This window comes from Mustela nigripes, chromosome 2 (assembly GCF_022355385.1).
Source record: "Mustela nigripes isolate SB6536 chromosome 2, MUSNIG.SB6536, whole genome shotgun sequence".
NCBI classification, from domain to species: domain Eukaryota; kingdom Metazoa; phylum Chordata; class Mammalia; order Carnivora; family Mustelidae; genus Mustela; species Mustela nigripes.
Window position 1 is genome coordinate 26498633 of NC_081558.1, and position 66999 is coordinate 26565631.

General features: G+C 48.7%; 3 protein-coding genes across 3 annotated transcripts in view; 2 read left to right on the plus strand and 1 right to left on the minus strand.

Annotated features, from left to right (window-relative positions):
- Positions 1–18122, plus strand: part of FLNB (filamin B) — a 146430-nt gene extending 128308 nt beyond the window's left edge. The window contains 11 exon segments of the mRNA XM_059390036.1: positions 1–51; positions 1887–2153; positions 2742–2879; positions 4316–4431; positions 7586–7718; positions 9724–9900; positions 14183–14401; positions 15355–15558; positions 16381–16523; positions 16525–16578; positions 16580–18122. The exon segment at positions 1–51 is cut by the window's left edge and continues 72 nt beyond it. Of these exon segments, the coding sequence (XP_059246019.1) occupies positions 1–51; positions 1887–2153; positions 2742–2879; positions 4316–4431; positions 7586–7718; positions 9724–9900; positions 14183–14401; positions 15355–15558; positions 16381–16523; positions 16525–16578; positions 16580–16672 (1595 nt within the window). The 3' untranslated portion in view covers positions 16673–18122.
- Positions 18123–26050: 7928 nt separating this feature from the next.
- Positions 26051–29656, plus strand: LOC132010423 (protein ATP6V1FNB). Its single transcript, XM_059388290.1, has 2 exons — positions 26051–26573; positions 28954–29656. The coding sequence occupies exons 1-2, from the start codon at positions 26051–26053 to the stop codon at positions 29070–29072; spliced, it is 642 nt and encodes a 213-aa protein (XP_059244273.1). The 3' UTR covers positions 29073–29656.
- Positions 29657–38183: 8527 nt separating this feature from the next.
- DNASE1L3 (deoxyribonuclease 1 like 3) lies at positions 38184–59728 on the minus strand. Its single transcript, XM_059387848.1, has 8 exons — positions 59310–59728; positions 52833–52921; positions 49085–49174; positions 48347–48459; positions 45732–45844; positions 42488–42645; positions 38925–39021; positions 38184–38620 (listed from the first exon to the last, which is right to left on the minus strand). Exons 1-8 carry the CDS (start codon positions 59448–59450, stop codon positions 38507–38509), a joined length of 915 nt encoding a protein of 304 aa, XP_059243831.1. The 5' UTR covers positions 59451–59728; the 3' UTR covers positions 38184–38506.
- Between the last annotated feature and the right edge of the window lie 7271 nt (positions 59729–66999).

A 66999-nucleotide genomic window follows, 5' to 3' on the forward strand; every position in this document is an offset into this window, starting at 1 on the left:
CGTCTGTGGCCACTGTTGGGAGCATCTGTGACCTGAACCTGAAAATCCCAGGTGAGCGTGAGGAATGCGGGGGTCAGGGCAGGGAGCACCCCTGGGAGCCATGGCCTGTGCACTTCTCACACACTGGAGTCTGGTCATCTATTGATACTCCCACATCATTTTTTTTTTTTTTTAAAGAATTTTATCCACTTACTTATTAGAGAGCGAGCAAGCAGGGGGAAGGAGTGGAGGGAGAGGGACAAGCAGACTCCACACTGAGCGTGGAGCCCGACACAGGGCTTGAACTCATCACCCTGAAATCATGACCTGAGCCCGAATCAAGAGGTGGATGCTTGACCAAGTGAGCCATGCAGACGCCCCTCCACATCGTATTTTTAGTGACGACGTAAGATTCCTTTCCATGTCCTGATGTACTGTCCTTCCTTACGTAGTCTCAGCGCACGCACACTCATTTCCATCCCCGGATTCCGACAGCCGGGGCTCTGTAAAGCTCTCCGCTGTGTGCTCAGTCCGTCAGCACGTCGGATGGTTGCCCCGGCTGCTGTGCCGGATGGCGCGGCTGCTGTGATTTGAATGCTCCCCCACCCTGGCAGACAGACCGCCCTCGTGATAAAGGATCCGTGCCCATCTCTCCATTTCCCCACCAGCCCCAGGCAGTGTTTCCTTCTCACTTTGACCAATCCAGTGGAAAAATACAGATCTGGTTTTCAGTTCCATTTCTCGGGTCCCTAGTGACATGGACTGTGTTTTTGTCTGCTTTACATTCCTCATTTTGCAAGTTCTCTGTTTCCGGAGGAACTAGCAGGTCAGTTACTTTTTCCCTAAGGTCTCCCTGGCTCTTGGCTCCTCTTTTCTCTGATCAGGTCCTTCTCAGTGCCAGCTGACTCTGGGTGAGACTCGCTTCCCCCTCACTACCTAAATGAGCCTCTGTCCTCGGTTAGAATGGAAGACAGCTCATCAGTTCCCAGATGTCCTCTGGTCCCAGGCCATGTAGGGCGACCCTCTCCTCAACCGCCCTTCCTTTCTCTGTCCTCAGGGCTCAAAGTCATGGCTGCTCAGCCCAGGTCGTTGTAGGGCTGGCGAGTGCAGCTTCATGTGGCTCTAGGTGATGGCATTACGTGGTCACCCAGCATGCGGTGTGCCTGTCTCTACCACGTCAGTGCAAGCACGGTCACTGGCATGGCATGAGCACCGAGGGTGTGACAGACGCGGTCTGCGTCCCAGGGTTGGTGACCGGAGGCGTCACTCTTCTGAAAGCATGGCCTCTGGTATTTGACTTGCTCAAAGCTTGGCTTATGCACAGTTTCCCTTTGTGGTTGTGACCAACGTGGGTTCACTTTTTCTCTAAATGCATTTGTCTTGTTGCCTCCAAAGAAATGCCAAGTCTTCTTGAAGGTACGGGGTGACAGTTCTTGCATTTTCTCCCCTTACCTACCCATGGAAAAGAGCTCCAGTAAGCATGATGGGTGGGCACGTGTCACCTTTGGCTTAGGAACATCTGATCTGTTATAATGGTTTCTGTTTACCTGCTGTCACTTACCAGCTCCAGGCCCTGGTTTGAAACTGCTGTGTGGAATTAATGCTAGCTAGGAAGTCTATAAAAGTACTCGGTGGGGCAGACAGTGTCACTATCCCTACAACATTCTCTGCACTGCGTGGCTGCAGGGGCCCTGGCATCTCCATGGTGGCCACGGCAACCCAGGGTTTGAGGGAGACAGGGTAGGCATCCCGCCTGAGTGGGAGGAAAGCCTGAGCACCCCATATCCCACCCTGGGCTGCCCTCTGCCCCACCTTGCCCTCTGCTGCTTGCCCTGCATGGCCTGCTCTGCCTTGGTCCCTCACCCTAACCCTGCTCTCTTCCTCCCCAAACTTCCACCCCCTTTCAGAAATCGACAGCAGTGACATGTCAGCTCATGTCACCAGCCCCTCTGGCCGCATCACCGAGGCTGAGATTGTGTCTGTGGGGAAGAACTCGCACTGTGTCCGGTTTGTGCCCCAGGAGATGGGCGTTCACACAGTCAGCGTCAAGTACCGCGGCCAGCACGTGACCGGCAGCCCCTTCCAGTTCACCGTGGGGCCACTGGGAGAGGGGGGCGCCCACAAGGTCCGCGCGGGAGGCCCTGGCCTGGAGAGAGGAGAAGCAGGGGTCCCAGGTGAGCTTGTGGGCAGGCTCATGACTTGAGAACAGGAGGAGCCTACAGGTGTGAGCACCCCACGTTCTTCACGGGTGTGGGATTCTGACGGTGGTATTAAGGGGCATTCTTGAAAACAAGGCCTCTGTGGCTACACATGATTAGGAATTACCCACTTACCCAAAGCTAATAAACAAGCTTACTGAGAGACCCATAGAGCCTGTAACTAGGTATGTGAGGATCTAAGAGGGACGCAGGCTAAGGAAGCTCTTTGCAGACCGTCCTGCAGTGCTGACATTTGGTGGAACACACTGGAATTCTACAAAACCCATTGTGGTGGTGGTTGCTGGTGGGGAAGATCTCTAGGGACAAAACTGAGTGTTCTCATCTTTTTCTGCCTCGGTCGGGTGTGTTCAGAGATGCCTGATTTCCCACAAACTTTATGTTCTCATGGGTGATGCTCCGAAAACATCGATGATGCCCTTCCTTGGGGCTCTGCCTGGCCTTAAAGGAGAAAAAAGGGAGCAGATGGAACCCAGCATCATAGGTGTGAGCTAGAAGAGAGTATGTCCCAAGCTTGGTCGCTAACCAGGTGTTTCTTTGCTTTAGCCGAATTCAGCATCTGGACCCGGGAAGCAGGTGCTGGTGGCTTGTCCATTGCTGTCGAAGGCCCTAGTAAGGCTGAGATTACGTTCGATGACCATAAAAATGGATCGTGTGGTGTGTCTTACATTGCCCAGGAGCCTGGTATGTAATCACGAGGCAGCTGAGGATGTGTTTCTTGTTGGGGGATGCCTAGGCTGTAGGGAACGGAAGCCTGGCCAGTTAGCTCCAGTCAGTGGAGTTTATCTGTATGGGTGCGTGGGAGCGCCTTCTAGAAATCCATGGCAGGAAATCAGTCGGGCCTCGGGGCAGGAAGTGTGGTTCTCTTGTACCTCTCTGCTGGCCTCTCCTTCATTCCTTCATTCAGCCCTGCCCTTCCTCCCGCTGACCAGGCTCTCTTCCCATCCTTGGCCACTGGCTCTGTGGGCTCAGGGCTCTGAGCTCCCTCAAGCAGCAGCTCTTGACCTTTTGTGAGCCGTGGACTCTCTTGGGCATCTCCTAAAGCCTACAGGGACTGTTCTCAGGATAATGTTTTAAACATATAAAATAAAATGCACTGAGTTATAAAAGAAATCAGTTACATTAAAATGGAGTTATCGAAATCTTCAGGAGAATGTGTAACATAGTAACATAAGCACACTCTTCCTGAATACATGAAGTCATAGGATTTGGCAATGGTCTGCTAAGGACCTTAATTTCAAAGTAGAGGTGAGAGTAAATAATACATTAAGGTATATGTAAAACTGTAAAGTGACATGAAAATATCTGTGATCTTTGTTGGTGACAGAATCACGCTTCTGATGTGTGCTTTGAGTGTTTCTTATTGATGTTTCTTTTTTTTTTTTTAAGATTTTATTTATTTATTTGACAGAGAGAAAGATCACAAGTAGGAAGGCAGAGAGAGAGAGGGAAGCAGGCTCCCTGCTGAGCAGAGAGCCCAATGCAGAGCTCCATCCCAGGACCCTGAGATCATGGCCTGAGCTGAAGGCGGAGCTTAACCTACTGAGCCACCCAGGCCCCCCTCTTGTTGACCTTTCCAATAGAAAGAAAGGAAATGCTAAATTTCAGTCTGAACTTAGTGAAAGTAAGATGTAATTTTTTTTCCCATTCAAGTTTCCTAGGTCTCCTGAGTTCTATAAGTAGGACCTTAGGGAGGCCTTGGACCCAAGTTAAGACTCTTGGCCCTTGGGGTGGCTGGGTGTCTCAGTCAGTTCAGTGTCTGTCTTTGGCTCAGGTCATGATTCTGGGGTCCTGGGATCAGGATCCCTGCTTGGCAAAGAGTCTCCTTCTCACTCTACCCCTCCCCCTACTCATGCACGTGCTTGCACACTCTCTCTCAAATAAATAAATAAAATCTTAAAAGAAGAAGAAGAAGAAGATTATCGGCCCTTTCCCGACTAAAGGAATCCTCTTGGCTCAACCTCAGCTAGGTGACCTGCCCTCAGCCAACCAACCAGCCCTGACGGTCGGGGAGGCAGAGGCTCTTGGAAGGCATTTCAGCCCTAGGAAGGAAGCCAGAGGCCGCTCTGGAACCACCTTCCCAGATTCTCTGAAATGATGGGACTTTTCTGTCCACACAGGTAACTACGAAGTGTCTATCAAGTTCAACGATGAGCACATCCCTGAAAGTCCTTACCTGGTGCCAGTCGTCGCACCCTCGGACGACGCCCGCCGCCTCACTGTTATGAGCCTTCAGGTGAGACGCAAGGAAACATCCGTCTCATTGGCCACAGGCCGACCAGTGAAACCCTGGACTCTTGAGGCCGCTTCAATCCTCCCTTCAGTGCCAAGGGCCCCATTCCAGTGGGACCAGAGATGCTGCCAGCTGTAGAGGACCCTTCTTCCCATGGCAGAGTGAAACCCCCACCACCACCATGGTTAGGACAGGAGACACTTGGGGCAAGCAGAAACAGAGCCACAGTCAACAGAACACCTCAACATTTGGGAACAAGTTCGTTTCTTAAATATTTATTCAAGAGAAACAAAGGAGGCCTGTTAATAATCGGTTAACGGTTAAGGAAGACTTTCCAACAGAACAAACACCAGGCCAACGGTCCAGGGACATTCTGCCGGCTACTGCAGGCTTCCTCTCCCTCCAAAAAGTCAATTGCAGTTGATTTTATTATGGTGCTTTATTTATAAGGGTGCAAGGTACCACCTAAGGACTTGATCAGTATTAAATCCTTGCATGAGCCTGGGGAGTAGGTTTCTCCGGACCCCATTTTAAAGATGGAGAAACTGAGGTATAGAGAGGTTACGGCTACCAGAAACCAGCTAGCATGAGGCAGAGGGATGGTCTCTGTGGCTCCGGAACCTGTGGTCTTAACCATGGCCCTGTGAATCCCCGCCCTGGCACGGTGGCAAGCAGTCACATAGTCCAACCTGTGGGGGTGCCAGAAAGGGCAACTTTCCCCCGTCTTCAACAGGCTGTCAAAGTCAAGGTTTCATTAGAGCCTGCAGCCAGACTAATAACCGGTAGGGATACCTTTGGGACACTGAAAAGCAATTAGGTGTCAGAAATCAGGAGCAGCAGTTCAGTTGCAGAATCACACCAGAGTCCCCCAGTCTGATTTCTGATCAGTGGGATTTCTCAGTAGCCTTCAGCTGCCCCACCCCCACCCCCATTTTTGAAAATCCTGTATCTGAGGTTGGTGATCTCATCGACCCTAATTCCACACACTTGGTTTACATGTGAGATTCTAACCTTACCCTGAGGAGAACTAGTGCTGCTGGTTGTTCCGAAACATCAGACTGAACCCAAAGCAGACTCACCTCGGCGGATTGAAGAGGCCTCACCCAAGAGTCCTCAGGGTGCGAACGGGTCGCTGTGGTGTCGATGTTTTTCTTGTGTTTCATTTAAAGGCTTCTTAACAGAAGTTTCTTCTGTGGCCGACTTAACTAAAACCTGTGGAGGGAGATAAACCCAGCATTTGTTGAGGGCAGAGAGCTGCCTTCATGCATCTCGAAGATTTCTCTCAGATCTTCTGAGGCGTTTATCTCCCTCTTGAGGATTTAGCGGCAAGCGGATTCAGGTAATGTAAATGGTTCTGTCCCCAAAAAACCTGGTTTGGAGAAATCCTCTCCAGGAGACTTTTCTGTAGTCTCCTTTCATCACCGTTAGGTCGTCAATATTTGAACAAGTGTGCAGTGGGCTGTGCGTGTCTCTTTGTCCCATTCCGCACCCCTCCCCCCACCCCCTGGGTCACTTGGTGCTGAGTGATATGTAAATTATTTATCGGAGATTTGCCCGCGGCCTGCATGCCAACATCTGGTGCTGATTAGGAAAAGAGAGGCATGTATTGTTTTGTCTTGCGTTTAAGACTTTTTAGAAAATTAAAGTCGGCTGGCATTTCGTAGAGGAGGGGAGGTGCTACGGGGGCAATCTGGCGATCAAAGATTCCTGAATTTCGTGTGCAGTCCTCTTTCCCCAGCCTGTGACCTCCAGTGCAGCACAGTGCAATAGAATGTTCTACAACAACGGAAACGTCTCAATCTCCTCTGTGCAACGTGGTAGCCACTGGCCACATGTGGTTGTTGAGCCCTTGAAATGTCGCTAATGTAACTGAGGAATCAGATCTTCAATTTAATTTAATTTAATTGATATAAATTTTTTAAAAATATATTCTTCGGTGGCTCGTGGCTACCAGCTAAGCAGTGTAGCTTTACTGCCTTATTGGTGAGACGTGGTCCTGGGACAAGCAGCCTCAGCATTGCCTGGGAGTTTACTAGACTCCTAGAACTCCAGGCTCTCCGTGCCGCACCCCCCCAACCCCCCACCCCAGCCTCTGACCCGCTGGATCAGAATCTGCATTTTAACAAGACCCCCATGTGCTTCGATCGCACCCTGCGGTATCATCTGAGGAGTGGCTGTCTGATCGACTTCACCACAAAACTGCTAACGAATTAAATCTTGTGGTTCAGGCAGGACTGGCCAATTTTAAACTATCTTAAGCATCTAAACCTCTAATCCCCTTCTCCTGGGAGAGGCTCTAGTTTCCAGGGCTGAGTGTGGAGGGTAAAACTGAACCAGTGAAGAGTAAAAAAAAAGTCTAGGTGCACTAGACTTCTTTCTGTTGAGGTGGGGGGAGGAAGGCAGAGGGTGGGGGGAGACGGGGAGTTAAGTGCAGACAACTTCTGAGTTCATATACATACTTAACGATAAGCTGACCTTTGGGAGCCTTTCTGTGTATGGACCAGCCCCTGCGCTGAGTGCTTGGAATGCATCACTTCCTTTCATCCTGATACGGCAGCTGTCTGGCGTAGATTCGGTTATTGTGCCCATTCTGCAGATGAGAAGACTGAGACTCAAAGGTGGAACAACTTTACTTACATACCTAGGAAATGGTAGTCACCCCAGGTCCTGCTGGGGTGTATACTCCTCTATGAGTTTATTAAAAGTTGTCTCCATTCCTACCCTTGAGATAAAAAATAGCAATGATATAAAACTGTTCATGTTGGTGAGTACAGGGTTTTGTCCATTGCCAGGCTCCTCTTAAAAGAGGGTCCTTTCTGACTTGGAAGGCACTGGGTTTTCTGGCTGTCTGGTCTTGTTTGAGATACGGAAATTACAGTTCTGTTGGCGAGGATGTCTGAGTCTCCAAATCCGGTAACCCTCTCTCCCAGCCCAAACCGAGGTGCTAGACGACGCTGACATGGGTCTCTGCTGTCTTATATTTAAAGCTAGAAGTGTGGAAGAAGGCACCTGCTCTTCTGTTGTCAGATGTTGTATGGTTCAATATCCCGGGCCTTTTTGCACGAGAACTGTCCCGTGGAGTCCCAGGTCGGGTCAGTGTGTGCCACCGAACAGGAACACCAAGGGCCATAACCTCTTTAATGTATTAAATTCCCAGGAATCGGGATTAAAAGTTAACCAGCCAGCCTCCTTTGCTATAAGGTTGAATGGGGCAAAAGGCAAGATCGATGCGAAGGTGCACAGCCCCTCAGGAGCCGTGGAGGAGTGCCACGTGTCTGAGCTGGAGCCAGGTGAGCGGGGCGGGCGGGCAGACCCCGGCATCTGTGCCTCTCTGAGGCACGTTTCTGCAGGCGTGCACCCCCATGGAGGGCTCACCAGCCGTACCGAGGCCAGCCAGCCTGCAGATCCTTTTTGCTGCTCTTGCCAGGCCCTGTTTACAAATTAGGGCATAAACATTCGCCAGGGACAGGAAGACACTTTAAGACACAGCCTTCCTTTTTCTTTTTTCCTTTTCTTTTCTTTTCTTTTTCTTTTTTTAAAAGATTTTATTTATTTGACAGAGAGACACAGCAAAAGAGGGAACATAAGAAGGGGGAGTGGGAGAGGGAGAAGCAGGCTTCCTGCTGAGCAGGGCTCCTGGACTTGATCCTAGGACCTGGGATCATGACTTGAGCTGAAGGCAGATGCTTAATCAACTGAACCACCCAGGCACTCCTTTCTTTTCTTTTTTAACAAACTGTTTTGTTTTCTGATTCTATTCACATTCTATTCATTGTGGGTTTTTTCTTCTTTTTTTTTTTTTTTAAGATTTTTTTAATTTATTTGACAGACAAGAGATCACAAGTAGGCAGAGAGGCAAACAGAGAGAGAGGAGGAAGCAGGCTCCCCGCTGAGCAGAGAACCCATGCGGGGCTCCATCCCAGGACCCTGGGATCATGACCTGAGCCGGAGGTAGAGGCTTTAACCCACTGAACCACCCAGGCGCCCCTGTGGTTTTTTCCTTCTAGTTTAACAAAATCTTAACAGATTTTTATTATGTTGTTGACCTTATGACACAAGTAAGTACTCTCTGACCTCACTTTACTCTGAGGGAAAAGTTAATCGATGTTCATCCATAAATTTCAAAGAATCTGGGACTCCAGTATGCTTATGAGTCCAAGATTTTCCTGCCTGCTCCCTTGACGTACGGAATTCTCTGACGTCTATCAACTTTAATGAGCCATTTTGCCAGTGAACATTTGTTAAGTGTGAGAGACTTGGCAGGATGGTAGGAGGAAGACATGATGCTTGCCCTCAAGCAGGAGCTCAGAGTGGGATGGGGACCTGGCTGGAAGCCTGCAGTCCCTGCGGAGGACCCCAGGTGGTCAGTAATACCACAGGGGACCCGAGAATGAAATGATGAGGGAACAGGAGAGAAAAGCAAGTTCCTGCCTTGGTGAGCCCGGAGGGCTTCTCAGAGGAAGTGACGTGGAATGTGGGCTCCAATACGTGAGGAAGTGTAGGGCATCTGTTATGTGTCCTACGATGTGTCCAGTAAGGGTAGACACCTGGAGAGGCTGGAGGAGAGCAGTTAGTCTGCATCCCAGATGGGAGGGTTTCAAGGAGAAAGAGGTGACGGATGGATAGTCTTGGTGGCTGGTCATTGGACAGATTGCCGCCTGCTGTGACCTAAACACTGTGGAAAACCTGGCCATTGCCCTGGGGAAGCAGTTGCTAGCTTAGAGCTTAATTCAGGAGCATTAATGCTAGTTGGAGCCATTTCTTTTCCCTTCAAGAGAAACTTTGTGAGAAGTGAGCTTTTCATAAAGAAAGTGTTCTCCCGGGGTGCCTGAGTGGCTCAGTCGGTTAAGCGTTCGCCTTTGGCTCAGATCATGATCCCAGGGTCCTGAGATTAAGCCCCGCTTGGGGGGGGGGGTCCCTGCTCTGTGGGGTGCCTGCTTCTCCGTCTCCTTCTGCCCTGCCCCTCACTCATTTTCTCGTTCTCTCTCTCTGAAATAAATAAAAATATCTTTGGAAAAAAGAAAGTGTTCTCCCAAGGCAGATGCCATGTTCTCAGAGGATGAATCCTAGAATTTGAGACTTGGATGCATTTCCCAAAGGGTTGACGAGGGACACCTAAACAGGCCCATTTGGTTTTGAAATCCAACATACCGGGTACCAGGCTTCCGGGAGAGGTGTGGTCTTATTAATGATTTAAAATGCACCGTCTCCGGCTGGACTCCCGTCCTTTTTCCTCGCCTCGTTTGGTCGTATGCACATACTCAGCCTGACCCTGTACTCTGCTCACTCTCCTAGACAAGTACGCTGTGCGCTTCATCCCCCATGAGAACGGCATCCACACGATTGACGTCAAGTTCAACGGGAGCCACGTGGTTGGAAGCCCCTTCAAAGTGCGGGTCGGGGAGCCTGGACAAGCGGGGAACCCCGCCCTGGTGTCCGCCTATGGCGCCGGGCTTGAGGGGGGCACCACAGGTAACCCATGGCGTCCGCCTCTGATCATTAGCTGAGCCTGCTCCAGGGGCTCAGCCAGCAGGAGCTCTTCAAACTTCAGGAAGCCTTCCCTGACCTCTCCCCCCCCCCACACACACCCCCCCCCCCCCCCCACGCTGGGGAAGCTGCAATGCTCAACACTTTGGAGCTCTTGATCTCTGGAATTGTTTGGGGACATGTACTTTGACCCTCGGTCAGTCCAAAAGCAAGGGCTTGATGACTGTGTTATCACACCTCATTACTGTTTGTTCCACTTCGCCTGTCTTCCTTGGCCAAGCGCCTTGACTTCAGGGCCAGGACACCGATGGTGAGGGAAGACAGGGTCCTGTCTTTGCTTCTGAGGGTTTCTTCGCCTGCAAAGGATTCAGTGTGTGTCACAGGCCTCCTGGGAGGTCTCCTGCCCTCCATTCCTTCTGCAGTCCTGGGCTCACAGAAACAACCTTGAATTGGCAGTAGGACCTGTCACAGTCTGCCTCCCCGTTTTAGTTTCTGGTCCTTGGGGAGGAGGAAAAGATGGTGGCAAGGAATTCTAGAGCTTTTTGGACTTCTTACAGTCTGGTTTTAGTCTTTACCGTGGATGGGGCACATTGGTTGCAAAGGAGGCAGCGGGGATGTATGTAAAGGAAGCTGGCTCTCTCTTTGCTTCTCCCTCCTTCCATCTAGACCCAGGAGGGAACACCACCTGTGGTTCAGGGGAGGACCTTCTGTCTGCCTGTGTCTGTCACCCTCACACATGGTCACTTAGCTAGTTGGTTTGTTAAAAAGGTGGACATAAGTTTGGCTTTTATTTTCCAGAAATAATCTTGGTGCATGTGCTACTGTACAGTGTTTTTCACTTGGCATCTTCGAGAACTTTGTGTCAAGACAGATATCTGCCCCTTGTAATGGCTGCGGTTCGTGTTCATCCCATGAGCCTCCAGGCGGGCCTTGGGTGGGTGGGTGGGCGGGTCACTGTATGGAGAGGGCCAGCCTGGGGAGCTTGTCCACTCAGGCTTCTCTGCAGGGCCTGTCCGCAGACATGGACACACTGGGCATGGTTTGCACTGGGGGTTACCTTGGGCCTTGGGAAGGCAGCCCGGTCCTGGCTCAAGGCCCTTGTGTGTACAAGTTCTGCTCCAGTCTCCTGCTGATGTGGTGACTTGGACAAAGCAGACCCGCCTTGCCTGGGCAAGGAGATGAGTGGCTGCGGCTCCTGGGGATCCAGCCCTAGGGAGCCTGTGTCCCAAGTGGCCCGAGGGGCCCTGTCCGGGTGCAGGAGTCACTGACAGACTGGCATGCGGCCCTAGGCTCTGGTTGAAGCAGTGGCTTCAGCAGAAACACCCACAGGGGTGGCGTAAATACTTCTGGACTCCCAAGACCGTCTAGTCCAGCTCCACACTGAACTGTGGGCCAGCAGCCTGCCCTTAATAAGAGGCATGGTAACCCTTCACCGTACGCCATTCCATTTCACAGATGAAGAAAGTGAGGCTCAGAAGGGTTGAGTCTCTCCCTAAGCTTACTTAGCTGGGAGTAACAGAACCAAAAATCAGTCTGGGTCCCTGACCTCAAAGCCTATCCCCTTAACCCCAGAGTCTGGCTGCCTCTCTGAGTGGCTAGCTCACCCCAGATAATGACTTCATCCCTGGCCCACTTTGGGGGGTATTCTAAACGAGGACCCCTATTGTCCCAGCTGCCTGGAATGGTCCCCATGCAGGAGCGCAGGCATTTGGTCCCTGGCAGGCCACCCGCCTTTAAAGACCACGTGGGGTCCTCCCGGCATCGGAGCCACACACACCTTGATCCGGGTTGCCTAGCAGCCACTGAGGTCTCCTGCAGCTGCCAGCAGCCACCTTCCCTCCTGCTGGGTCACACCTGCTGCGTTCGGGGCCTCTCGTGCTTCCTCTTGGCTGTTTGCATGCCTTCTCGGGAGCTTGGGTTTCAGGCTGTCCTTTGCAAGGGCTGGATGCCACTGAGAGAAGGAGCCAGTCTTACAGGGAGACTCCCAGCCAGGAGGGAGAGGTACAGAGCATGCCTGTTTCAAACGCTGTGTCAATATTGCTCTTGTCAAGGGGAAGGCGTCTTGTTTTTCTAGCCCTCCCGCTCGCAAGCCTTTTCCCAAATATCCATCCCAAGATAACACAGCTGCAGTGTGCATGGGATGAAAAGGTATCTGTGCTTGGCTGCTGGAGGGCCTGGCACCCTGACCTTCAGAATAAAGCAAACTTCCCTGTGTTTTTATGGGTTCGCTTGCTGTATCTTTTGGCTTGAGCTTTAAATGGGCCATTTTGCAGGTTTTGGAGCAGGGGAATGTGGAGAATTTGGGGTGGGACTCTCTGCTTGCCAGGGAGTTGAGAGGTTGAGCATGAGACCAGGGGGTTCTCAATGTTCTCTGGGTTGGAAGACCAGTCTTCGTGATAAAATGCTCCAAGATCCCCTGTGCGTGCCAGGTGGAGTAGAAGAGCCTCCGTCCCTCCCCCGCCCCGTCGCCCACCTTCACAATAGAGTAGGGCTGCAGTAGACACGAATTCACCACACAGGAACTCAGCTGTGCGCTCACGGGGCTGCAGGGGGGAAGACCGCCATGCCCAGAGATGTTTGGGCTGTCATGCTCTAGCTGGAGGCAGTAGGCAGAGGGACTCCTGTGTGTGGGGATTTTCTTTTTCCTCACTTCTCTCAGACAAGTGCCTTAGCTCCACGCTGGCCGGGTCTCGTGTTTAAATCCCAGTCCTTCCATTCCCCAGCCGTGGGACTTGGCGCCAAGGATTTGACCTCACCCGGCCTCCGCTTCCTTCCTGTAAAATGGGAAGAATAAGGGAGCCCACCCCACAGGTTGTTCCACGTAGCTCTTGCCCTGTCATTCCTTACTTCTCTTTTCCCACCTCGTGTCTCCTGTCTCTCCAGGCCCTCACAGCCAGGATTCACAGATCTTGATCTTTCTCGAGAAGGCAGCAACTTGTTAAAATGGGTTGGGCTTCTCGCCACTACAGCCGGGTTTTTTCATCTTCACTTTAAAAATATCTTTCCTTATTGTCGCCTTGCAGCTACTTCCTGGAAAGGCCGTCCCTTGTCGTGTGCCACCCCACCCCCACCCCCTTGCCCACACAGCCTCACTCTGGGTTTAGAGACAAGGTTGAGATAATCCGGGGGGCCCTGGGACAGGAGGAGCCTCAGGAGCTTCCAGAAGCAGCTGGGTTGTGTTTGGGGGTTGGATGATAGCAGCGCCTTTGTTTTATTGATAGCCAGAACAATAATTCTTTCTCTGGCCTAGGAGCTATAATTAAACCCAAATAGTTCCCAGCTGGGGCGGCATCCAGGGCTCTGGGGAAAAGCCCTGCCCTGCACAAGCTGCTGTGCCGGGGATGGCCTTTAGAGGGCACTGTCATGGCAGCCCTCACGGACCACCTCCTGCCTCTTGGCATGGGAAATGGGCCTGAAGGAGTGGAGGCTTCTGCAGGGCCCCGGGCTCAGGCAGGAATGCAGCACAGACATTGATCAGCCCAGCTTTTCTTTGTCACAAAGCAAGATGTCCGTGCAGAAGGCCCCTGTGGGCCAGGCAAGAGGCTCTGGAGCCACATGGAATTGTTCATACCCCGGTTCTACCAGTTCCTAGTTTGTATCACTGCCCGGCAAGTGCCCGAGCCTCCCTGAGCCTCTGCCGTTTGTTGAACAGGAGTCACTGGGTACGTAACAGGATGCTTACTCTAGGATCTGGAACCCGAGCAGTGGAAGCTTGAGTCAGTTAGCAGGAGCCACTGTTTCGGCTGGCTGGTGCTCCTGGCAAAGGGGAGGGCTGGCAGATTCCAACAGCCTCCCCAGACTTCAGCGTGGTGACTGAGGCAGGGAGCCTGTGGGAGGAGAAGAAGATGCTGGGTCTGCTTGGCGTCTCCAAGTCCACTCAGGGGAAAAAGGAAAGGTCAGAGGGGCCCACGCATCCTCCACCCCGCTGGAGGCAGGGCTGAGCCCCCGGCAGCTGAAACAGCATCTTAGGCTGACAGCGAAGACTCCGGCTTCTTGTCCTCAGCCACCACGCCTTCCCAAAGGCAAGAACAGGGTGTCCTGGCGGTTGGGGCTGGTGCGCGAAAGGTCAGCCACACTCTTGCCTCCTGCTAGGAAAGGGACTTACTGCCCTCAGGAGCTCAGAGCTAGTACCGATGCTGTGCCTCTGTGGGGAAACCTATGTCTCCCCCCGACCCCCGCCACTGCTTCACTGCCCCTGGGAAAGCTCCCCAAACCACATCCCCCCATCCCTCCAAACCAATACACATTCCCTCTTCATTTCTCCCAGGTATCCAGTCTGAATTTTTCATCAACACCACCCGAGCAGGGCCGGGGACGTTATCTGTCACCATCGAAGGCCCGTCCAAAGTTAAAATGGATTGCCAGGAAACCCCAGAAGGCTACAAAGTCATGTACACGCCCATGGCTCCTGGAAACTACCTGATTGGCGTCAAATACGGTGGACCCAACCACATTGTGGGCAGTCCATTCAAGGCCAAGGTGACAGGTAACAACCAAACGGCTTTGAAGTTACTGTTTTTCCTGTGGACCATGTCCTGTCAAATTATCAACAGAGTTACTTGATACTAGAAACTGTGGGTAATTTTAGATATGTTGAATCTACTTTGAATCTTGAATATAAAGAAATGGTAGGACATTGCCAGGAGAGTAAACATCTTTAGAAGCCCGTGAATATGTGTTGACGTCATCGCCCTATAAAATGATGAGCGTTGAGATTGAAAAAAATGTTTAACAGAACAGAAAAAAAATTTACATATTTGTTAAGATCGGACCTGAAAAATCCTCTTGTTTCTAGCCTTTTACTTTTAAAATAATCAAAAGGTTTTATTAAATTTATAAAAATGCACCTCCTTCAGAGCACTAGGAAAAATACCAGTCAGTAGCATCTCACAGCCCACGGGCCCTAGGTAATCATCATAAATATCGTGGTAAATCCCTTCCACGTGTCTCTGCTCGGTTCACTGTTGTATAGGTAGTATATATAGCTTCATTGCAGAAAAATTTATTAAAGAGTCAGATGGAAAAATCATCCTTTCACATGCAGAGAGAACCATTTTTGTTAATTTTGTTTTATGTTCTCCCCAACATCTGACATTGTTTATGCATAAGGGTATTTTATTTCCATGGAAAGAAGTAGATTCTGCAGGGTGCCACAGGGTTATGTGGGAGGGATTTCCAGGCTTGGTCATTTGTCATTGCCCACTGGGTGGGGTGGGACCCAGGGGTTTGGAAGACATTATGGGTGTGAGATGGGGAGCTGGCAACGTTTACATCAGGTGTTGGGGATATGAGGTGGGGATGTGGTAGCTTTGGGATCCAGCCGTTGAGGTGCACGGACTTTCCTGGAGCTTCTGCCCCCGGGACACTCGCCTCTTGTAGCTGAGAGAGCCTACTGCCTCTGGCCATTCACTCCTACCTCCCCTCCCTTCCATCTTCTAGGCCAGCGTCTGGTCAGCCCTGGCTCAGCCAATGAGACCTCGTCCATTCTGGTGGAGTCTGTGACCAGGTCATCGACAGAGACCTGCTATAGTGCCATCCCCAAGGCATCCTCAGATGCCAGCAAGGTGACCTCCAAGGGGGCAGGGCTCTCAAAGGCCTTCGTGGGCCAGAAGAGCTCCTTCTTGGTGGACTGCAGCAAAGCCGGTAGGTAGCCTGGTCCTGCTTGAGGGTCAGGGTGGAGGCGGGCTGACACCCCCTGCCCACCGGCCCATGCAACCCAGGCATTTGCAAGTACTTAATATTTGCTGATGATTTTCCTCTTTTGACTCTCGATTCCTTCAAATGCCCACAAGGTAGACAGGAAAGGTGACATTATCCCCATTACAGATGGGCAAATTGAATCGGTAACCTGGCTCCTTTCTCTGCCAATAATTGCTTTAATTGCAGTTTGAACTTGAGTATTGATTTGGGTGTCAGTGGTTAGCTGCCTGGTCTCGGGGATCTGGCACATCTGGGCTGGAAACCTGGCTCCAGTACTTCTTCCCCCGCCCCCTTCCCTCACCCCTCCCTTCCTTCCTTGCCTCCTTCCTTCCTGCCCCAAACTTAGCCATGTGATCTTGGGAAAGGTATTAAATCATTTTCTAAAAGTCAGTTTCTTGTTGTCTAAAATGGGAACCTTTATAAAGTGACCTTCCTTAAGTTTCTGATGAGAATGAGATCAGAGTAGCGATCACTTATATAACTCTTTGCTACAAGCTAGGGCTTCACATATAACTCTGTAAACCTCATAGCAAGTCCATAGGGGAGGTGCTAGGATCATGTCCTATTTATAGATGGATTTGAACCCATGCCATTGGGCTCTAAGTCTGCTTGTAATTGCCATGTTGTCCCACCTCTCGAAGTTCCCAGTGTCAGAATCTCGGCAGACAATAGTTGGTATATTTCCTTTGGCTCCCATTTCCCCTCCCCTTCCTCTGCCTTCCATGATGCATCCTGATAGAGTAACCACCTTTCCTTGCATCCTAGGTTCCAACATGCTGCTGATTGGTGTCCATGGGCCAACCACCCCCTGCGAAGAGGTCTCCATGAAGCACGTGGGCAACCAACAATACAACGTCACATACGTTGTCAAGGAGAAGGGAGATTATGTTCTAGCCGTGAAGTGGGGAGAGGAACACATCCCCGGCAGTCCATTCCACGTCACGGTGCCTTAAAACGGTTCTCGTCAAATGCTGGGAGGAGTTCTGGTGGTTGCTTTTGTTGCTTGTTTGTAACTTGTTGTATACAAAGTTTTCCTCCAGCTTGTTTATGGGTCTGAAACCCCACCCCAAAAACATTGTCATTCTAAAGTGCCTTGAGAAATAAGTCCTAGACTTGACTCTTTAGGAACGCATTGGGGACTGTTAAGAAATATAGACTCATGCAATGGGCTGAGGATTTCCATGCTCATTTGGTTCAGATCCAGATCTGACCTCTTGCTGGCACCCATCGCCCCCTGCAGACAGACCAAGGTCACTCGCAAGACTGTTGTTCCTAAAGCATGAAATTGGCTAGCCCGGTTATGCAACAAGACTGGCAGGGCGGGACAGGGCAAAGAGGCCACCTACTTTTAGGCTGTCACTTAGAAAACAAGATGACTTAAAAGAAACCAGCTTCATCTCTCCAGCATCTCTCCATCTCTCCCTATCACAGAGAAGACTCTTGTTTCGACATGACTCATCTCCACACTCCCACCTGCCCCGTGGCCTTTTTACACGTCTCAGAGGGCAATGGTACGCGGCGGCAGACGGCCCTCAGTGCCTCCTAGTGCCTCTCCCCTCGTTCTGCTGAGTCTTCCCCTGCAAAGTTGTAACATGGGCCCCATCTGGGCAGCCACGTTTTGCTTTTGTCTTTAAAGGCCCTTGAAGTCTCTGGGTCCGAGGAAGTTCTGCAGTGGCAAGCAGCTCCCTCCTGCCAAAGATCCCTTTTTTTAAAACCAATTCGAGGCTTTGTTCTTAACACACACTCCAGCCGTTGTCAGTCTGATGAGTCTTGCCAACACGCTCGAAGGGACCGCAGGTGGGTCCCTGTGTCAGTGCCCTCGTCTGCAGAGGCCTGTCATGGGACAGAACATTCCACACCCACCTCCAGTCAGCTGTGGGATCACTTCTAGAAAAGATTGATAGACAGGAAAGAATGGAACTCCTGCTGATCTTTGGCCTCAAAATCAGGCTGTGGCAGAGGGGGTAGGAAGGCCAGCGACAGCTCCTAGGTGGTCTTCTGTTGTTGGGCAGAAATCGTGAAAGCTACATAGCTGACGGTGGCCCTGTGTTCATTTGGCCCCGACCATGTCCTCTGAGGTTGTTCGGAAAGCAGAGTGCAGGTGCATAATTCCAGAAATGGGGCTTAAGGAGTTTTGCACCCCTTTCTGCAGACCTGAGCTGGCTTTGGAATAAAGTTAAAGCCTTTGGGCCTGACTTTAGGGCCCAGGGGTGTCATATGGCCTGGGCCGGCAGACCTTTTTGATTTGCTGCTCCGTCCCGAGGAAGTGGCTGCCCTGGTCACGAGTGCCTCCATGGGTGGGACGGGGAGTGAGGCAGAGGACTGTCACTGAGATGTAGCAGCTGGGAGCAGGTGCTGGCAATAGCCCACCTCTTAGAAACCGGGGCAGCCCGAAGCCCCATGTGAAAGGGCCACAGGTTTTGTAAACTGGGACGTGGAAGTGAAACTGGAATCAGATGCCGACTGTAAATTGTATCTTATAACTTATTAAATGTTTGCTCCGTCAAGCTCCCTTGGTGTTCTTGGACGGTGTTGTTTCTGAATAAATGGTTCGAGTCTCTGACCAGCTCTCCCTGCCACAGATGAGCAGCTTGTTCTGACGTGAGCCTGGCTTCTCTTTGCAGGAGGGATGGTGGCCCTTCATGAGCGCCGCTGGGAGGGGAGTGTCAGGGGAGGCCCAGCAGCCAGACAGGTGGCGGTGAGGGCCCTAGGGAAGGGGCACTGGCCAGGACACCAACACAGTGTCTAGGACAGAAAGCCTTTTTCCCCAATGATGGGAGAAGGGGTCGTTTTAGGGGGTTTACGTAAACAAGAGGCAATGTCACCTGTCGTCCCAAGCGCCCTTGGACCAGAGGGTTCGGGTGTCTGTGGTATTAGTCTTTCTCTCCCTGCCCCTTCCTTCTGCTAGGAAGAGCTTGTGCCTGATATATTCTTAGCATACCTCCCCCCCGCCCCTCCTGCTCACCCTCATGGCACCCCCATGACCCCACTTTGCCATACTGACACCAGCTCAGGTGCTGAATGGACACATCACTTGGGGCAGACCCCAGACCCTGGCCTTTTTGTCCCCAGAGTGGAGGCTCTTCCTCCCTGGTTATCCCTCTGTGGGAGCAGGAAGGGCACCAGGATTCCCCAGATGAGCCCCAGGAAGTCCCCGCTGGGCCCCTGGCCCTCCACTGGAGTGAGGGCTTAGAGAGAAAGGCAGGGAAGGGGAGGACTGGATCCTTTTGTGTGTTTCTTCCTGGCACCTCCTTATTGGTAAGGATGGAGGCTTGTTTACCGCTGGGAGGTGGGAAGAAAGTGGGAAGGTTTTCCCTCCTTTTCCCTCCCCGTGGAGGAAGCCCCCATAGCTATGAGCCTGTGCCGGCTGTGACTGTTCCAGGACTCCCCAAGCTGGGGGGCTCAGGGGGCTGTCCAGGCTCTGCGTGGTGATGCTGACCTTGCTGGTTTCAATCCCAGGAGGTCTGGCTGGTTTCTTTTGGGGAGGCAGCATGTCTGTGTTCACAGCTGGACTTGGGCATCAGGTATTGTTTGAATGTGGGCTTGGTTGCTTAGTGGCACTGTAGCCTTGGGGAGGTGGCTTTCCCTCTGAGACCAAGCCTCCCTCGGGGTGGTTGTGAGACTCCTACGAAATCTCACTGGGAGCTGTGAGTCTTGGCTCCTGCTGTCTGTGACCAGCCCCTGCTGGAGGTGCCATTCCTTGTACAAGGCCACACCTGGGGCTGCCCTAGCGGGCCCCTGCCTGAAACATCACCCACGACCCAGGGGAATCTGTGCACCTCCCAGGTGGTCAGTGGCTAGAACCACAGGGCAGCTCCTCTCTGCACCTGAACTTGCTGCTATGGGAATGAGCTGTTTTCTGTGCAAACACCTCAATGACTTTGAAACTCGACCTTGACCTGGTACCAGGCCCTTTCTGACTTCCTCCAGTTGACTTGTCCCCCTTTCTACCCGGGGCTGGCTGGGCCATCACTTTTGAGGGGCCAACATGGGTGTAAGCAGGACAGCACTAGCAGCTGACCTGCAAAGATCTTTAACCCAGAGAGACCCAGTTCCCTTCCAATCCACGGGGTGCGCCTCTCCCTCGTCTGCCTTCCCTCTGCAGCCCCGGGAAGCCCTCCTCAGCAGAGCTGCCCAGAAGGAAACACTGATTAACATGTCTGTTTCCAATGCACTTAGAGGCCTGTGGGCCCTTGACCACATGGCTGGTCTTCAGACTTCAAAGGGGCCTCAAAAACCACATCTTGATGAGTTTGATGTAAAATGAGTAAGACACTAGGGATTTAATTTCCCCTAAAAATGGCACCGCCTTAAAAATTAGTAGAATAAATGTAAATGGCAGAATGAGTGTTTGGTCCTTGTCACCACCACCCCCAAGTTTGTATTTTAAAATGGGGAAGAAGGGGGCGCCTGGGTGGCTCAGTGGGTTAAAGCCCCTGCCTTCGGCTCAGGTCATGATCCCAGAGTCCTGGGATTGAGCCCCGTATCGGGATCTCTGCTCGGAATCTCTGCGGGATCTCTGCGGGATCTCTGCTGGGATCTCTGCGGGATCTCTGCTCAGCAGGGATCCTGCTTCCTCCCCACCTCTCCCTGCTTCTCTGCCTACTTGTGATCTCTGTCTGTCAAATACATACATAAAATCTAAAAAAATAAAAAATTTTAAAAATGGGGAAGAAGGACGCCTGGGTGGCTCAGTGGGTTAAGCCGCTGCCTTCGGCTCGGGTCATGATCTCAGGGTCCTGGGATTGAGTCCCACGACGGGCTCTCTGCTCAGCAGGGAGCCTGCTTCCTCCTCTCTCTCTGCCTGCCTCTCTGCCTACTTGTGATCTCTCTCTGTCAAATAAATAAATAAAATCTTCAAAAAAAAAAAAAATGGGGAAGAAGGGGCACCTGGGTGGCTCAGTGGGTTAAAGCCTCTACCTTCAGCTCAGGTCATGGTCCCCAGGATTGGGATCGAGTACCGCATCAGCGGCTCTGCTCAGTGGGGAGCGGGCATCCTCCTCTCTCTCTCTCTCTCTGCCTGCCTCTCTGCAAACTTGTGATCTCTGTCTGTCAAATAAATAAATAAAATCTTTTTAAAAAAATAAAAATAAAATGGGGAAGAAGCTCATTAATTTAAGTGCTCTTTGGGCTTAGCACTCTGTCTGATGGAAGCCAGATCTAGGAAAGGAATGGAATCTTTTCAAATCCCCATTAACTGGGAGGGGGAAGGGGTTTTGTAATCAGGATATTCCACTAATGAAAACTCTCTTCCAGAAACACGTCTTGTTTAGCTCATTTTTTTTTCCCCTCCTAACAATGGCAAATCATAACTCAAAGAGGGAGTAAAAATGTCACACTGGCTCAAAGCAAGCCTGAATTCGAATTTTTCCCCCTCCGGCTTTGTCCTAAGGATGCTGACCAAACACTTGGCGAAACAAAGGGATCCTTTTTGCTTTGTAACAAGGCTTTTGTCTGGGTCCCTGAGCCCACAGGGGACCAACTCTTATGCAAGGAATTTAGGGTGGCCCACCCCATACCCCTTCTCTCTCCCTCAAGAGTTCTCCAAAGCAGGCAGGCAGGAGGTGGGGAATTTATCCTGACTTATGACCTGCATCCCAGGGTGTTTCAGATTTGCTTATCTCCCCAGGACAAAGCTCAAGGATCAAAGAATATTCGAGCTTTGTATTGCCAACATTATTCCCTTTGCCATAACCACCGCCTTCCCAAGGTATCAGGATGCCTCTCCCAGGACAAAGCTAATACTGAACCCTGGTGGGGGAAAGGGGATCTCTGAGAAAGAGGAAATCTCAGCAGAGGCGCCACGCCCCCGGAAATGCCAGGCTCGGGCCCAGCTCCAAGCAGCTGGCACCTGTACCAGCAGTGTTGTTGGGTATGTGAAAAATGCCCAGAAAGCAGCTAGCTGCAGGTTCAAGTCTTCAGTCCCAGCCCTGCGGCTTACCAACTCAGACTCTGGCTGGCTCTTCATCTCCCCAAATGTCCCAGACCTCTTCATAGCACTCATTTTATACCAGTCTAGACAGCCTTACACTTTCTTGTCTTGCAGACTAGAAGTCCCAGTCTGGAACATTCTTCCTCCACTCTTTGTCTGGCTAACTCCTGTTCATAGTTCAGGTTTCAAAGGGCACCTCCTCCAGGAAGCCTTCTTTGTGTCTCAGTGCCCTCATCCATAAAATGGGCAATTGGGAAACTTCCATTCTAAGATTAACCTCTAAAAAGGTCTCCCAACACATTCATCCTCCAACTGGCTGCCAAATCCTTCCCCACCCAGAGCTGCTAGAATAGGGACTGCCTACATGTTGAGGAGACTCAGTTCCCCAAGGCAAAGTAGAAAGGGTACCTCCATGAGGGGAAGGGAGCCTGTGGGGTGTCTATTAAGCATGGTGATTCAAAGCATGGGCCAGAGGGTTCAGATCCTGCCCTGCCATGAACTCCAGCAGATCATTTACCCATCAGACTCTCATAGCCTCTGTTTTCTCTCCAATGAAATGGCGTACTAGAACCTACCCTATATGGTGTTCTGAGGGAATATTGTGTTCACTGTGTTCACTGACAAAATGAATGTAAACAACATACCACAGTGTCTAGTACATGATAAGCCTTCATAGAATTGCTACTGTTGAAAGGTGATTAAGAGAATTCTTCTAGAATCAATGAAACAAGATGGAATTGGGAGGGAGACAAACCATAAGTGACTCAATCTCACAAAACAAACTGAGGGTTGCTGGGGGCAGGGGGGTTGGGAGAAGGGAGTGGGATTATGGACATTGGGGAGGGTTATGTGCTTTGGTGAGTGCTGTGAAGTATGTAAACCTGGTGATTCACAGACCTGTACCCCTGGGGATAAAAATATATGTTTATAAAAAATAAAAAATTTAAAAAATTAAAAATAAATAAATAAATAAAGTAAATGAATAAATAAACAAATAAACCAATGAATTGTTGAACACTACATCAAAAACTAATGATGTACTACATGTTGGCTAACTGAACATAATAAAAGAAAAAAAATTTTTAAGCCTAAAAAAAAGAGAATTCTTCTATAGGGAGAGTTTAAATCTGAGGTGGGGGCGGGGGGGGGGGCTACTTTAAGGACACACATAACCACAAACAGAAGGGGCACTTGGCCTGCAAACAGAGCCCAGTACTGGGAACTGGGTTGGGAGTCATCAGTGAGAGTGGATGGGGTGGCCAATGGCAGTACTAGGAGCAGGGTGGGTCCTTGGAGGCCTGGGGGAGTGGCCAGGAAGGTGGGAAGAAAGGTGAGTCAGGAGCACTGGGGAGAGACCCAGCTCACCTTCCAGCCTCCCCTGGTTTCCCTTTCAGTGACCCCTTCCCTTAGCAGAAGCCTAGGCCAGAGGCAGGCCTGGGGCTGCCCCCACACCTTCCCAGGGGTTGCAGGATGGGTTTGAAGTGAATAAATCTGGAGTAAACCAAGTGTAATAACTAACACTAATGCTAGAGTCTTAGGATTACCCTCATTTTTTTACAGGGGCATCTCCCAGGGCTCAGAGAGGTTAAGTGACTTGTACAATGTCACACAGTAATGGTCAAGGCTGTGTTAAAAGCCAGAAAGCCTGGGGCGCCTGGGTGGCTCAGTTGTTAAGTGTCTGCCTTCGGCTCAGGTCACGATCCAAGGATCCTGGGATGGAGCCCTGCATCAGGCTGTCTGCTCAGCAGGGACCCTGCTTCCCCACCCCCAGCCCCTCCCCGCCTCTCTGCCTACTTGTGATCTCTGTCAAATAAATAAATAAAAATCTTTTTAAAAATAAAAGGGAGGGGCGCCTGGGTGGCTCAGTGGGTTAAGCCGCTGCCTTCGGCTCAGGTCATGATCTCAGAGTCCTGGGATCGAGCCCCCCATTGGGCTCTCTGCTCAGCGGGGGGGCCTGCTTCCTCCTCTCTCTCTGCCTGCCTCTCTGCCTGCTTGTGATCTCTGTCAAATAAATAAATAAAATCTTTAAAAAAATAAAATAAAAGGGAAAAAAGTCAGAAAGCCTGAATGTAGGGAGAAGGGCATAAAGCAGTGCCCTGCACACAAGGGCCTCCCCCAGGTGGGTGCTCGGAATCCAAAGGCGACTCTCCTTGTGAGCCAACCTCTGTTCCTGAGCCCGTTGGAAGTCAGTATTTTGGGGGCGCCTTTCTTCACCCTTCCACCCCACTTCCCTCTTGGGAGTGCCTGTCTAGCCCTCAATGTGACACCCGCCTCCTCCACCCGCCTATTGACAGGACAGCTGCTTCGCTGTCATTCCCGTGATGGCCGCCAGGGGTCGCCTTGGGCGCGCCAACCGTGGCACGGAAGAAAACCCTGCGGTCCAGAAGGCACTGGGTCTTCCAAGCCAGGAGGGAGCACACCCACTTCTGCGCTGCCTGGGGCTGGGGTGGTCTGGGTCAGGGATGCTTGCTTGAGTTCCGGGGTCAGACCCTGCCCCACAAGCATCTGACACTAGGGTCCTGCCGCCCCCAGCCCCTAAATCTGCTCCAAATTTCCTCCATCTATCCCTGAGGCAACAGAATAGACATGAAGTCTGCTGATTCATCCTTTCCTCGAGCACTTTCTCTGAGCACCAACTGTATGCCAGATAATCCCCCCGGACATACTGGAAATACGGAGTTGAGGAGGACAGGACCCAGAACACAACCTCCGTGAAGGAGGGACAGTTTGTCAGCACTGTTCACTTGCCGCTCCTGGCACACACATCCCCTCAGTACCCAAAGTGTGTTTGGTGCTTACAGGAGAGCCTGGATTAAAAAAGTGATTGCACAATTAATTGATGACTGTTGTGAGTGCTCCAGATGAGATCCTACCATGCCTGGGCTGTTTTACTTACCAAGCTGGCTCTTAATCTTCCCAATTGTCCCAAACACCATAACCCTCATTTTACAGCTGGGAAGACTGAAAGCACAGAGGGCAGTCTAGACAGCCTTATGGTTTCTTGCCTTGGGAGTCCCAGTCTACAACATTCTTCCACTACTCTTTGCCTGGTTAACTCATGGTCACAGTTCAGGGTTCACTCAAAGGGCATCTCCTCCAGGAAGCCTCCCCTGATCATCTCTCCAGTTCCCTGCTCCCCATCTACCTGATTTTGAGTCTGTCTCCCCTCCTGGACTGTGAAATCCTGAAGGCAGGAAGCATGTAGACTCTGTTCCTCCTCATCTACCTTTAGTACCTGACTTAGTGCCTGGCAACAGGGTCAAGAGTGAAAGAATGTTTGTTGAATGAATAAATGAGAGCACATTAAGCAGATAGTGGAAAGGTGCATAGCTCCAGGGCATTATGGGTAACCTCCTTGTCACTGGTGCTCAGGCGGCCCACACCTGCAGGGCCCTGATGGGAGAGGCAGAGGGTGTGAGGGTCCTGGAAGTTGATGTTATGGAGCTGCTGGGTGACTGGTGGGTCCTCCTCTGCTTGCCTCCGCTCCCACCACCCACTGTCTCTCTCAGATGATGCTGTCACATTCAGTGGGAAAGTTCTATATCTGTAACGCGGGGCGGGGTGTGTGGGGGGGTTGATGTCCATCCCAGGAACCAAATGAACATTGCTGAGCCCCCATCTCTCCATCTGGAAAAGGAATGGGAGAGAGCCTGCTAGTGAGTCACCGTGAGGATTCCACTGAGTGGGATCACTCGTTAAAGCCTCCAGCCCAGCGCCTAGCACAGAGTAGCCCGGGTGTGCCCTGGGCTGGCACATAGTTCCTGCAAGTCTCCCTTCCCTCACCTGGAAAGGAGGTTAATGAGAGCCCCAGCAACCGAGGAGGGTGGTTTCAGGCAGAGGGTGCTCAGCACAGCAGCTGGCACTGAGCAGGGCCTTGTGAACAGCGGCTGCCTCCATCCACGCCAGGCACTGTTCCAAGTTCTTCTACCCTGGCCTGATGTCATTCTCGCGAGTCCAGAAGTAATTCCCGCTGACATTCTGATGTTTCAGTGATGCCAGGTAAGCTCTCCTGTGTCAGCGCCGTGTCTGAGGAGTTGGGGGTCCAGAGTTTCCATGGCAACCCCCCAGCCATGTGTCCAGAGCATCCTTAGAGTGGACCCTGGGCCTCCCTTGGGACCTCCCTGGGTGCCTGGTGCACGGTAGGTTTGCGTCAGGGTTTGCCGAATGGACTAGAGGCTCGGGCACCCTGTGAGCCTCCCTGGGACCCTCTGGGTGTGGGGGGTAAAGGCTTGGGCCCCGAGTCCCTCTGGGGCAGAATACAGCCTCCTGCCAGGCACACTGGGTGGGCTGCAGCCAGCCCTTGCTCCCTTTTCCAGCCTGGTCTGTCCTGCTGCCTGCGAGTGGCCCCCTGAGCAGCCCAGCCCCTCCTCTCCAGCGGGGCCTTGGCAACCCAGCCCTCATTGGCTGCACGTAACCTTGGAGACGGGTCCCCGCAGAGCAAACAAGCCACAGGGCTCCGGGCAGAATGGTTCCTCCCTCCTCACCCTGTCCCCTCCCACTGCCATGAGGGATCTCTGCACCACCCAGAGCCAAGCCTACTGGCAAGAGCGCATCCAGAAGGAGACCACAGCCCGGGTCACCTGGAAGATCAACTATGGCCACAAGTACCTGAAGGAGGGGCCCATGCCCAGGAAGCGGCTGCAGCGGGCCCCCCTCAGGTTAGCCTTGGGAGCAGGGCCCTTGCCTGCCACCAGCGCCCCTGAGAGCAAGGAAATACGGGATGGATGGCCAGAGACCAAGGGGGTCCGGGATCAACTGTCCAAGGGAGTGGGAGTCCAGGGCCCCCCACCCAAGGGAGAGAAAGCCTGGGAGGCCCAAAGAGCCCCTCGGGGGCCAGCAGTCCAGACCAGGCCAGGGGGCTTAGAAATGAGGCAGGTCCCCGCCTGCACCTTGCGGCTGCTCTTCCAAGGCATCTCCCACGACGGCCAAGGCCGGGCCTCGTACCTCCGTGAGCGGCATCGGCAGAAGCCAGAGGAGAAGTTTCTGTACCCGGTCTTGTCATCCTGGGAGTACGGCTGGCACATGGGTAAGGGCTGCCACCATCTTGCCACTCCAGGCCTCTACTGGCAGGCCTGGCCCTCCCCTCCCCCACCCCAGCCCTGTCCTTAATCACCCTGCAGGCAACAGCCTATCCCTCGGTCTCACCCTTCTCAGAGCAGGCCCCACGCCTTCACACCTTCGGGCCTTTGCACATTTTCGTTGCTCCACTTGGAATGTACCTCCTGCCTCTTCCTCTGCTTGCTAACTTTCCCATGTCACCTCCTCTGGGAAGCCCTCCGAAAGTCCTCCAGGTAGATTTGAGTCCACCCTAGTGCTTATCCAGCTTTCTGTGTCTACAGAAGCCCTGGGCCCCCTGTGTCACCATTCCTCAAGTATCCATCTGGTCTAATGAGCCTTTTGGGTTCCAGAAATTCTTAGTTAATTTTATTAAGGCCCTCCCAGCCCCCAGCTTGGGGATGGTACTCCGTGACCATGGAATGAGTGAACAAATGAATGAAGGTAGACTAGGGAATGAGGCCTTGGTTTGGAATCAGGAAGTGCAAGTTCAAATCCTGGCTCCTCCCCTTGGGAGTTGTGTTGAGCTCAAGCAAGAACCTTAACATCACTGGACCTCAGTTTCCACATCTGAAAAATGGGACTATACTAGTACCTGTCTTCCTGTGTCACAGAATTTTGGGGAAATCAAATGGGAAAGCACCCTGAACAGAAAGTTTCCTCACAAAATCCTCATGCGGTGGAGAGGACATTCATTCATCTGACATGCGATGCTTTCATTCTGGAAAGTCCAGCAAGGGAGATCTGGAGTCACTAAATCCCAGCTCTGCCCCAACATGAGTTAGCAAATGAACAACCATGGAAGAGGGACTCAGTTTGAAATGAGAGTGCCTGGGTTTGGATTCTGGTCTGTTGATTTATTCACTCGCTCAACAAAGATTTAGTGAGCGCTTGATTTATGTCAGGACCTTTGTGTCCCTGGGGATATGGCAGAGCTTGTGAGGGTTCAGCCTGTAGAAGGAGATCTGTCGAGAAAAGGAGAGGAAGACGCAGGGGCTCCTTGGTGGACAGGTGGTCAGGGAAGGCCTGCTGGGACAGGATGCTGGAGCAGAAGCCTGAGGTGTTTCTACTTCATCCGATTCTTCCGAGGAGGGCCTGACTCCCTGGGCCCACAGAGCGAGTCTCGGTTCCTGCACTACACCCCCCTTCCTGCTCCCCCTCTCCTCCTCCTGCCTATGGGTCTATGTCTCTGCCCGTGAAGCCACTGCCAGGCAAGGGCCACCAGACCAAGCAAACAAAACTACAGGATGCCCAGTTACATTTGAGCTTCGGATAAACAATAATTTATTAGTCTAAGTATGTCCCAGATATGGCACAGAACATACTTAGACTAAAAAATTGCCGTTTATCTGAAATTCAGCCATCACTGGGCATCCTTTACTTCATCCACAATCCGAATACTGGAGCCGGGGGGAGCTGCTCCTGGATGCCTCCTGTGTCCTAGGGCACTCCTAGGTTCAGGGCCAAGACTGAAGACTGGTTCCCTCCATGGTCGTTCTGCTTAAGCTCCCGGTTGCTCCTGAAATCTCCTGAACATTCTGTAAGATTCTGGCCTCATGCCCCCTACCCTGACCAGTTCAGGGACTAAATGAGGAACAGATGAGAGAACTTCTGTGGACCATCTCTCTCCATCCCCCGACCCGGTTACAGACAGGAGCTGCATCATCCCGGAGGGTGGAGGGGGGAGTAGGGTGCGCTGCAAACAGCCATGGGGCAGTGGCGTCACAGGCATCATCTGGACCCCAGCTGGATTGTCCCCAGATGCCCTTTGACACATAGAGAGTACCAGTCTAGTGCTTGGCACATAGTAAGTGCTCAACAGATGGTAACTGGTATTATTATTATTATTATTATTAATTCAGCAGCCAGGACTTACTGCCTGTGGGCATCTGGGAGCTGGTTCAGCCTTGGCGAGGACCCTGGAGACTCTCACTAAGAAGCTCTGGGATGATGGGGCTCTCACTAGACAAAAGGGAGAAATGGAATGAGGTTACCCCTTGTCGGTGTGGGGTAGGGATGGGAACAAAAGAGTCAACTGTTGGAATGACTTGAGCGCCTGCCACCCGTTGGGGCAGATTGTGGGCCCAAAGCCAATGTAGGGCCTTGAGGTCCCCATGCTACGTACGCCAGGTGTACCATGTAGTTCCTGGTTGCTAAGAAGGAACAGGGGAGTGAGGGAGGGATCAAGGGGCACAGGGGCAACCGCTGCCCCCAACTGTTCAGAAGTACTTCAAGGTTTTAACTAGAGCGACTGTAGCCGGTGTCCCTGCTGGCTCTCGGCCCTCCCGGCTGGGCCAGGGCTGGCGGGAGGAACGTGGCCCCACCTCAGCCAGGCCTTTGCTGTGTTCCAGGGGACATCATGAAGGCCACCAGGGCTCCAACGTATGCCAGGTGCCAGCCCATCTCAAAGACCTTTTACATCAAGAGTAGCGTCTTCCATTTTCCACGGCGAACAGACCAGCTAAGCTGAGCTCAGGTGGGGCTCAGAGGCTGCTCCTGCCTTCTCCTGCAGTCTGTCCGGACCCCGCTGCGCAGAGACGCTGCCGCTCCACCCACCTTCCCTCCGTTTGTCCGGCCCTGCCTTCTCCGCGGAGCATGAGGGGACATGAGTGCTTTTCTCTACCTCTGGGACTCAGGGTGGCCCACCTGCAGCCTCTTGGATGTCCTCAGGGACTTCAGCTCCTTGCACAGCCCTGCCCCCACCATCACCAGCCAAGTGTGGGGTGCTCGCTGCCCTCCCAGTGTCCCAGCAGCAGAGCAGGAGGCAGAGCAGAGAGAAGTATCTCCCTGTCTTGACTCTCTCTATATTTCAGTGAAGGGACCCACAGCCGAATCGCTTGGTCCCAGTGTATCCCCCAGTTCAAGGAGGAAGTGGTTTCTATGTTTACTTACTATTTCTCTCACTGTCCCCCACCTCCACCCCGAAGTACCTGCATGGGTCAGGTTTGCCTTGTTTTTGTAGCAAACAGCCACCACCTTTATTGCTTTAACCAATAAAGGCATATTCGTGCAGCACGGTGCACTCTGATGGCCAGTGCGCCGCCTGTCGCCTGCCGCCTGCCAACCTGGGGAGCCGAGCCACTCCCATCTGCTGGCTCTGCCATCTCCTAGGGCTTCAGGGTCTTTCCCTGAGTCTCTCTGCATCCAGCTGAGGACAAGGGAAGAGACAGAGTCTGGGGAGAACACACCCATTCTTAACTGCCTTGGTCCGAAACGGACCAGTGTCGCCTCCCGTCACGTCCTGTTGGTGAGAACTCATTCCATGACTTCTAGGTGTGTGAAGGCTGAGAGAGTTGTGTCTCTTCTGGTCAGCCTCTCAGTACAACTTCACAGACGAGCCAGGCTCCCTACAGCTGGGATTTGAGCTAATTGGCCTGGCTTTCCCTCATCGACTTCAGGAAAGTTCTGGAGTGGGGAAGAGCAAGAGGCAGAGGATGTGAGTGAGGGCCAAAGTGTGCGTGTGATTCAAATGGAATTCACACTTTGGCTTTGCATGCACACCAGAGGTGCTTGGCAACAACCTGCTGAATGTACTCAAATACCAAAGAACACCCTGGATTCCTCCAGGGGCCATGTGATTGCAACAGCCATGGATCTGACTGCTCCTGTGGGATCAGGGGCCACACCTTCTGGGAGTTCACAGTGCAGACTGAGAAGGGCTTGTGATGGGGAAGGTGGGCACTTTGGGAGCACAGAGGAGACACTGAAGTCAGCATGGTGTGAAATTGATTTAAGTGATGATTTTCTCAATTCTCTCAAGGAGGGGACTCCGTAGCTAGCACCGTTCTAGAGGCTCGGGAAAGAGATTCATTACAAACAGTGAATGTCCCAGGATGTTAGGCTTACTTCTTCTGAGGAATTTATTTGTGTATGTATTTAACAAAACTCCAATGTGGCATTTACTATGTACGGGCATTTTTCCAAGGCTGCACTGTGGCAATCGGTAGGCATAAGCCACACCGGTCCATTGAGCCCTTGAAATGTGTTGTAAGCATAAAAGATACACGAAAACTTGAAGATTTAATATGATAAAAAAGGTAAACTATCTAATGATTGTTATATTGAGTTACATGCTGAAAAGACAAAGTCTGTCATTTCAGACTTGGATGCTGGATTAAACCAGCGATTGGCAGACTTTCTCTGGAAAGGACTAGTTGTATTTTCCACTTGGGAGCCATCCAGTCTCAACTCCACAGCTACTCAACTCTGCAGTTACAGGGTAAAGGCAGCCATAAATAATACATAACCAAATGGGTGTGGCTGTGTGCCCGTAAAGCTTTATTTAAAAAAATAGGCAGTGGGCTCGACTTGACCTACAGGCTGTCATGTACTCACCCCTGGGTTAAATAAAATATATTATTCAAATTACATTTACTTGTTTATTTATTTATTTATTTTTGCTTTTCTTAATGTGGCTAATAGAAGATTTCAGATTACATTCGGCTCACATGCTATTCCTACTGAACAGGCTGATCTAAGTACTCTATGAATATTAACTCTAGGGATAACTGTTACCCTGAGGCGGGGGTGGGGGGTCGGGGAGTGTGTGAAATCTGCTGACAACCTAAGAAAAGAGCATGCATTGGCTCCTTAGCCTGGCTGCCAAGGGGTGGAACCCAAGGCCAGACTAGCTCGTGGCTGCTTCCTGGGAATATCCCAGTCTGTACCCTCTCTGTAGGTTCATCCTTTGATTAAAAGGAAGTCCCCAGAAAGACCACCAGGTGGTGCTGTCAGACCACAGAACCTGGCAGTTGGCCTGCAGAGACCTGGGCTCTAGGGCTGGGGTTGACCATTCACCTGCCGTGTGGCCTTGGACCTCAATTTTCTGACCTATAAAATGGGGTCAGACTGGCCTAGTGGAAACATGACCTTTTAAGACAGACTGACCTGATTTGAGCTTTGACTCCACCAGAGCCACAGGATGACTATCATGGTCCCCAGGCATTTTGCCTTCGTGCACCCCTTCTTCCATAGAAAAATATTAAAAGTTATATTTAAACTCTGTTGGTATAAGCACAAATATCTTAATATTATATATTAAAATATCTTTCCTCAACCTAAAACTTTATCTTATTCCTTCTTATTCTGAAAGAAAACATTTCTGTGGCCCTTAAAACTATCATAAGCCCTAAGCCCAGAGGCTACTGGGCCTCTGGGAGAGTCACACGGGACTCCACTACTCACCAGCTGTGTGACCATGGGCAGGTTATTCAACCTCTCTGGGCCTCAGTTTCCTCATTTATGAAATGGAGATGACAACAGACCCCACGTTTTTAGAGCCATGGTTGGAATTTAGTGAGAGAGTATATACCATGACTATGAGTGGCAGCTATTATTTCTTCTTATTATTTATTATCTTTAAGGATATATTCAGCTCTAACCTCTATGAAACTACTAAAGTATCTCAAACAAGTAAGAATCTCAAAATACATTAAAAAAAACACTTTTTTTTTAAGCTTCCAGGCTCCTTGGTGGGGGAAGTAGGAGAATTTCCCAGAGAAAAGTGTGTCAGCAGAAGTTTTTGCAATGGCAAACACAGATTTTTTTTTTTTTTTCTCCTGCCATCAGGGAACTTATGAGGGAGGAACATGGGCTTGCACCAAACAGCTTGACCCTGGGCCCCTGGAAAATATGTGCCGGTGGGCAAGTATTTGTTTGGGAAAGGTGTGTGAGTGTGTGTGTGTGTGTATGTGTGTGTGTGCATGTGACATTCATCTTAGAAAAAAGGAGACTTGCATGGAGTTTTGAAGGCTATGAAAGCCTCTAGCCTATGGAGACAGGAACATCATGTTTGCAGGAAAGAGGAACGAAGAGGGAAGGGTGCTTTAGGCTAAGGGAATAGTATGTGAAAAAGTCTGTGGGACGCACCTGGGTGGCTCAGTGGGTTAAGCCTCTGCCTTTGGCTCAGGTCATGGTCTCAGGGTCCTGGGATCGAGCCCCACATGGGGCTCTCTGCTCAGTGGGGAGCCTGCTTCCCCCCTTCTCTCTGCCTGCCTCTCTGCCTACTTGTGATCTCTCTATGTCAAATAAATAAATAAAATCTTAAAAAAAAAAAAAAGATTAAAAAAAAAAAAACGTCCAGGGTAGGAGGGTAGAGGTCAAGTTCAAGGTGAGGTTTAGCTGAATTTTAGTTCATCTATCCCTGGTGCCACCCCATTTTATATCCTTCAAATATTCTTTGAGAAACTTGAATACACTAGAAAGCAGGTCAGTTTTCTTTGTATTGTTTTGGTTTGGGGATTTTAATTTAATTTAATTTATTTTAATTTATTTGACAGAGAGAGAGAGAAAGAGAGAAAGCATGAGTTGGGGCAGCAGGCTGGGGTAGAGGAAAAAGCGGACTCTCCAATGAGCAGGGAGCCCGATGTGGGACTCAATCCCAGGGCCCTGAGATCATGACCCAAGCCGAAGGCAGACACTTAATGACTGAGCTACCCAAGTGTCCCAGCACTAAAATTTTTTAATCCCCAATTTGTACCAGCAGAAATCACTATCTTTGTAAGCTAGGTGTTTCCATCTGGAAGCATTTCTAAAAGAAAAATTACAACAACGTCCACTACTTTTCGCTCCAAAAAAAAAAAAAAAAAAAAAAAAAAAAATTGCTTTAAAGGATGACTATGAAAAGGCTTTTACCTTCTTAACAAGATGGCACAGTAGTGCCCCAGTGTTTCATTAACTCCACAAAAACTGTGAGTAGTGACTACGAAGACACAGCTTTGCCATCATAGAGGCTGACGATTGGGAGTGGGGGCAGACACTGAGCAACCAGCTGTACAGGTAATGAGGGTTAGGAAAGGGACCTGAAGAGCACTGTGGGAAGATGTAATGGAGGGTCGTAGAAAGACTGGGGGAAGCTAGTGAGAAAAGGCCTCCCTGACTGAGTGAGATTTAAGCTGAGTTTTGAGGAATGAGAAGAAATTAGCGAAGCGGATGGGGGTGATGGGGAAAAGGGGTGATGGGAGTAGGGGTGCCAGTGCAAAGCCCAGAAGCTGGGGAGAGCATGAAGAACTGAAGAACTACACGTTGTGGCAAGAAGGTGTAATGGTTGAAAGTGGAGTTGGAGAAGTAAGTGAAGGCCAAGATATACAGGGCTTCGATGAAAAGGACTGGGGTCTTTACCCAGAAGAGAAGTGGGGAGCCCTTGAGGGTTTTAGCAGGGAGGCAACAGCAGGAGATTTGCATTTTGGTAAATATATCCTGGTTGTTGGGAGGAGACCAGACTGTAGGGGGCTAGGGTGGGAGTGGTGGGACCAGTGCGGGGGCCGCTGATGCCACCCAAGGAGAGTCCATGGCTTGGCCTATGGCAGCCCCCTCGGCTCTTGGTCCCATGAGGCCTGATGTTTGTCTGCAGCTCAGTCTCAGTTACGTGGAGACTTTGGGAAGCAAGCGACCATCTGGCTAGAAAATGTCCCGTTGTTCCAGTCCATTCAGGGTACGCACTGTTTCCCACACTATTTTCTCAGAAGTGGCGTGTGCGTGCGTGCGTGCGTGCGTGCGTGCGTGCGTCTGTGTGTGTGAACGCGAGCGCGCGCGTGCCTGCGAACGTGCGCGCGCATGCGCGTTTGTATATTTGCGCAATGCTCCCTGCACGGCTCCTTGTTTTCTCGAGATTCCCTCAGTTTTATGGAATTCAGTAGCTTTCCTGAGTCCCGAAGCTTGAAACCGCTGGTGCCCGAGTTCTGTGGACCTTGGTTACCCGTTCCTTCTCCCAGATGTGACTTGTGAGTAAGCGACATGGGAATGTGGGCTCCTCACGGTGCCTCTGTCCTCAGGACCATGGGGTGGATGCCTTAATGGGGGAGACTCGGCAGCCGATGCAGGTGGAAACGTCTCTCACCCGCACACCTGCCTTGGCCAGACCCCTTTGCTCCCTCCAGGAGGGAAGACAGATGTGGCCTCTAGTCTGTCACCTTTTCCTTTCCTGGTTTGACAACTGTCCTTTATACTTGCCTTCTCCAATCCAAGGGAAAGATAGGAGCCAGGGCTGTGAATTAGAGAAGCTCCCGGTACTCCCCACCCCGGTCTCCCATCCCAGCAGGGACAGGAGGAGGAATACTAAACATTAACACAGAGGGGTCTCTGTGTTTGCGGCAGGAAAGGGTGTTGAATAGAAAGCGATAATAACAGGGCCTGGATGGAGACACATCTCCATGTCTCAAGTCTCACTTGCCGAAATGCTTTTTGTGGTCAAAGATAAAGCAATGGAACCTTAGTCTGATTCCTCATATGGCAACAATTCAAAGCAGTGAAATGAGAGACCTTTGTACCCAAAGACTGCAGGTGGGCCATCCTTTGATGGAGCAAGTCCTATTGTTAAAATCCAGCCTCCATCTTTGGAGGGCTTACCAAGTGTGAGGCACGTATTTGTTATGTTACATTCATTACTTAAACTTCATCTCTGAGGTTGGTTCTCTCATTAGCCTCGTTTTAGACATAAGGGAACTGAGGGCAAGTGGGCGGCTCAGAATCCCAGAGCTCCAAGGTGTTGCAGAGTATGACTCCAAAGTGAGCCAGAGTCCTGGATCACTCTACACTTCTTGTCCCGAAGCAGAGCTGGGAGAGTGAGTTCTGAAAGACCCGCGGATCCCCTTACCCAAGAATCCAACACTGCCACTGGATGCAATCAGCAAGAGGTTCTTTATTGTTACGCAGGCGCCTGCGGGTGGTCAGCGCGCGCCTGCGGGTGGTCAGCAGCTCCTGCTAGCTGAGCACACCAGGCTGGGGTAGTGCAGGATTTTTATGGACAAACAAGTTTCGGGAGGGGCTGAGCTGACTGATTGATAGTTTGAACAGGCATACTTGGCGTCAGTGGAGTGGATCAGGGGACCCACGTGCGAAAGCAGACAAAGCAATCTTACAGAAGCAGAACTGGCCGGTTAGCCCACGCATACGAATGAAAGCACTATCAGGATATTGAAGGCCTGGGTTACTATCAAGCCAAGGCCATTTTCCCTTTAATGAGGTCCTAACATAAAGACAATTGGGAGTCTCTCCAGGTGAAATGTTAAGGTAACTTCTTTGTTGTAAATCTCAAGGACATTTGCAAACCAAGGGAGACTCCTACCCTGCAGGACTGTGATTTCTGCAAGTTAACTATTTATAATGCTACACATATGGAGGGGAGCGGGTGAAGGGGGGGGTGCAAGGCGCCAGCTTTTGCTTTGTCCTCAGCCAGCCTCTTGCTCCTTAGAGTTGAGGGTTTAAGCAATTTTTCATTTCTTAGCAAAGCATTAGAAGCATTATTATACAGAAGCCAGAAACAGCTGGGTTAAACACAGATTTTCGCTATTCGTTATCCTGTTATGCTGCTTGCTGACTCCCTTATCTATCGTCAGCTAGCTACAGTTTCTCAGTTAGCATAAGCTGGTTATAAAAAGAATGTTAAAACTTATAGGCTATAGTATAATTCTGACCTGGGGTCCTTCAAGTTCAAGATCTGGTCCCTCGATAAAGAATGAAAGAAGAGTCTCATCCTCAGGTCACCTGGGAGCTTGTTGAAAAGGCAGTTCCTGAGGCACCTGGATGGCTGGGTTGGTTGAGCGTCTGCCTTAGCTCAGGTCATGATCTCAGGGTCCTGGGATTGAGTCCTGTGTTGGACTCCCTGCTCAGTGGGGAGTCTGATTGTCTCTTTCTCTCTGCCCTCCACCCCTGCTCGTGTGCATGCACGCTCTCTCTATATATATATATCATAAATTAATTAATTAAAAATAAAAATGCAGGCTCCCACCCTGCCCCCACTCCAAGCTTCTGAGACAGACTCTGGGAGCCTGGGACCTGGGATCAGCATAACAGGTCCTCTGGGATTCTGGTGCATACAAGTTTCAAACCCTCTGTACAAAGCCAAAGCTGAAAGGTTATACACACAAAGGGTATACCCTCCTTCCCCAAAATTTGCAAGGGTTCCTTGCCCCAGGCAGACCAGGTGACCCAGAGGGATGGGAGCATGTCTGTGGCTCTGTTAGTTTGTGACCAGAAAGAAACAGCCTCACTCCAGCCTCACTCCGTCTCTTCTTGTCTGGCAGAGTTTGCCCGGAATGGGAGCTGGCGGGGCCTGTGGCTCTGGGAAGCTGCTTCAGCGCAGGAATAGAGGGATGTCTTGTCACCAAGGAGGCCACAGGGTAGCAGAGACCAGCTCAGAACCATTGACAAGCTCACTTAGTGTCTGGCCAACTTTTCCCCACCAAGCACAGGGCTCTTGGCCCACTGTGCTACTGGCCTTTAGGGCAAAAGCATGATCCTATCCTCCAAAATATGCTCTTTTGGGAATTGCCTGCTTGACCATTTTGGACCTTAGAAACTGGAAGTTTTCCTGGGCCTGTGAGCCCTGTTCAGAAGGGATGACAGAAGCTTTATAGCCTTGCCACCTGCCCCCACCCCAGTTCCAACAAGAGCTCTGAGGGTCATTGGGTTTTTGGAGAGAAACAATTTTCCCATTTAAGCCAACCCCTTTTGATTTTATTCCCTTGCTCAGATGCAACCAAATTTTAAAAATCAGGCTCCTGGTTTCTTTCTTATATCAAAAGTCACATTGTCCCTGATATATTAAGGAAAATAATCAGGGGGTGGGACCCTGCTTATAGGATGCTAATGCTCTATTTTGGGGAGTCACTTAATGGTGCTGATTATTCATAGATTTTCTTGAACGAATGCATAAGCTGGTAAGAGGAGTTGCATCTGACACAGTCAACTAGGGGGTGGGGTCCCGGGGCAGCAATCCTTATCACTGCTTATGCTTTGGAATGCCTGCATATTTAGCCATGCCTAGGTACTATTTGAACAAAAGAAACAATACAAGAGAAAGCAAAGCCAAACAAACAAAAATGGTCACCATGGATACAGGTAAAATGGTGCTTCTCGGCAGGACTCCTCTGCAGCTCTTTGGTTGCAGAATGATAACAAAATCCTTGAGTCTCTGCCAGCCAGCTAGCCTCCTCAAAGCCTAGGAGGAGGGAGGCTTGGAACGTGCAGGGAAGGGGCAGTCCCGTGGGGCACCAAGTGCAAGGTGGGACAAAGGCAAGGCTGACATGATACCCCACAAAATACAGACCCTTGTAGGCATCCAAAACCTCTGGGCTCTCTCGATGTGGGTGATGGGAGTGTCTGAGGGATTTAGAAGCAGGAATGGGAGAGCAGGTGGACCATGGTCAGAATGCAATTCCAAAGGATGGCACTGGTAGGTACTGGGGTGGCTGAGTTGGAGGACAATTTAGAGGCAGGGAGACCAGATGGGATAGCCTTCCTTCTTGATCCCTGTGAGACATGATCACTATCCTGACCTCAGACAAGAGGAAGTAGATTCCTCAGAGAGTGAAGGGCCCAAATCATGGGGTGCAGTGGAGGCCTTGGCCTTCCTGGTCATTTCCTGTGGACTAGGATCCACTCCATGAAGACTGAAAGCTAATGTTCTTCCTCCTCCGGCAGCCTCTTTCATGGCAGGGCTGAGCAGAGGCAGGGACAGCTGATGAGGCTCTCCTTGGGACATGAAGACTATCCTTTAGGTCTGCAAAAGCCCCCAGTTTCCTTTTGGGTAATTCAGGGAAGATATAGCCCAAGTAGGATAATAGGAGACTCTCCTCCCAACTTGACAAAAATTTTTAAAGATTTTTATTTATTTATTTGAGAGAGAGAGAGAGAACATAAGAGGGGGAGGGGCAAAGGGAAAGGGAGAAGCAGGCTCCCTGCCGAGCCCAGGACCCCAGGTCTCCAGAATCATAACCTGAGCTGAAGGCAGATGCTTAACTGACTGAGCCACCCAGACACCCCCAATTCAAGACAGATTAAATTCATGTTGAAGATGAAAACAGTTGGACCAGTCTTGTTTCCTGAGTGCAGGCAGCAGCTCATGCCTCTTAGAGCTGTTTTATTTAGAGACAAGAAATGGTTAGTACAATGGCTCCCTTGTATCTAGGAGCGTTGGACCTTTTTCTTCTTTGGAGAGATAGATTTCTTGCTATTGGTGAAGGCCCTTGAAGACTGTAGTTTAAATTCAACTGGAAAGTGGTCGCTGACCTCCAAAGCCTATAAAGAGAAAAGGGAGATGAATTTGGGAATTCAGAGACTGTCATTTTAGTGAACAAATTCAGGCTTAAGGTGGGAAAATAAAACACCTAAAGTCATGCAGTAGAGCACACACTAGTGAGTGTCATCCTTGGACCAGCTCAACCAGAAATTTAGGTAGATCTTCAAGCCATAGAATGAATCATAGACTTTGAGACTCGGGGGTCCAGTGGCCCTATGTTGTATCTCCAGTGGTGGCCTCAAAGGGTGACACCAACCCGTCTCCCAGGACAGTGGTTCAGAAAGACAAAGATGGCAGCTGTACCTCCTCCTCGGTCAACCCATAAGCTTTCTGGAAGTTAAAGGTGCTGTTTGATTTGAGAACAACAGAGTTGATGATCTCTTGTCCTCTAAGCACGATCCTGGAGAAAAGGGGGAGAAGACAGTCCTATTAATCCACCTCGTTGATTTGTGAAACAAACCGAGTTTCCTGTTTGACATCTGGAATTGACTGAGCAGCCTGGCTCTTTCATGTGGTGTTCAAATTCCAGGCCTGGTTTTGTCTCCCTTAGGACAGTGCCTAAGATTGGGGAAATTGGCTCATCCCCTACTGGGGCTCTGTGGGCACCAGCACACAGTGTTTCCCTGTATGGGCAGTAGCCCTGTAGGTGGAAGAGAAGATTTTGTATGAAACATGGACACCACATTGTGTGTGGTGTGGGGTGTGGAGGGCAGAGGGAAAGGGAGAAGCAGGCTCCCTGCTCAGTGGGGAGGGAGCCCGATGTAGAGCTCGATCCCAGGATCCTGAGATCATGACCTGAGCTGAAGATAGATGGTTAGTCCATTGAGCCACCCAGGCGTCCCTGGCTTATCTTTAATAACACTCTAAGCTCCCATTTTAACCAAGACAGAGCGGGCTGAAATCACCAAGCACTCTGTAAGCAAGATAATTAAGGCAGAATTTAACATTGTTCAGTTTCATTGGGCTTATGTTTTTAGTTATTTGCGATTTATGACAAATAATGCTATTTTCTTACCTTAGTATGAAATTTCCTTTATTTATTTATTTATTTATTTATTTGTCAGAGAGAGACACAGCGAGAGAGGGAACACAAGCAGGGGGAGTGAGAGAGGGAGAAGCAGGCTTCCCGCTGAGCAAGGAGCCCAACATGAGGCTCGATCCCAGGACCCTGGGATCATGACCTGAGCTGAAGGCAGACGCTTAACAACTGAGCCACCCAGGCACCCCTGAAATTTCTTTTAAAAATTAATTTATTTCATTACAAATGAATAAATTTAAAGACAAATACAGGGAAAAACCATAGTATAGTTGCATTGTAACGACAGCAAAAACTGGGAACATGGTAGTTAAGTGAGTTTTGGAAAGATGGACTCTAATATACCCCACGTGGAGTGATACATTTGGGGCCTACATGGCCTGCACCGACTGACTGAGGAAGGACAAGGTGAGTCAACTGCCAGGTCATGACCATCCACTGAGCTTTTCCTAATTCCAACTGACTGATTTGGTTTCCTGTGCTTGTTACCAATTCCACCATGGTTAACTCTGAGTTTAATCCACAAGTAAACTCTTTCCATTCTCTTGGCGATTTCTTCAAGCCATCCTTCAGACCCAGAGAGTCAAGAGCAACATAGTTAAGGTGCCTCTGTTTCTGGCTTCTACGGACATGTGTGGGCAGGTCAGCTGATTGTTGAAGGCTCTCCTGAGGCTGCTTCTTGCACAGGCCAGCTCTTGGCAGCATTCATGTCCAGGAGTTCACAGCTCATGGGCGGTGTTCAATAAATATTTGTCCACAGAATAAAGACTTGAATTGAGACCATTTCATCCTACTCCCCTAATTAGAAATGTACATCCCTTTAATTTTTTAAAATTTTCTTCTTTTTTTTTTTTAAAGATTTTATTTATTTATTTGACAGAGAGAGATCACAAGTAGGCAGGCAGGCAGAGAGAGAGAGAGAGAGAGGAGGAAGCAGGCTCCCTGCCGAGCAGAGAGCCCGATGCGGGACTCGATCCCAGGACCCTGAGATCATGACCTGAGCCGAAGGCAGCGGCTTAACCCACTGAGCCACCCAGGCGCCCCATAAAATTTTCTTCATTTTTAAAGTAGGCTCCATGCCCAACATGGGGCTCAAACGCACATCCCAAGATCAAGAGTTGCATGTTCTACCGACTGAGCCAGCCAGGCACCCCAGAAATTTATAACTCTTTTAAGAAAAGCATAAAAGAGGGACGCCTAGGTGGCTCAGTCAGTTAAGCATCTGCCTTCGGCTCAGGTCATGAACCCAAGATCCTGGGACTGAGTCCCACATTGGGCTCCTTGCTCAGAGGGGAGCCTGGTTCTCCCTCTGCCTGCTGCTTCCACTGCTTGTGCACTCTCTCTCTCACTCTCTCTCTCTGACAAATAAATAAATTAATTAAATAAATAAAATTAAAAAAACATAAAATATATATGCCAGTCCAGAAAATATAGAAAATCCAGAGCAACAAATGAGAAATTAATCTTTAAAAAAATCACATGTAATCCTGCCATCCTTTGGCATATATGTGTCTAAACCCGAGGTTCTTTTAGTAAACACATTTTTAACCTGTTCCCCCACCCCTCCTAATCTACTGTGAGCATCTTTCCTGGTGATGCACTGTTCTTCAGCTTCATTATTTTTGATCACCTCCCCCTTGTTGGCCAGGGGAGAAGAATGGGGCCGCAGAATGGCCTTGACCTGCCCAAGGCAAGTGGGCAAGTGGCCATCTCCAACCCACTTAGCTGGCAAACCCTCAAAGTAAGAAGAGGAGTGAAGGCACCAGGGTTGCAGTAGGTTGTGGGGTGGCCCAGGCTCCTGGGACTTCCTGCCTCCATTCACCTTTCCTTAATGCTAGGGCTGATTCCACTCTTGGGAACTGGAGTAGGGACTTCTGCAAAGGATACACCAGCCCTGAAAGCTCCAAGAGGAACAAATGAGGTCATGGGATGGAAGTGAAAGCCTGACCTCAAAACTAGAGAAGTGAGAACAGCTGTCTTCTGGCAGAAGCCATCTCATGCTTCCTTGGAGGCACGCTGGGCTCTGGGAACCACGGAAGATCAGGAACATTCACATGTTTTGAGTGCCTCCCACATGTCCTGATTTAAGGAGCAAAAGTGAAAGCTAACTGAAAATCCCCAGGGAGATTTTACAAGCACTTTTTTTTTTTTTAATGTAGGCACTTCAGCCTACGTGGGGCTTGAACTCACACCCCAAAATCAAGAGACACGTGCTCCACTGACTGAGCCAGCCAGGAACCCTGAGAATGCTGTTACTTAAAGGTATGTATTTGCATCTAGGAACGTACAGCAAAAGCTTTGAGAGTGGAAAGACCCTTGTTCTAACTGGTCTCTTATGGATCGTCCGTTTCAGCAGTGCTTACGCTAGCAAACTCTTGGCAATAACCTAAGCTCGATGATGGGGGATTTGACTGACTAAATTCTGGTATGTCTTTGTGATGAAATAATTAACAGCCAGTAAGTGTGTGGAGCACTACCATCTGCCAGGCATTGTGTGAGAAGACACATACTACTTCATCTACTCCTCCTCATGGCTCCATGAATGAGGCTTCACGACAATCCCTGTCTTACAGGCCAGGAAGCAAAGACACACAGAGCTTAAGTCTCTTGGTTACAGACAGGAAGTGGTAGAGGCAGGATTTGAAGCCAGGCCAGCACTAGCCATAACTAAGCTACAACGCTCAGGGCTCCCAGGCGTGGTGATGCAGGTTGCACACTGCACAAGTACCTAATGGGTGAGCCTGAAATCTAATGGGCTGAGGTGGGTTGCCTTTCCTGAGGCATATCAAATACTGTGTGGGCTAGCTTGCGTCGGGCAGGTGCCTCCTACCTGTCATATGCACAGCTGGTGCTCCCCTTGACTGTGGTGTCTTCTTGGTCCCCTATCAGCCAGACAAACCTGGTGTCAGTCCTCAAGCGGATGTTCTTCCAGGCTTTCTTGGGGACATAGCTACAGCCGGCATTGAAGTCACCCATGAAAATGAAATTCTGAAAGATGTTATTTGAAATTGTCACCTTGTAGGTATTATTGCCATGCTTTTTCTTAGACCCACTAACAATGGCTCCACCTCCCACGCCCAGTAAACTGTGGGTTCCATTACAAGCTAAATTGTGTCCTCCCCTCCCCAATGCCCCCACACAAATTCATATACTAAAGTCCTAACCTAATACCTCATGCGACTATATTTGGAGAGAGGGCCTTTAAATGAGGCTATATGGGTGGCCCCTAATCCAGTATGACTGGTCCCTCATAAAAAGAGATTAGAACCTGGCAATTCACAGACCTGTACCCCTGGGGCTAATAATACATTATATGTTTATTAAAAAAATTTAAAAATTATTAAAAGAGATTAGGACACAGACAGACAAAGAGGGAAGACCAAGGATAGAGGCTTTAGGAGAAAACAACCCTGGTGACACCTTGACCTTGGCCATCCAGCTTCCAGAGCTGTGAGGATTACCTTTCTGTTGTTTAAATGGCCCAGTTTTGGGCAGCCCTTGCAAACTAATACAGGGTCTTTCTTCATTCCTTTTTCTTTTCTTTTTTTAAAAGATTTTGTTTATGTATTTGAGAGAGAGAAAGCGCTGGCACAAATGGGGAAGGCAGAGGGAAAGAGAGCAGCAGGCTCGACGCTGAGCAGGGAGCCCATGGTGGGTCTCAATCCCAGCACCCCGGATCATGACCTGAGCCAATGGGAGACACTTAATCAACTGAGCCACCCAGGCACCCTGATTTCTTTTTGGTTTTTGAAGTTGAAAACGGAGTCATGGTTTTGATGAGTATTTGGCAGGTGATGTACAAGGGAAGGTGTTGTCATGGAGCTGTAGGATGTTTGCTGCAGGCGTTCCCTCCTGGTCTTACTCTCCGCATCCGTGTCATTCAGCATGCTGAATTAGGTGGGCATAAAAGAATCCAGCTCATTTATTCCCTCAGATCTTTCTGGCTCAAACTACTGGAGGGTATAAATACATGAATGAATCAACTTTTTTTGTTTCCAAGCAGGAAAATGAATTTGGGTGGTTTGACAGCTTTGGCACCATGCTTTCTCTTCTATTGTTTGTAAGCTGGGAACTTATTCCTGTGGAAATTCTGTCTGCTGAGGAAGTGGGAAGAGCCTGAAAGGGAGGGGTCATAGAATGGGTTGTCCACCCTTGCCCCGAGGCCACCAACAGGACCTTCTATCTTAGAAGTGCTTTTCCCTACAGAGCTTTCGGAAAAAAACTTTTAATATTCCTTAATCCAGAGGAAGTGTCATATTTCCTAGTTAGTGCTATTGTTTGGGGTTGTTGTTGACTTTAGCATTTTCTTCAAAAACATTTTATTTTGACCTCAGAGATCATGGTTTTCCTTGAGATAGATGAGTGTGGTTGAGGGCAGAATGTCATCCTTAAGCCCAGTGACCACCGGCTCCTATTGTTCTAGACACAGTTTACTGAGCACGCACTATGTGTGAGGCCAAGGATTAAATGTTTCATAAAGTTGGGGCGCCTGAGTGGCTCAGTCAGTTGAGCATCTGACTCTTGATTTCAGCTCAGGTTATGATCTCAGGGTCCTGGGATGGAGCCCCACCCCTGGCTCTGTGCTCTCATGGACTCTGCTTGTCCCTCTCCCCTCTGCTCCTCCCCTCATGTTCTCTCTCTCTCTGTCAAATAAATAAATAAATCTTTAACAAGTGTTTCCTAAAGTTTAAGTTAAATCTCACAATAAACACTGGGAGGTGGAAGGGACCTTTAATCCCTGTGGAAACAGGATAGAGGGATAAAGTGAACTGCTCTAGACCATTCCACTTATGGGCTCAAGTGATAAAGTCAAGAATTAAATCCTGATCTGCCTCACTGAAGGCCCTCAGCACAAGAGTAGCCCCTCTTATTCACTCTTGAGCCATCGATGCCTCCCTAGTGCCTGACATTTAAGAGATGCTCAATAAATTGTTAAATGACTGAAAGAATTCAAACTTTTAGGAATGAATGAGTCTTTCTCTTGCCTGGCAAGAGAGATAAGCAGTGAATTACACACCTTGTGCTCTCCATGTCCTAGCTCTGCGCCCCCACTTTATTTGACCCATGTTGCACTTTGAACGGTGGATCTGGAGAGGAGGAAGGGGGTGGTCACTGGAGTCACATCCCAAAAGGAGGAAAGAGGAATGAGGAAGAGCCCTCTGGAAGACTTCTGAACTTGCCAAGAGCTTTCACAGACCCTCACAGCTGCACAGGTGGCATCCCTGTTTTCTAGGTGAGAAAATAATTGAGACCAAGAAGGACAGTGGATATATTCCCCTAGATTGCACCCTTAGATCACTGGAGAAACCACTTCTGTTCTTCGCTCCGTCTATGAGGTTGGGCTGAAGCTCACACAGATTTAATCAATCGGAGCTTCTCAACCCCCCTGATCACAGTGGTTGGTTGGGATGGACATGTGACCCAGTCAGGGCCAATGGGACTCAACCCCGGGGCACTTGTTGCATAGTGGGACAGACAGTTTGTCAGTGGGCTGGAAGCTGCTGGTGGCCATCTTGCCATCCGAAAGGTGGAGCCCACCCAGAGGAAATGAGGGCAAAGAGATGGAAAGAAAGCGAGGAGACAAGCCCTGATTACTGGATCCAACTATGCCTGAACTACTCCTGGACATTTTAGTTACGTGAACCAATAAATTGCACCTCCCTTTCACAAACCAGTTTTGAAAGTCTGTCCCATGCAGTGAAGGACTCCTGACCACTGTTCTCATTGCAAAGTGAGAATGATAAAGGTAGTAAATCGTGGGGTTATTGGGAGGATTAAATCGACTCGTCCATGTCCAGCCTCAGCATAAGGCATGGCTCCCACTATTCGTAATTTGGGGCAGCCATTATTAGTGGAGCAGAGTATGAATTGCTGAGCCCCACGCGGACGGGACCCAGGCAGATTTAGCAAGAAGGATATTTAAGGCTGAGGTAAGGCCTAAAATGAGGCTCTAACAGGGTGCTGCAGTGCACATGTCCTGCCCGCCTCGCTCTCCCGGGGAGTCACTCATCCCTTCCCAGAACCGGATTCTGCCTCTGCTAGATGGGAGTTCAGCAGACACAGAGAGTCATCACCTCTGCCTTCCAGCGGCGTTTCACATCCCAGTAGACATCAGCGAGCTCATCAATCTCTTTCACGGAGGTCTCAGGGGTGGTGTGCAGGGGGACAATCACGAAGTCCTTGACAGCTGAGGAACAGGAAAGAGGCGGAGGTCACACGCACACTTTCCTGAACAGGAGCAGGTTCAGGGAACACTGCTGGAGAGAAACAGGCTGTCCTTCCTGAAGGCCCAGACTGCACTGCCTGGGTCCTCTCATTTCTGGAGGGGCCAGCCAGCTAGTGGCTGAGATGTGAATGCTGTTTGGACCATTGGGCTGCTGTTCTCGGAGCGTGAAAGCCTCTTTTCACCCATTCACCTGCCCGGCCAAGAGAAAGCTGGTAATCAGGACTCCTTGCTGACATTGTGGGTGTTTTTATTTTCTCATTTTTTAAAAAATAAGAAGTCTCTTTGGCTTTTTTACGGAAGAAAAAAGTTTTTTCTAGTTAAAAAAAATTGAGGCTTGTCAGTTTACGTTTCTTTTATAATCTGGAAAAAAGCCTCTCTAAAATTATGTATTTTAAAAAACAGCCTTTGTGAAATAGCTGAAAACCTCCCCACCAGGAGGGACTGAGCGAGCCTGTATCCGGGAATGTGGGTGAGCTTGGGAGCCGTGCCTTGCCCACCTGCCGGTGGCAGCTGGCGTGTTCTGAGGGCCTCTTCCCCGGGGTTCCCTTGCCCAGTGCCTGGGTCCCCACTCGTACGCAGGAGCTGAGGGCGGGTGGGGAATCACTGCTCAAGTCACACAGTGGGGAGTCAGGACTCGGATCGGGAAGCCTGTCTCCATGACCCCACGCTTACCCACCAGCCGTGTCTCCCACTCTCCTCCTCCGGCCTCCACTCCATTTCCCATCCTCTCTGGCCCCCTAAACACCCCTACCCTTTTCCCACATCCGAGTTTGCGTGTACTCACTGGGACCTCCCCCTGGAAAGGCCCTTGCCTTAGCCCTCAGTGACTGGCTTCTTCAGGTCACACTCCTGGCACCCTGAAGAGGCCATCTGTGGCCTGCCCCATCTAAGGCAGGCCCCTCTCCCCAGTATGCTTTTACTTCCTTCTTGCTCTGAAGTTACTTGCTGTGCCTCTGCGTTTTTCCCACTGGAACCTTGGCTCTGTCTTGCTCACTGGCTTGGCTCTAGCACTTAGCACAGTACCTGGCCCATGGGAGGGACTACAAAATGTTTGTTGGGTGAGTTTATGATTGAATGAATGAATGAGTAAATGAATAAAGGAAAAAATGATAAATGAATGGCTAAATGATATAAAGGAAAAAAGTAAATGAATAAAGGGAAAAAATGATAAACGAATGGCTAACTCTATCTTTAATCTCAGAGGGGACATAAGGATGTTTCCTTGTACAAGAGAGAGAATTCCAAACAGGGCATGGCTGCAATGCCATCCTCTGGGAGGAGAGGTAGAGAAAGGAGGAGAGGTAGATGCTCACGACAAACAGGTTTGTTTAGTCATGTTTAGCTATGTGTCGCTGAAGACTCTATTTGAGAAGACGGGGCAGGGTGCTCTGCGAACACTGGTCAGCCAAATGGGAATTGTGTGTCTGACAAAGGTGATTATTACACCTGCTCTCTGAAGTGCATTTCTGCCCTAAACAGCCCCCACCTCCTCCTCTTTTTCTACTGGAAATTTTCACCACCATTCTTCCATGCTTGTTTTCCCGAAGTACTCACAAAGCCAGGGCCGAAATAGTTACGTTCCTACTTCAGGCTGTTTATATTTGTGTAATATATATGCAGCTGTACATACATACAGCTCTATGGATATTTATTTGGTCAGTGTCTGTCTTGTCCACTACGACATAACTTCCCTAGGACAGGGACCTTGTCTGCCTTGTTTAGTTCCTGGAACAGAACGTGGTAGGCATTGAAAAAAATATTTGATTCATATAGCTCCAATCTGTAAATCAAATTAATTATTGATTTTGGAGTTAGATATGCACAGTGGTTAAGAGTATGGGCACCCAAGATAATGGCTTGGGTTCCAACTACTGAGTGAGTGAACTTGGGCCAGTGATTCCACCTGTTTGAACCTTGGCTACCTCAAATGTAAAGTGCAGATAATCCTAGGTCCTGCTGGGTGTTGCAAGGACTACAGGAACCTGGCACTAGTCAGGGATCTATAATTGTTAGTGGCATATATAAGTGTAGTTGTCAGAGTTCAGACGTGTAGTCATTTGGATTTCCTCTCTATACACAGTCTGTGGAGGAGATTGGAAGGGGAGGGAGAGGGAGACTCTAGGTTGGGAATTCGTCTCTGCTAGCCATCGCTGGGACTCTCTTTTTTAAATGAAGTTGTATTTGATTGGGACTGAAAAAAATCATGGTAAATAATTTCCATCAGCCTAAAAGCTCAGAGTGGAGTTATCACTGATTTCTGAAGGTGAGTTCCAGGCTGAGGAGGTCTTGAGTTGAGGATACCTCCTCAACATTCAAATATTAGACGTTCTTAATGGCCATCTCAAATCTAATGTATCCCTAACGATGCTGTGCAAACCCTGGGACCCCTGCTCACACTCGGGGCTACTGTCCATTCATGGGATCAGAGGAAAGTCCTGAGCAGGAGGGGCCTGTGGATCTCACCGGTGTGGGGTGACTGGAACCAGACCACAAAGGGTTCCCTGGAAAACACATCTGCGTCACCAGCCTGATAGTCATGGTAGAGGTAGCGTTTCTTCACAGACACTAGCTTTTCCCTAGAAATAAAAAAAAAAAAGAAGCCCTTCCAGGTGATTCAGTTGTCTTCTTAACCTCATTCAAGAAGCAGAGACCTAGCCCGTGGCTTTATCGGCCCCCCAGACAGGCTCTTGCCCTGCAAGGGATCTTCCCCTTGAGAACAAGTTTCCGTCAAATCTTCTCAATGGCCAGAGCCCTTTGAAAGCTGGAGACCAGAACAGCACCAGTTCTCTGGGTCAGCCACAAGTTAACGTTCAGACGTAGAACACAATTACTGGTAAGAAGAAGACAACACTGTGAAATTTCAGAGTCAGCCATGCTGGGCAGCTCAGGTTTCCATCCCTGGGCTGGAACTTCACTGTGAAGGATAAAGAAGTGACCCTCCAGACCAGGCCGCCACTGAACCAACCAGCAAATTCGAGGTCAGGAAGCTGCATGTGCTTTTGCTTTGAGGAGATAATGCTTTGCTTCAGCCTCAATTCAGTAGCAATTAGTTTGATATTTTGATATTATTTGATATTGAGAACTGGTTAGAGATAATTAGAGATCCAAATTTGGTTTTGAAGAAAAGAAATACATTTTGATTCAAATCACAGTCATCATTTAGAAGTGAATCATGTCCCAGGAAGCAGAGACTATACTTACTTGTAGAGAAAGGCATACTGTTCTTTATATGTGTTTCTTCCAAGCCGAGAGCTAATCACATAGTTGTAGATTATATGTCTTCTTGAGTTTCTAGAAAACATAAAGATTTTACATTGCATCTTAAAAAATAAGCATTTCCCTACTGCAAGCTCCCCTCTCTTCATTCTGTATCCATATCGCCAAGGGTATCGTGGAGAAAGGCTGCCATTCATCATAATCTCGGAGTCTATTAAGAAGGGCCACCATCGCCTGGGAATGTGACATTTCTCAGGATCTTTACAGACATGATCTCTTGCCCTTAGGAGGTGGGTAGTATTGTTACCCATTTTTTATAGTTTGCAGGTACAAAGCTGGGATTTGAGCTCAAATCCTATATACCCCAAATCCACAGGCTTTGGCCTGTACCTGTGGGACATTATTGAGACCATAGAAGATTCAGGCCAGATCAGTCCCAGATCCCACTCTGGTTCATGGCTGGGGCTGACCTCATACTCCCTGGTGGAGTAATTCTTACCAGGTCACCCTGTCCCTGCACTACTCCTGAACATTTCTCAAAGGCAGAATTCCTAGTACCATTTTCTTTTCTTTTCTTTTTAAGATTTTTATTTATTCAACAGAGAGAGAGATCACAAGTAGGCAGAGAGGCAGGCAGAGAGAGCACAGGAAGCAGGCTCCCTGCCGAGCAGAGAGCCTGATGTGGGGCTTGATCCCAGGACCCTGAGATCATGACTTGAGCCGAAAGCAGAGGCTTTAACCCACTGAGCCACTCAGGCATTCCCCAGTACCATTTTCATTGGACGTTCACTCCTGTTCTGAAAACCCCCAAGCATTTTCTCACAAGTCAGCTATTGTTTATGTCCTGGGGGCTAGAAGTATAGCTGTGAAGTCCCATTACCTCTACCACTCATTCATACCAGGGAAATGGACTCTCCGTGTGTTTGCCAAACCTGCTGATAACTCCACCCAGGGCAGGGCCTGACAAAGTTTTACTTCATTCGCACACAGAAAGATCTAGGGCATATCTAAGCTGTGGCATATTCTTAGGTTCTGTTGGAATATAGCAGTAATCTTTAGGAGCCCACTGAGGCCCTGCAGAAATTCCCGAGCATGCTAGATACATCTAGGGCAGGTCCAGCTACTGGGGCCCAAGAAGTGTGGACAGTAGATTCCACCGGGTTTCCAGTTTGGGAAGACTGGCCTTGTTCTGAATCTTGCCTGCCAAATTTTGGGTTGGCAGACTGCTCACAATGACTCAGCTGTGAGGCGATTAAGGCCCCTCCTAGCTTACGGGGCTTAAGGGGACAAACAGGCCTGCCTCTGCCTGGAGTCCATGGCACAGTCTAGGGAAGTTGGGGAGAACTGACTACAGTGGGGGTGGGAAGACTCGACCCAGGTTGCTCTGGGGAGGCACCTGGAGCCCTCTGTCCTCTCAAGCTTCTGAAAACTGACCAGAGACCCTCTATGGGAGGCTGAGGAGGTTCAGAATAGAGTACCGGCTTTGGAGTCAGACATGACCCAGGTGCAAAGTAAGCTCCACCGTTTACTGGCTGGATGATCTTAGGCAGATCCCTCCCCTCTGAGTCTCAGTTCCCCCAGCTATGAGGGAAGTAGTAAAAGTACCAACCCCACGGAGTTGTGGGAGTAAATGAAGTAGTGCACATAAATGGATTAACAGGATGCCTGGCATGTAGTTAAGGCTATCGATGGTAGGTGTTGCACATGGCCCTCTGGACCACCATCTGCTATCGTAATTTTCTTCCTTTTCATCCCTGCTACATGCCAGGCACAGTGCAACCACTTACATGCAGGATTTAATTACAGCCACATCCCAGGAAGATGGGTTCATTATTAGCCCCATTTTGTAGATAGGGAAAATGAGGTACGAAGAGCTTGAATAACTTGCTCAAAGGCATAGTAGAGCCAAGATCCAAACACAAGTTGGTCTGAGACTAGCATAGGTGCCTAACCCTTGTGCTAAACTCCCTTTTCTATCGTCAAAGATCAGATCTGGAACCAGAAGAGCTGCTGAGGGCAAAGCATATTTTTAGAGGAGAAACAGAGGCCCAGAGGGGAGTGGAGCCAGCCCAAGAGGCCTCTTTGAACAAGAGTGTCCAAGGCTGTTCTTGCTGGGCTTACCGAGGCTGGATTGATCATTTATTTATTTTTTTTAAACGTGAGTTTCCTTAATTATAAAAGTGTAACAATGGCCAGATGTACTGGATGGTAGATTACATGGTTGTTAGCATTTTCTCTGTGCTCTTAAGAATGTTTAAAATACATCATAAGAAAAAGGAAAGGGCATATAACATTCTCGTTGTAGAAAACTTGGAAAATACAGACAATATAGAGAAGACACCATATTTAAATTCCTTGTAATTTTTGCTCTGAGATAGCTGTTGCCAGCCTTTGATTCACCGCTTTTGAATCTTTTAAATATTTTTGTTTTGTTTTTCTTTTGACATAATTGAACTACTTGGTACATATTATCATATGTTCTAGTTGTGGTATAATCTTATCATGCATGTACAAAGGAAACATTATATTAGAAGTTTTTAAAAATTGGGGCACCTCGGTGGTTCAGTGGGTTAAACCTCTGCCTTCAGCTGGGATCATGATCTTGATCTCGGGGCCTGGGATTGAGCACCACTTCAGGCTCTCTCCTCAGCGGGGAGCCTGCTTCCTCCTCTCTCTCTGCCTGCCACTCTGCCTACTTGTGATCTCACTCTATGTCAAATAAATCAATAACATCTTTAAAAAAAAAAAAGTTTTTAAAAATTGGAGTGCGTGAGAATCACCCGGGAAGGCTACTTAGATGAAGATCACTCCCAGGGATCCCGCAGACATTCTCGTTCAATAGCCTGGAAGTTCTGGAATGTGCCTTTTTAACTCACTTTGGGGTGATTTTCAGGTGGCTAGGTCCGCTGATTATTCTTTGAGAAAGAATGTAAATCATAACTATAATCCAAAATTATAAATTATTTGAGGACATTATCTTTTGGGGTTTTTTGAATTTATAAAATCAATCTAGGCTTTTTGTCAGATATTCAAATCATATACAAGTATATAAAATAAAAAGTAAATGTTCCCTATTTCTTCAGGGACCCCATCCACAGTGGTCCTGCAATCACACCCACCTCCCTGACCCAGAAGTAACCACTCTTAATAGTTGGAGCCTATTTTCCCATTCTCTCCTCTGTCCCCATGTAAACTCAAACACCCTCTTACTCAGGCCTAGTAGTAATGTGATCACTAAAATGGGCCACTCTATCTACAGTTCTGAACCTTTTTTGAATTGCTTTCAAGATTACTGCAGTCGTCTTCCCATGCTGAATATTTAGCTCTAACATATTCTGTAGTGAATGTGGTTTTTAATGGCTACGTAATATTCCAGCCTGTAGCCGTATCGTAACTTCATACTTGTACTTAATCTTTTCTTTACAACAGTAGTTCTGATTTCAGTCTCTTGTCTGAAAACCTCTTGTCTCTTTCATTTCTCTCTCTGTCTTGGCTCCTCATGCATTTCCTCTATTTTGCTTTATCATATTAAAACTAGCTAGTCGAAAGTTCTCAGGACTGCAGCTCCTGGAGTTGGAAGCTGGGGCAGTGTTGGCCATGTGACGTGGTGGTCAGGGCAGTGCTGGCTTTCACACTAGTTTCAGTTCCCCCCGGGCTTTTCAGATATCCTTGCACTTAACCTTGAGCCTGCAGGGGGTCCAGGCCCCCCACCCCCACCCCACCCCGTCTTTACCCATTTAATCTCTCCATCAGAGTAGGACAGATCCTGTTGTTGCTGTCCTTGATTTCCATCAGGAGTATGATATCACAGCGTTTGATGACCTGCAGAGACAGAATTCCCAGATGTCTTCAGGCAAATAATCTATACATAATAAAATCTTTTATTGGGCACTATGTTTTAAGTATAGGATTAGTGTTTGGTTAAAGTAATTAACTTCATTGCTGAAATAAGTGAGGAACTTCCTGAGGTAGGTAATATTGTTATGTCCATTTTATTTTATTTTAGTAAAGTTTTTATTTTTAAGTAACCTCTATGGCCAATGTGAAAATCAAGCTCACAGTCCTGAGATCAAGAGTCACAAGCTCCACCGACTGAGCCAGTCAGGTGCCCCAGTTAAGTCCATTGTAAAGATAAGGAGTCTAGGGCTCCAGGAAAGTCAAGTAAACTACCCAAAGTGACTCAGTTGGAAAGTGGCTGATACCGAGGGCAAATCTAGGCAGTCTGAATCCAGAGCCAATGATCATATGATCACGTGTCCTATATCTTGGCTTTGCTTGAATAATCACAATAACAACTACAAATATTTATTAAGCTCTTAGTAAGTGAGAGGGACACAGCTGGATATGGGTCTCCCTAGTTCACCTGGCAACAAAATTATAATAATAAAAATTACAAGGGCTAACATTTATTGTGATCCTACTCTGAACCTCACCAACCTTACGAGATAATCATAAGCAGAAATCAGGCTTAGAGTGATTGGATGAGAAGTTTGAAGTCACACAGCCAGTATATAGATGGTAGAGTCAGGATTTGAATTCAGGATCATGTGGCTACAAAGCCCATGATGATGTTAGAATACAGGGAGAGCTGGGTCTGGCCACCAAGCCAGCCTGCTGATTTAGTTACCTGTCACTGTCAGACCTTTCTTGAAGGCACTTTAATCTAGGGGCACCTGACTGGGTCAGTTGGTGGAGCATGCAAATCTTGATCTCAGGGTTGCGAGTTTGAACCCCTTACTTAAAAATAAGTAAAATATTTTTTTTAAATACTCTTTAAAGTACGGATCAAAATCCTTGGAGAATGTACTTACCCTTTGGCCTAGTTTTCCCACCTGGAGGAAGGTCTCCTATCATAATGTAATATCTACTACCTCTCTGCATCTCAGTGTCCTCATCTATAGATTGGAATGATGATAGTTCTTCCCTCACAGGGTTGCTGGAGGATTAAATGGGCACTTGGAGCAGTGAGAGCAGTATAGGAGGCACTCAGTAAATTATTACTACTACTATTATAACTTGTATAGATCAAAGAGGAAGATACATTGCAACGGACGACAACAACAAAATTGGAAACAACCTAACTATCCCCGAATAGGAAACCATTAAATGAAAGATAACATAGGGCATTATATAGAATTAAGAGTCATGTGAATGGGTCCCTCAGTGGCTCAGTCTGTTGAGTGTCTGACTCTTGATTTCAGCTCAGGTGATGATTTCAGGAGTGTGAAATCGACCCCCATGCTGGGCTCTGTGCTGGGCATGGAGCCTGCTTAAGATTTTCTCTCTCTCCTTCTGCACCTTCCCCTGCTTGAAAAAGGCATGTTTTAAAAGAATTATTAACAAAATATATAAATAAATAATAACGGCATGTGAAATGCTTCTGATACAAAAGCAGGATGCAAAACTGATGATAGAGGGTAGTCTCCGTGCTGAAAAACAGATGCAAATTTATGTATTTATTTTTGTGTAGAAAAATGCTCATAATGTCCTAAACGCCAGTAGCTCTTATCTTCCAGTGATAACACTTCTTTATATGTTTCTATATTTTCAAAATAGTCCCTAATGACTGTTTTTTACTTACTAAAATTAGTTTCAAAATTCTAAATTTATATTTTAAAAAATTATACGTAATTTTAAAAAATTAAAGTGTTATTTAAAAAAAGAAAACTGCAGAGTGCCTAGGTGGTTCAGTTGGTTAAGCATCTGCCTTCGGCTCAGGTCATGATCCCAGGGTCCTGGGATTGAGCCCTGCATCCAGGCTCTCTGCTCGGCAGGGGGTCTGCTTCTCCTTCTCCCTCTGCCTGCCTCTCCCACTGCTTGTGCTCTCTCTCTGCGTCAAATAAATAAGTAAAATATTTAAAAAAAAATAAGTGTTAGCTCTTACCATCGACTCACTGAATTTATAATAACCCTTTGATGCAGGTCCTCTTATTATCCCCACTGTATATATAGTTGGGCATTCAGCCTCAGCGTGGCTAAGTAACCTGAACATCGTGTGAATGTGGATAATGGGATCATCTGCTATAGAGCCCCTCTTGACCACTTGCTCAACGGCCGAAGTAATCACCATATTCCTGTGATTGCTCCTTTTGAATGTCATCCACTGGTGCAGGGCAAAAACGGACCAGGGTTCAGACTGCATTTCCTGAGCAGAAAGGTTGAGCTTTTAGATTCCCTGCTTACAGCCCTTTGCCCGCACAAAAACAAACCAAAACCAAAAAAAAAAAAAACAAAAAAAAACACCACTCCAAAGCCCCACATCTCCAGCAGTTACTCTAGCAGATCTCCATGTCCCTTGAGTACTTGCCTCTGAACCTCTGGACGAATTTCCTATAGACTGGAACCTACAGTGCAGTGAGCGATGGATCTCACCATCAGCATTCTCCTGGGGACGAACACTAGAGCTTTAACAGTCCGTCCATCCTCCTGCCCATCTCTCCACTCACTTGTTTATCCATCCAACAAAATTCTGTCAGGCGCCTGCTGTGTCCCAGATGACCTGTGAGGCCTTGCTTTACTCACAACTCTACAGCATCTGGCATGAGTGAAAGAGAGAAGGGAGGGAAGGAGAGAGAGAGAGAGGCCCAGGGAGCCATACTGGAGCCATTTGAGCCCAGTTTATGAAGCACAAATACCTTCCTGTGTTTAACTCTTCTTTATGGCAGCATAAGAAAAATGGGAATACATTTCCTAGCCAGTGCTTTAAAAAATAATTTTGTTAACAGTTTTCTAATTATAAAAATAATGTTGCTTATTGTAGAAATTTGAAAAATATAGAAAAGACTATAAAAAAAATCACCTGATGACCTCTAAACCCATCACCCAGACACTTCTCACATGATTTCTGTACTTGTCTTTACAAAATGACATCCAAATAACTCGCCTGTTAGTTAGCATCAAATGGCCTCAGAGTCATATCTTGACTCTATTGCTCACCAGCTGTGTGACCCTGAGCAAGTCACTTAAGCTCCCCGAATCTGCCAGATTCCTCATCTATAACCTGAGATGAAATCCTCCTCCTGGGGATGTCATGGGGATTAAAGGATATGATAGATATAAGGCATTCAGTCCAGTCCCTGGCCTGGAAAAGAAGCTCTGCAAACAGTGGGGCGGTGTTTATCACACAGTTTGGGTCTGATTGGTTTTTTTGTTCTTGTTTTTCAGCCTCAGTGATGTTCTGAGCGTTTTCCCCACAGTGATTAAATACTCACTTTTCAAATCTTATCACTGATACATGTTTTCCCTGCCCCTGTTTCAGGCCAGGAAAAAATACTTCTCCCTGAATCTGTCTCCTCAGAATGAGCCTCCAGAGATGAGAGGCCCCCCAGAAGGCCCTCTCAGACCTGAAACTGGAGATTTTCCTGACTCCCTTTACAGATGGGAGGGAGGAGAGGCTGAGCACGGCCAGCAGTGAAGCCTTGCCAGCAAGCGGTCTTGTGCTGCGAGTGGGCCTGGAAAGACGGGAAGGAGCAGTCTAAAGAAATCTTATGAAGACTCTGGGGCCAAGAGCAGCCTATGAAGCCGTACCGTACAGGAGGGAACCGTACAGTACAGGAGGGGACAGAGCCCAGAGAGGGTCCATTAGGCCAGGGTCCCAGCCTTTGCTCTCACACTTACTGGCTCCATGACCAGGGACTATGTCCGTCTCCACTCTGAACTCCACTTGCCCATGTGCAAAAGGCAACCAGAGGGCTTGTGAGGCTGAACTTGGATGCTGCCTGATAAGGGCCTGGCTAACAAGAAGCACTCCCGAAATTGTAAGTACCATGTGCCGTGGGAGATGATGCCTCCCATGTCCCCCATCTCAACCCGAGTGCCTCAGAGCATCGAGTACTTGGCCTACGTTCAGTATTTGTTGGATGAACAAACTTTGCTCTTTAAGGACACAGACTGAGGAATGGGACAGAAGCAGCCTTGCCCAGGCAGGGTTTGGCATCTGGAGAACTGCCCATAATGCCAGCCAGCAAGTCCAAGTTGGGGAAGGCAGGTCTCCTTCACTCTCCAGCCTCCCTGATGAAGGTCATAGACAACAGCATCATGAAGCCGGGCTCATCTCCAAAGTGATCAAGCCGATATGAAACGGTGGAAAAGGCATCTTCTCTAATAGGGTTGGTTCATATGGCTGGCTTTTATCCTGGCTCTTCTGCTTACCTGCTAGGGAATCCTGGGTACGGCACTTCACCATTCTGAGTCGGCCTTCTCTGTTACAAAGTGGGGGGAATGCCACCTATGTCATAATATTAAATAAGAATATGGAGGCATCTGGATGGCTCAATTGGTTAAGCGTCTGCCTTGGGCTCAAGTCGTGATCAGGTCGTGATCCCAGGGTCCTGGGATCGAGACCCACATTGGACTTCCTGCTCAGTGTGGAGGCTGTCTCTCCCTCTGCTCCTCTCTCCTGCTCTCTCTCTCCCTCTGTTTCTCAAATAAATAAATACATAAAAATAAAAATAGAAAATTCCTGGCCAGGAGCAGGTACGCAGACACAAGGCCCTGTGAGTATTACTACCCTGAATATCTGGGTTCGGATTTCACTGTAAGTGCTCTCATTGGCTCTGGCAGTCTTTGGGGATGGCCTCTGTTTATGGGATGGTTTTGCAGCAGTGGGGTTAGGTAAGGATTCCTTGACAGAGACTTCCCATGTGCTTGGTGCTCGGTGTGACGGGCTGTCCATCAGTGGGCTCTCTAGGACGGGGCAGCTCCAGGGAGGTCCTAAGTGTAGGGCCCCAATGATGGAATCTCCAAGAACCAAAAAGACAGCCTCTTAAGATTGTGATGACTTTTCCTGGGTAGAATAAGTGAGGAAGGTGATCGGCACTAGGGAACTCATAGGTACCCAGGCTCCGTGTGCCCTTGTGCGAGGAAGCAGGGAAAATAGTTTCCCGGCACGTCAGAGCTCCCTGTAGTGCCAGGGAGTCTCGGCTCCCACAGGATGGGCATGGTTGTTCTGGTTAAACGACTGCCACTGGAAGGCCTTGGGTGCCATCCAAAGGGCAGGGCCAACCAGGGAGAGGACGATCTAAATAAGAACAGAGCGTGTAGTCCTTGTTCTAATCCATTTTGTGTATTAATCCCAACAGTAGCGGCTCTGTTTGTGATCATCTGCCCCGTCCCAGGCTCTCCTGGGGCCCTTCCACACCTTGAGTTCTCTCTGCCAACCAGTGTCACAGGTTGTGTGAGGCCCAATTGCTGAAAAGCCCAGAGGTTCAGGGAGGAGAAGGGAATTCCCGAGCTTCCTCTCACAGCTGCTGGGCAGGATCTGAACCCAAGGCTTGCGGTGCTCCCCCCATACCATGGTGCCCACAGGATTTTCTAGGGTGGTAATACCCAGACAGAGTCCTGGGAAAGGTTTCAGCTCCCAGCATCATCAGAGATTAGTTAACGTGTCAGGTAAAGACAAAGTTAGTCGACTCCAGAGAAACGTGAGCAGCCACTCCGGACCTTGGTCATACAACCCAGGGAGGTTTTATCTAAGTGGAGAGAAAGTTTAGAATTGGTAGTTGGGAAAAGTTTGATGGGTATAAGGTGGAAAAGGAGGGAGAGGTGGGGAGGAGGGAAGGAGAGAGAGAGAAGGGAAGGAAGGAAAGAAAAAGAAAAGAAAGGAAGGAAAGGAGAGAAAAGGATGGAAGGAAGGAAGGAAGGAAAGGAAAGAACGAAATCTGTGCTGTAGTGATGGAGAAAAAGATAGAAAGACCAGGCTGGGCTGGCATCCCAGCTCCCCCTCCACCCACCCCCCACCTACATGAGGTCACTACACCTTCTGTTGTTCATCTCTTCATGGGGGGTAAAACCCTCCTTCCTGAGAGTGATGGAATGAAATCGTGGATTCGTGATGCCTGGCGGGGGCATTCAGTAAATGGTAATAAAAATCATGGTATTAGCCAGCCCTTCCCTGGAGCTTACTAGGAGCCAGATATTGTCTTAGGAGCTTTACATTTACCAACTCACACAAACCCCCGAACAATCCCACAGGGAGGAGCCGTCGTAGCTCCCAAACGCCCCTCATGTTCCGAGGATGACATGAAGCCCGGAGAGGGGATGTGGTTATTGGCATTATTGCTGTCAGTACTGCGACTGAATGCAAAGGCAGCTGCTACCTTCCCCCTAGAGACTAACGGGTGAAATTTCTCCCGAGTCTCTTGAAGTCCAAAGGCAGAGAGAGCGCGTGAGGGGGATCCAGCGCTCTCTGTGATCAAGAAGGGGGTCTCACCTTCATGATGACGTCCATGGCATTCTTGTTTTCCTTCTTGGCTTCCCCAAAGGACCTCACATTGAAGGAGCAGAGCCTCAGGGCCTGGGCACTGCTGATGGAGAGGAGGAGAAGCAGCGGGAAGGCGGGCAGCCGGGGCATCCTGGCAGGGCTCCGGATTCAGCGAGAGGACCGTGGTGGCTGGCGTGCAAGGGCTCTGGGCCACCTCCTTGGGCTCAGCTGACTTATAAAGCCTGCGGATAACAGGAATGACTGGATTCCTTGTTGCTACTTTCACTTCTCTGAGGAACTGAAGATCATGGGTTTCTTTCCCCAAGGAAATGAAGAAAGGGGTCTAGGGGCCCCTGTTTTTGTCACTCGGGTGCGGAAATTGGTCTGCGTAATTGAGGGACCATCCCCTGCAGAGTCTCTCCTATCCCAGTCGGGAACCAGCTGTGACATCTGGTCATCAGCCCTGCAGTGGCATGCCATGTGCCTTTTCCTGAGAATGGATAACTCGGAAGTGGTCCACCCCAAGAGGGCAGCTGGGGTGAGGAAGGCTTCTGTGGAGGGGATGGTGAGGCAGGGGTCAGTGGGAAATCCGGCCAGGCTTTCTGTCCTCACTGGGGTTTCGCAGCCAGCTGTCCTGGGACACACCCAGGCTCTGACTCTCTAATTGCCCTGGTGGGCGTAATTAAGGTCAACTCTGCTTTGAGTTACATAATGTTATAGGCAGTTTTACCGTTTACAGTGTAACACACCGAAGGCTGGTAGGGTATTGCCAGGGAGAGCAAGTGCTGGTCTGCTGGAATAGGTCCGTAAAATATCCTTGGACTTGAAGGACTAATAGCCAGTGAAAGCCCCTGGAGAGATCACAGTTCAGTCAGGTATGATCTTAATGTTTGTGAGAGATGTATGACCCAAAGAAAGGAAGGTTTTTCAAGAACTATAGGATTTCAACCCAAGTAAAATGAGTTTTAGAGAGGTGGGCATGGAGACGGGACGATCCGAAATGCAAAATCCAGTCAAGTCCTAAGCCCCGGGTGAGATTTGCAGACTTTGGCAAGGAAAATTCTTCTGTGAATAAGGTGGGTGATGAGAATAAGTGGAGGGTAGCATTGGGATCTCTGGGCCACCCCCTCTTGAAGAGATGGGCGGGAAAAGGGAGAAGCACGCATGTATCACTAACATACATCCAGGCAGCATCCTGGCCAAAATCTCTTGCCGAGCACGCTCAGGCATCCTAAGGAGATAACCTCAAATAGTACATGGAAGGAAATAATGGTTTCCTGAGCTCCTGGTGACAGGCTGATCCCTGGTGTCAACAACAGGCTTCTCTGAATCTCCAGGGAAAAGGGTGATGATTGCCTTCCTAGGCAAATCGGCCTCTCCCAGCCGGAGGAAGATTTAGAATTGAGTGCTGTCCATGCTTTTTGCCCCTCTTAAGGAATTTGTACATATGCGCATTTCACGAACTTGTAACATACGAGAGATCTTGGACTATTTAACTGACAATCTTGTAACTCTGACATCAACTGTGCAGTTAGGGGGATCGATTTAGAGTTGTGGCTTTACGTTGCAGCCTTTCTGAATTCATGCACGGATCTGGAACATTTATAAGAATGTGGAGTTAACAGTGTTTTGTAAGTTTAATTTATTAGAATTACTTAGTATTTAGGGGCGCCTGGCAGGCTCAGTTAGTAGAGCATGGGACTCTTGGTCTTAGGGTTGTGGGTTCGAGCCCCCCGTTGGGTGTAGAGACTACTTAAACACAAAACAATTCTTAAAAAAAAGAGAGAATTACTTAGTATTTTAAAAGGTGGCTTTTTTTTTTATTAGTTCAGACAACTAAAGTCGTTTACAAGGAAATGGGATATATTAAATGTATAAAAGTAGTTTAAGTTGTTTGTGAATGGGTCTATAACCCCTTAAAAGTAATTATTTAAGTTTGCTGAATGTAGGGCTCATTAGATTTAGCAAATAAAAATACAGGGCACTAGGTAAATTTGCTTTTTTTTTTTTAATATTCATTTATTTATTTTAGAGAGAGACAGAGCAAGCAGGGGGAGGGAGATAGAGAATCTCAAGCAGATTCCCTGCAGAGCCCAACTCGGGGCTCAATCCCAGGACCCTGAGGTCATGACCTGAACCGAAATCAGGAGTCAGACGCTTAATTGATTGAGCCGCCCAGGCACCCCTAGGTAAATTTGACTTTTAGATAATTCAAATTTAATTGGACATCCTATCCTGTGTTTTATCTGGCAGTCCTACCTGAATTTATAAAATGAATAAAGACTTTCATAAGCTGAATTTAAAGGCATGGCATTGCCTACGGCAGTAACAATCCTGTAAGGGTCCTGGGATAGGGTTTAGTTCCCAGCATCAAAAATAAGCTAACCTGGGGACCCCTGGCTGGCTCAATCAGCAGAGCATGTGACTCTTGATCTCGGGGTTGAGGGTTCGAGCCTCATGTTGGGTGTAGAGATGATTTAAAAATAAAATCTTAAGGGGTGCCTGGGTGGCTCAACGGGTTAAAGCCTCTGCCTTCAGTTCAGGTCATGATCCCAGGGTCCTGGGATCGAGCCCCACATCAGGAATCTCTGCTCAGTGGGGAGCCTGCTTCCTCCTCTCTCTCTCTGCCTGCCTCTCTGCCTACTTGTGATTTCTGTCTGTCAAATAAATAAATAAAATCTTTAAAAATAATAATAAAATAAAATCTTTTTAAAAAAGCTAATCTCCTCTACTGGGTAAAAAGCAAACCCCTTTGTTAGAATTACTGCACATGTTTATGAGAAAAAAATTTTTTAAAGACTAGAATGATACAAGTGAGCAAAAGAAGTTGGTTAGCTTGACTATGGAGGGGTGGCAATAATCTCGAAACATTCCAAAAGATTACGAGCTGAACCTCAGCTCCCTTGGCAACTGAACAGACATAGGAACATAGAATTGCCAGTTGAAAACTGTGACCAAATAGTCTGGACCTCAGAGGCATCAGTAGGTGGCCTAAAGCCATTTCAAGTACAGAAACTATATTGGGGGGCACCTGGGTAGCTCAGTCAGTTAAACGTCTGCCTTCTGCTCAGGTCATGATTCCGGAGTCCTTGGATCAAGCCTTGCATCAGGCTTCCTCCTAGCGGAGAAACCTGCTCCTCCTTCTCCCTCTGCCTGCTGCTCCCCCTGCTTGTGCTCTGTCCCTCTCTCTCTCTCTCTCTCTGTGTCAAATAAATAAATCTTTTTTTTTTTTTTAAAGGAAACTATATTGGGACTACAGTTATATAAATTTGAACATTAAGTGTAACTTTTTCTTTTTTTTCTTTTTTTTTTTTTGCTTTTTCTTTTTTAAAGCATATTTGTAACCTCAAAGCTGAGCAGAAGTGACTTTACTTTCTCAAGGTCGATACTGAGCTGGCTGTGTTCCCTCCTTTACCACCCCATCATTCCTCTCACCTTCCTTAAGGCCACAGTCCACAACTTAGGTTATTTTTGCTTCAAAAATTTGAAAGAACTTCATGCCATGAATTTTTTTTCTTTTTCAAGACACCTATTATCACTTTGTTCAAGTGTAAATGTTCCCTTACCCTTTCGAAATAAATTTCCTTTTGTAATTTTGAAAATAAAAAAGTTAACCTGTAAGATGAGAGAGCCGACTAATCCGTTTCTGAATTTTTAATTTTGATTGTTTGAATATGAATTTGAAAAATAATATAAACCTCTGTATAGTGGCTTCTGCATATAGTAACTGCCCTTGAGGACTTAAAAAAAAAAAATCACATAAACAGTCTGAAGATTGACCCCATTCTGTAATTAGCACATTCAACTGCACAGAACTGGACTTAGGGGGGAAAAAGTATCTGGATTTCAGAAAGAAAATGCTATGCCTCTAATTTAACCAAAGTCAACTAGGTGCAGAGGCTTTGCTGAGTACTTTCTGTGTTTCATATTACTTAGTACTCCCCTCGGCCCTTCTATGCTTCCTCCATTTTATGGATGAGCAAACTGAGGTTTACACCCAAGGATACACAGCTAGCCGGTCTCACCTGGGGTCTGAACCCAGGCCCTCGAACTCCAGATCAGAGAGACTGAATCCAGTCCCTCAGGCTCCAGACCAGCCATCTTGCCTGCCAAACCAGGCACAGCAAAACCTTAATAAGGAACAAACACTGTAGGTGGGGGACGGGAAGGAGACCAAAGGAGACTTCGATTTTTTACTGTTACACATCTGGGTATTGTTGGGTTTTTTCGTTTGTTTGTTTCTACAAGAATATTTACTTTTTAGTAATTAAAAAGAAAGACAGACGTGTTAAAACGCTTTTTATTTTTTAAAGCAGATTAAACAATGCCCTTGCCAACATGTTTTCTTCGACTGAGCCAAGTGCAGTTTTCAGCCAGCTCCAGGAGTCACTGATAGCATGGAGGGGTCAGGGACGGGAGGCTCTACTGCAGCCTCAAGGGAAGCAGAAAGACCACACTCATCCATCCTGTGCTGGGAATTGAGGGTTTGAGAGTTCCTTTCAGGAGCCTGGAGTCCGGAGCCCGGAAGGAAAGGCAGACACTGGCCTAACCTACACTGACTGATCACTTTGAAGTGTCCTTCCTTCTGCCACTTAGTGGCTGTGGATGCTGTTTCCTGGGGCATGTACTTCTAAGATGCTCCTAGAAAAAAGGATAAATATGTTACTCCCTGGAGATTTATAAAGCACATTAGCACATTAAATACTCTGAAAAGTCCTGCAATAAAGAAAACTACTTCAGAGGGGCGCCTGGGTGGCTCAGTGGGTTAGAGTCTCTGCCTTTGGCTCAGGTTGTGATCCCAGGGTCCTGGGATTGAGCCCCGAATTGGGCTCTCTGCTCAGCGGGGAGCCTGCTTCCTCCTCCTCCTCCTCCTCTCTCTCTCTCTCTGCCTGCCTCTCTGCCTGCTTGTAATCTTTATGAAATAAATAAAATCTTAAAAAAAAAAAACAAAAAAAAAGGAAAGCTGCTTCAGTGTCCTGAGGCAGGGTGTCCTGACTTTGTTGTCCATAGAACTCTTTTCTTTCTGTAAGTCCTTTCAATATCTTGAGCAACATACACCTTGAGAAATACCATCCCAATTGGGCAGGGACAGTCAGGTCCCCCAAAGCCTCACTAAGCTCCCATGGAAGAGTTCCCTGAATGCCATATGAATGGGCAAAAATAAGGAGCAGATGTTCAGACACATGGTCCCATACATCATTGGGAGCCACAGCCAGCCACCATGGGCCCTGGTGAAACAGGAGTTGGTGGGAGCAATATACTGGGGCAAAGGATACCTCAGAATTGGAGAAAGACACAATGGGCATTTCAGGGGGAGTGCAAGTGCACAGGCTGAGTAGCAAAAAGAAAGTAGCAAAAGTAGGAAAAGGAAACAAAGGGTTTGTGGGAAAATCCCCACTACTAGCATGGACAAGCCGCCTGACCCAAATAGGTGTTTCCAGTGACTGATGTCACTCTTTGTCTAGTAACAAATGAGCCATAGCAATAATCTTATAATGTATGCAAATTGCTCTGGTTATCACGGTTCAGAGCCAGCTTCCCTCACCCCAACCATGAGGGGAGGTGCCTTGTTTAAGGCTGCTTAACTGGTACCAAGACCTTGGTGTGATGGTTTCCAGGTGATGAAACAGGCTATGGGTTTTGGCCTCACACAGCATCTTCCACTCAAGGCTGTGCTTGGACTTCAAAAAGGTCGCATTTTGAAGGACTGGCCTTGGCATGTCACTGCTCTAATTAGAATCCTTCAGAGATCCTTCATTTGGCATAAAGACAAAGCTCCTTCCTATGGCCTCTACCTACCTACCTCTTCAAAGTAACATTGTTCCTTTCCTCTCTCCTCCCCCACTGGCCTCCCCTCACACTGAGCGGCTTTCAGTGCCCACCTCAGGACCTTTGCACATCTGTTCCCTCCATATACAGAACTCTTCCTTCCTCCCACCTCCAAGTCTCAGCTTAAATGTCACATTCTCAGAAAAGCCTTGCTACTAGTGTCTTTTCTTTTATTCTCTTCCAAGGGGCCTATGTCTTTTGCTACGTGGCATGTATCACAGTATATGATTATGTATGAGCTGTGTGTTGTCTTATGTCTGTCTGGCTCTCCCTAGATACCTCTGTGGGGGCAGAGACACCTATCTGTGTCTGCATGGCCTGGGACAAGGCCAGCATATAGCAGGTGTGTGATAAATCATTGTTGAAAGCACGTTACGGTGCTCTGACTCCAAAGCCCATCTTCTCTGCAAATGTAGGGATCCACAGGGGCACATGTGCCCGAATATTTATAGCAGCAATGTTCACAATAGCCAAACTATGGAAAGAGCCTAGATGTCCATTGAAAGATGTGGTATCTATATACAATGGAATACTATGCAGCCTTCAAAAGAGATGAAATCTTGCCATTTGCAATGATATGGATGGATCTAGAGGGTATTGTGCTGAGTGAAATAAGTCAATCAGAGAAAGATAATTATCATACGATCTCTCTGTTATGAGGAATTTGAGAGGAAGGGCAGGGGGCTGTATGGGGTAGGGAAGGAAAAAATGAAACAAGATGGGATCAGGAGGGAGACAAACCATAAGAGACTCTTAATCTCACAAAACAAACTGAGGGTTGCTGGGGGGTGAGGTGGGGAAGGATAGGGTGGTGGGGTTATGGACATTGAGGAGGGTATGTGCTATGGTGAGTGCTGTGAATTGTGTAAGCCTGATGATTCACAGACCTGTACCCCTGTGGCAAATAATACATTATGTTAAAAAACAACAACAACAACAATAACAACTTCTCAACCGTCGTGTGAGGGCGCTAAGCCAGGGGAACTTGGGTCCCTGAATAACCAAGAGAATCCAGGTCACTGAGACAAAAGAAAGAAAGCAACCACCTCCACATAGCATCTGTCTTTCAGGGAGCCTGCGTGTTAAGTTCTCATATAGCTCCCTGATCTCAGCTGCAGAGCAGGGAGCGGGCTTCTCCACCTCAGCACTACTGACATGTTGGTCCAGATAATTCTGTGTTGTGGGGGCTGCCTCGTGCATTGCTTGGTGGTTAGCAGCTTTCTTGGCCTTTACCCACTGGATGCTAGTAGCACCCCCCTAGTCATGACAACCCAGGATATCTCCAGATATTGCCAAATGCCTCCACAGGGATGGAGATTGCCCCCACCCCCACCCCCTGCCCCGCACTGAGAATGCTTGTGTGAAGGTGAAAGCATATGCACTTCTGCTTACTGGCTTTTCAATCTTGGGCAGGTCTCTCTGTGCTTATTTCCTCATCCTCAAAAACGGGGATGATAATAGCTCTTATATGGTAAAACTTGACAATTTTGTGAGTTTATAAATAAAGGGCAGACTCAGCACAGCATCTGGCCCTCAGGAAGTACTCAGTTGGGTGATATTCTGCCTTCAGAATGAACTGTGCAAAGAAGGAATTGTGATCTCCGTTTTACAGATGAGAAAACTGAGAGATAATGACGTCAGGCCCAAGCCACTGACTGTAAAAGTCACATCAAAGGCAGGAATTTAGGTTTTCAGGATTAATTCTCTTAGCCAACCCTTTCTTTTTTTTTTTTTTTAATTTTATTTATTTATTTGACAGAGATCACAAGTAGGCAGAGAGGCAGGCAGAGAGAGAGGAGGAAGCAGGCTCCCCGCCAAGCAGAGAGCCCGATGTGGGGCTTGATCCCAGGACCCTGGGATCATGACCCGA

Coding starts and splice junctions, on each gene's coding strand:
- LOC132010423 (XM_059388290.1), top strand. CDS start 26,051: ATGAGGGATCTCTGCACCACCCAGAGCCAAGCCTACTGGCAAGAGCGC. Junction 26,574..28,953: donor GGAGTACGGCTGGCACATGG/GTAAGGGCTGCC, acceptor GCTGTGTTCCAG/GGGACATCATGAAGGCCACC.
- DNASE1L3 (XM_059387848.1), bottom strand. CDS start 59,450: ATGCCCCGGCTGCCCGCCTTCCCGCTGCTTCTCCTCCTCTCCATCAGC. Junction 39,022..42,487: donor ACCAGCTGTGCATATGACAG/GTAGGAGGCACC, acceptor CCTTTTCTCCAG/GATCGTGCTTAGAGGACAAG. Junction 38,621..38,924: donor ATGGGTTGACCGAGGAGGAG/GTACAGCTGCCA, acceptor TTCTCTTTATAG/GCTTTGGAGGTCAGCGACCA.